General features: G+C 40.9%; 2 protein-coding genes across 2 annotated transcripts; both read left to right on the forward strand.

Moving 5' to 3' along the window:
- The first annotated feature begins 25,471 nt into the window (after positions 1-25,471).
- LOC308096136 (putative helicase mov-10-B.1) lies at positions 25,472-50,125 on the forward strand. Its single transcript, XM_080443435.1, has 23 exons — positions 25,472-25,669; positions 26,973-27,078; positions 28,184-28,359; positions 28,926-29,043; positions 29,149-29,290; positions 30,091-30,349; positions 31,195-31,308; positions 33,744-33,933; positions 34,290-34,432; positions 35,515-35,694; positions 36,268-36,380; positions 38,656-38,852; positions 39,664-39,761; positions 40,867-40,964; positions 42,047-42,145; positions 43,007-43,118; positions 44,161-44,278; positions 45,636-45,842; positions 46,911-46,982; positions 47,231-47,356; positions 47,474-47,562; positions 48,124-48,236; positions 48,436-50,125. Exons 1-23 carry the CDS (start codon positions 25,536-25,538, stop codon positions 48,495-48,497), a joined length of 3,066 nt encoding a protein of 1,021 aa, XP_080299561.1. The 5' UTR covers positions 25,472-25,535; the 3' UTR covers positions 48,498-50,125.
- A 2,436-nt stretch (positions 50,126-52,561) lies between these two features.
- On the forward strand, positions 52,562-60,464 carry ptpdc1b (protein tyrosine phosphatase domain containing 1b; the record flags this gene model as incomplete). The annotated part of the gene is made up of 9 exons (XM_080444009.1): positions 52,562-52,680; positions 53,449-53,614; positions 54,327-54,407; positions 54,949-55,067; positions 55,833-55,970; positions 56,374-57,305; positions 59,233-59,418; positions 59,764-59,874; positions 60,324-60,464. Exons 1-9 carry the CDS (start codon positions 52,611-52,613, stop codon positions 60,462-60,464), a joined length of 1,944 nt encoding a protein of 647 aa, XP_080300135.1. The 5' UTR covers positions 52,562-52,610.
- Between the last annotated feature and the right edge of the window lie 484 nt (positions 60,465-60,948).

Genomic DNA, 60,948 nt, shown 5'->3' on the forward strand with positions numbered 1-60,948 from the left:
GAGTAAATGTACTAGTTACTTTACACCACTGCACGTCAGTGAAGAAAAAACGCTGGGAACATAAGTGGCTTTGCAGGGAAACAAGCCCAAAGTCGCTTATAATAAGCAGACCTGGCAACGCTGGCACGCTAAAAGTCTAATTAGCACATGAATGGCCAGTCGGCTGACAGACTTAAATGGCAACTTTTGCCAACCGAATACCAGTCTGTTGCAGTCTGGAGTAGTCTGCAATAGTCTGGACGAGTCTGTTTGGTGCGGAGTTGCCTTAACAAGACACAGATTCTAGATTCTAACCCGCGTGTCTTAAAGGGACACTTCACCCAAAAAAAAACTTTGTTTCAATGGATTAGTCACCCCATGGAGACTTGAATTCATGGATATTTTTTTAGTTTATGGTCTCATTCCTAAGACAATAATTTGATGACCGGCAGCGGTTCCGGTAGGAGACACAACGAGTCGCCGTTGTGTCTCCTACCGGAACCGCTGCCTACCGGTCCGCTGGTCATCAAATTATTGTCTTAGGAATGAGACAAAAACTAAAAAATATCCATGAATTCAAGTCTCCATGGGGTGACTAATCCATTGAAACAAAGTTTTTTTTGGGTGAAGTGTCCCTTTAACCACTAGCCTACGAGGAAATGCCCCTTGGCTCGGGGGAGATATTCAGAGCCACTCCGCTATGCAAATACACACATTTACACACACACACACACACACAAACACACAGGTTGTGTAGAATGACGATAAATGTGTCTGTCAGAGAGAGGTCATTCCCATGCCGAGGGTTTACCAGGAAGGTTCATTCAGCGTCTGACTGTTATTGTTCCGTGTTCAAGGCCAACTAGTCTCAAAATAATCAGTGGTGTAAAGTAACTAAGTACATTTAGTAAAATTCTGAGGTATCTTTTTCAATAATTGTACTTCTACTCCACTACATCTCAGAGGCAAATATTGTACTTTTACTCCACTACAATTATTTCAAAACTTTAGTTTACTAGTTACTTTGTAGATTTTGATACAAAACATACATTAACCACTTCAGCCCTATATGTACTTTGGCTATTTGAAAATAGCCGATCTACAAGCTCACAAGGAGCCTGTAGATCTGCTTTTCAAAGTATTTTTATTCATTTGAAAACTTGTGAACCATCTGTGTAATGATTAGTACTTTTACTTTTGGTACTCTTAAGTATATTTTGACGCCAATACGTTTGTACTTTTACTCAAGTACATTTTGAATACCGAACTTGTACCTGTAACAGACTATTTCTACAATAGGTTACTGCTTCAGTACAATAAGTAGAAAATGTGAGTACTCCTTCCATCACTGAAAATAAGCATGCATGGTAATATGAGGAAGTATAGCCACACGCCAGTGACTGCCTACAGCAGAAACATGACTCTGGGCAGTTGGCATGTCTGGACATGTACTGTAGTTCAGTGCAACCTGCATTACATTTTTCCACAGATAAATATTGTGAAAACAGCAGATCTACAAGCTCACAACGGCGTTGTGAGCTTGTAGATCGGCTATTTTCACAAAATGTGCTGCCTCTTTCTTATATTATTTGACAATTTGGCCAATGTTTGACCAGTTTGAGTTTTTCAGAGTATAGTTTATATTTTTGATGCAGTGATGGTCTTATCCTTTTTTTTTTTTTTTTTTGGCATTAAAAAAAAAGTCTTAAGTCCTTAAATTATCACCCCCCCCCCCCCCCCCCCCACGTTGAGAACCACTGCTGTAGTTGAAGCTATAGTTTGAGATTTCCTCTCTACCAGTGAGGTTCATTCCTGTCGCATTTACCTTTCAAAGTAAAGAAAACCTGAGGATAATTGAAGTGACAAACATTTGATTGATAGTAGCTCTGGCAACTCTTTCTCATGGATTATTTCCGTTCTGCCCTCTAATGGCAAGTGTTGCCAGAGCCACCTACTGGCCATTACATTTTATACAACAGGTGTACTGTATTGTCCTGATTAGGAGAAGCACACAGGTGTACTGTATATATGCTCTTGATTATGCATGTGCTCTGCAATTCCTCATTTCACAATCTCTTGTTGAGCCGTCGACAGCATCGTCTGTAAGTGGGAACTTTTCCTTTTCTTATGACAGGAGACTGTAGTTTCTGATTTGCATGCAACTTTGTAGAGTGTATTTCATGCTTAATTGATTTATTTTACATTCACTGTGTGTAAATTAGCTCAGTGTGTTCACCTGCTTGCTGTTTGTTTCAGCCTGTCTTTTTCTGTCTTTTTCGTTGTTTTACTCCATTTCTTGATGTATAAGTGTGACAATAAAACATAGGAGCTTGGACCCTACTTCCGGACTCCCATGTCATTTTTGAAAGGAGTTTGGCTGACTGTCTAACTATGTACACTAATGTACATGTAGCGAGGACAGTACAATTTCTTTTAACCACATGAAACCTAACATCCCTATTCTGGGGTGAACATTCGGTGGAAATAGTAGATCTACAAAGCTCACAACCCGTCACAACTTGTACATCGGCTATTTTCTGCAAGAAATAGCAGATCTACAAAGCTCACAACCCGTCACAACTTGTAGATCGGCTATTTTCTGCAAAGGTTTGGTGTAGTAGAGCATGGGAAAACGAGGGAGCCTACTATAGACCCCTGAAGTACTCCGGTCAATTAAGTATAGGGTTTATTGTGGGCCGGTAAAAATCCTACTATGAGTAGGCTATATGCGATGTGTATTCACCATGACATGCATTATTGACTCTGAACTAGGCAATAAGCCCCAAACTTGTGACTGAGAGCTGCCCGAATTTACATAAGATATGATAAAAAACGTAATGCTTTATTACAAAACCACTTCATACCTTTGGCAATTTGAAAATAGACGATCTACAAGTTAACAAGTAAGCTTGTAGAATCTGCTATTTTCAAAGGATTTTTATACATTTTAAAGCAGGAAATATAATGCTTTGCTTTCTGTCTCTGGTTTGGAGAAGTTAATGTGCAGTTTCCCTTTAGTTATTTTTGCATTCTCTATCCCTCTATTCCACTGTTTGCAGAGAGCTATTCTACTGTGAGCCACTATGCTGCCGGTCGACTGGACGGATAGCTACCATCATCCTCCTCACCATCGCAAGATTTCCAAGATTCCAAGATGACGGGTATATAAACTTGTTAAAAACCTCTCTTAGCTTGGCATACATTAAAATTTGCCTGAAATCGGACTGCACAGAAAAGAGTGTCAGCAGAAATGCGCGTTTAACGTGTCTCAATCTCTATGGTCTCAATCCAAGCCAATCAAGGTGGTTGCAAATGAAGAATATATATGTAGAATTACTCATATTGCATACATTCTGTGTAGGTATTAGCCTACTGTATACACACGGCCATTGAACACTTGATTTTTGTTGAGGGATTCTCGGCTCAACTGTAGGCTATTTAATAGCCTTAGATCAAGACTCGTAGATGTATTTTATCTATTACATTTTTATACAAGTCTTATCTACCACCGCCCCAGATTGCCCTTGATTGTCACCTCCAAAGCCCGTACTTTTCCAAACATGTGCAAATGCAAAATATAAGTCCTTACCCCAAATCTTAACTGTGTTCGGCGTGTTTGTGCAATGTATATGTGAGTTTTTGGTTGTTTTTTTGGATGGTCGTTTCACACTTATTGAAACTCACTCAGTCTAATCAGCAGCTTGTAATGTACCGTAATACTGCCTCCTATTCATGTCGTAAAATAGGTCCAGAGCAGACAGAGTGAAACCTTGGGGCTAGTGCAATATACACTATTGAATTTGAAATATGCTTACTCTTTGTTACTCCTGTAATGCTCTGTACTGTATATAGATATGTAGCCCCTTTTACCCCTTATGGGCAGGGCCCCTAAGTTATTTTAACTTAAAAGTACCTACTGTAGCTTTTTTAAACTAAACAGTTTAACCTTTTTAGCTTAAACCTTTTTAAACCTATTCAAATGTACACTTAAGCAAGTAGACAAAACCACCATTTTCTTTTGTAATTTTAATTAAAAAATAAAATGAGATGAAATAGAATTAAGTTCTCACTGGTACAGTAGGTTATACTCAGTTTCAATCAATGCACTTTACAATACCTATTCAGACACGTGTATTCAAAATGATAAAACCTTATAACCTTTTAACACAACTATCTAAGCCGGCATATAAAACAATTAAACCAAAATAAAATGAGTACTCAAAACCCCCAAGAATTGTCCAAAAAAATGTCTTCACTCTTGTGAGCAAACTTAGTTCAGGAGAATGGTGGTTGGGTGTTAGGGTGCGAGTGTCTTTGATGGCTGGTCCGTCCATACATGTGGTCCGTGAGCAAGTGGACTTTAGGTGGGCAGAGTATGAGATGAGAGCAAATCCCACGTTGCCAGAGGAAGGTTGAGCGTTGCCTGCATAGTAGCTCAACCCGCTATCTGGGATGTCTTGCTGCAGGCGACGTCCTCTTCAGGAAGGTTTAGTTGCTGAGAAGTTGACTGCTTTAGCTAACAGGCTACCTCCTCCCACTATGATGATACAATGTCCAGCTAGCTTAGCCAACTAGCATCCAAACAGCATACACATACAGTCACAGTGAAGCTGGTAAACGTTGAAGTAACTCATTGTCAGAATTCAATGTACATCAACCAATCCAACACTAGTACTGTAACTAACTCTACAGATTGCTTTGTCACCAATCTGGTAAACACTCTTTATAAAACAATGTGCATTACATTTTGATTACTCCCTTGATTACTCAAGCCCTGCACCTGTGTCCAAACACACACACACTTCCCTTCCTTCAAGTAAGTAAAATAAAACCCTTTACAGTAACAGGCAAAATAAAACATTACAGATTTATACATTTCTGTCTTCAACCCGTAAACATGAAACCAAACTTATAAATAATCAACCGGGTTACAGATATACAATTTAAAAAAAATGTATTGGTGGCTTTGGATAAAACATTGGTGGCTATCCGAAGCCCCCGCGTAGCTCCGCCCCTGAGTGAAGAGATGCGCAAAGATGCACCCGAATGTGAGGAAATATTCAAAAAGTACAGAAACATTGAAACTCTGCAACAGCAATTCAAAGATCGCTTTCAAGATTTCCATGGCATGCAGTCCGATCTGCATCAGATGAAACGTTGTTCCATCTGATAAAGATCGGATGCACAAACGTTGACATTCCTTCTATTGTGCGCCAACAGGAGACCACAAGTGTCTCATTAAAGACATAACTATCCATTGATCCACTGTGGGTGAGGGTGAATGACATGCGCCAGTTTGATAAACATGTCAGAATGGGAGGCATGTGGAATTGCACTACAATGTATTCATTATTGCACTTTGCTACTTTGTGTTTACTTTTGTAGTGTTCAGTTAACACTAAAATGCATATTATGAAGCACTGAGGAATATTCTGCTTTGTTTGTTAAGCAGCAGGCTAAAAGTTTATAAAACAAAAGCATTCATTGCACTTTTGATTTACTGTTGTACATTTTTAAGGTAACACTAATATACTGAAATGCTGCAGGAATGCTGCTTTGTGTTTGAGCAGTGGGCTACAGCTCTAAGTTCATACATTTATTTTTAATAGAAGCCATATTAATTATAATTCTGGTGTTCACTTTTGTATATTTTTAAGGTTAGAGCAATACTCTGAAAGGCATACACAGGTTTAGCAGTACAGCTGTATATACGTTCATAAAGTTGATAGAAGCATTACTAAATGCGTTTGAAATTAAATAAAAACAAAGTTACAACTAATAATAATTGTCATTGAAAAGGAAACCTGAAACCTTTCACAAAAGCTATACAAACAATCGGACTGGACGGAAAAGTGTCAGCAGAAATGTGCGTTTAACTGTCTCAAGCCAAGCCAATCAAGGTGCTTGCAAATGAAAAATAAATGTTGCAAATGATATCAGCCACTAGGGCTATTCAGGGGCGCCGGAATGGAATATGACCTGGGGGGACACACACGGTCCACATGCACGCGCGAAAAATGTCGGATTATTTCGGGTGGGTTTGTTGATTTTTGGGGGGGATAATTCGGTTAGCCTCGCGGTGGTCGCGAGGTGCGGGGGACTGGACTGATTTTATTATTTATTTTTAAAAAAAAAACACGTGGCCGGCGCCACATATGTTTTATAGAGTATTTGTCATATAATGATGTTCTGACTGACAGTATGGAAAGGGGGAAATCGCACCCGAATGATCTGTGACTAACTCCAATATTAATTACAGGCTGATCCTGGTGTATGTGAGGTGTCGTCTCTGGAAAGAAGAAATTTGGAAAAATCACATGGGGTGCACTGGACCAACTTTTCCCCCTGCCTCTGGCCCAAGGATAAATGGGAGGTGCCTACTGATGTAATGTGTGGGATATCAGCCACTAGGGATATACGTTTCATAGGGTATATTTGTCATATATTGATGCACTGACTGACAGTATGGAAAGGGGGAAATTGCATCCAGATGACTTAGAAATCTACAGAATGACTATAATTCTAATATAATTACAGGTTCTTCCTAATGTATGCGAGGTGTGTGCTCCCTGGAGAGACGAGATTTGGAAAAATCTCCAAGGGGGTCAGGTGTATTGGAGTAACTTTTCCCCCTACCTCTGGCCCCAGAACAAATGGGAGGTGGCTAAGGTACAGTCCAGCCTACTGTTGACTTCAAAGATGTAAGCACAAATATTGCTTTTAATAGTGTATTTTTCTACATTAATCATAAAGTGTGTGTGTGTGTGTGTGTGTGTGTTCAGGTGTACATGGGCCGTGGTAATTCAACCCATAATTCAGCTGATACATTTGATCTATCTGCCTTTCTCAACCTCATGAGTAACTGTCAGCACTTCAAGCAGTTTGTGAAAAAGACCTTACTTACACAGGTACGCACGTGCGCTGATGAGCACATGCAGATCACATTTACGCATACATGTGTTTAATTAATTTGTATATATTCATTGTTGATAGACATAGACTGTACATCATATTAATTAATTTATGCTATATATTCATTATTTATAGTCATTGTATACACATGGTAAATTATAATATACTCAGTGTTGATCGACTGTTGATAGATAATGCATCCATCTATATACTGATGATAGACTGCACATATTCTTATATTCATTGATTGGCTGTACATATTCATTCATGTACTGTGTATTGATAGACTGTTAATACACAGTGCATACTGTATATATATCCTTCAAAGATGTAAGCACAATTATTGGCAAAAAAAGCCCAAAGTCTTTGGGTTCCGGGGGGAGTATGGTTGCAAGGCTGAAACTTAAAGGAATTGACGGAAGGGCACCACCAGGAGTGGAGCCTGCGGCTTAATTTGACTCAACACGGGGAAGCTTTTTTTTCCCGGTGGGTAGGCGGGGCCCCACGCAACCTGCGTAGTGTGCGTGTAGGAAGAAGCGGGACAGTCGGCCGCTGATGGACGGATAGCCTGCCTCACCATGGGAACTTCTCAAAGATATAAAGACGAAGGTTACAAGAACTGGATGAAAACATGCCTGGCCTTGGCGTACCTGAAATCTTCCCTGGAATCGTTTCTGGAAAATGAAACTGAAAGGTTTCACCAAGAAATACAAAAAAAAATCGATGGAAAAGGAGGAACGGAAAAGTGTCAGCGTAATTGCGCCTTAAAAGGCGGAGCCAAGTCCAGCGAGGTGGATGCAAATGAACATTTTTATAAACTTACTCATGCATTACTCAAAGATGTAGTTATGATACTTCATACTCGCTAGTATAACCAGCACGCTATGGTTATTTCAAAGTATATGCACCATAGACATAATGTTATGAATGACCGTCCCAAGATGGCCGCGGTTGAGCTACGCTCGCGACACCCCCTTGAGCCATCTAGCCTTTATATATATATATATATATATGGGTATAACTACTAGGCTACTGTAGTTTACACACAGCCATTGAACACTTGATTTCCGTGGAGGGATTCTCAGCTCAGCTATAGGCTATTTATTTCTAATGATAGGCTTTTTGTGTAGACTCCAATACTCGCCAAATCAAATATCTCCACTTTTTCGTGAGATTAGCACGGACAACATTGCGGCATTCACAGCAGCACTAAACTTTAAACTTACAATTGGCAAGGACTTAGTAGCCTAAGGGCACACAAATTGACAGGTGTCACCGATATTTAAGACAGGTGGGCACTAGGGACATCTGGGCACCACATTTTTGGGATGACTGGGCACCTGGATGAGTGGGCACCAGGACAACTGGGTACCAAAACCATCTGGGCACCAGGGACATGTGCCCAGTTATCTCCACCCCTTAGTGCCCAATTGTCCAGGTGCCCAGATGGTTTTGGTGCCCAGTTGTCCCTAGTGCCCAGGTGGTTTTGGTGCCCACCTTCCCTGTTACCTGATATATAACTCTATGAGTGTGACGTGAGTGACCCCCACACCAACTGCAACGCACCTGTCAAATGCTGCCGAGATGAACCACTCCACGAAAATGCATTGATCGAGTGTTCCATGGCTTTGTGTAGCCTACATGCCTACTGATGTAATGTGTGGGATATCAGCCACTAGGGATATGTTTCATAGGGTATATTTGTCATATAATGATGCACTGATTGACAGTATGGAAAGGGGGAAATTGCATCCAGATGACTTAGAAATCTAACGAATGACTATAATTCTAATATAATTACAGACTCGTCCTAAAGTATGTGAGGTGTGTACTCTCTGGAGTGACGATTTTGAAAAATCACCAAGGGGGTCAGGTGCATTGGACCAACTTTTCCCCCCAACTCTGGCCCCAGGATAAATGGGAGGTGGCTAAGGTACAGTCCAGCCTACTGTTGACTTCAAAGATGTAAGCGCAAATATTGCTTTTAAAATAGTGTATTTTTCTACATTAATCATAAAGTAAGTGTGTGTGTGTGTGTGTGTGTTTTCAGGTGTACATGCCCCGTGGTAATGCAAAACATAACTCAGCTGAGACATTTGATCTCTCTGCCCTTCTCAACCTCATGAGTAACTGTCACCACTTCAGGAAGTTTGTGAAAAAGAACTTACTTACACAGGTACGCACGTGCGCTGATGAGCACATGCAGATCACATTTACGCATACATGTGTTTAATTAATTTGTATATATTCATTGTTGATAGACATAGACTGTACATCATATTAATTAATTTATGCTATATATATTATTTATAGTCATTGTATACACATGGTAAATTATATTAATATACTCAGTGTTGATCGACTGTTGATAGATAATGCATCCATCTATATACTGATGATAGACTGCACATATTATTCTTATATTCATTGATTGGCTGTACATATTCATTCATGTACTGTGTATTGATAGACTGTTAATACACAGTGCATACTGTATATATCCTTCAAAGATGTAAGCACAATTATTGGCAAAAAAAGCCCAAAGTCTTTGGGTTCCGGGGGGAGTATGGTTGCAAGGCTGAAACTTAAAGGAATTGACGGAAGGGCACCACCAGGAGTGGAGCCTGCGGCTTAATTTGACTCAACACGGGGAAGCTTGCCCGGCCCTGTGGTCATGCAAACCACAAGTCAAATGATGCCTTTGACGTAGCAGCCTTTCTCAACCTCATGAGTACCTTGTAGGCACTTCAAGGGGTTTGCGAAAACTAGCCTAATTACACAGATACGCACGTGCGCTGATGAGCACATGCAGATCATATTCATGCATACATGCATTTAATGATGATTAAGTAGGACAGACCTTCAAGACCTGTCATGCTAAACTTCATAATACATGTGAAATAGTTGATTCACAGAGCGTATCATCACAGCCAAGAACCCTAGTATTCAATGTTCAATTTATTGTTAAAAACATCCTGCAGGAGCAGCGCAAGGGAGGGAAGATGGAGTGACATGCTGGGTCCTATGCAAATAAGATCAATTGAAGGCACCGAAAGGCTCCGTTCGTCGCAAAGTCTCATCTCGTCACCAAATCTCCATCAAAGAGAAGGTATGAGATAGGTATGCGCGCCAAGTGCTGTCCCATTTCGAAGAGCCCTTCAAATCTAACCTTTGAATGTGCCCTATTTTCCCCCGTTTCTAAGCGTACACCCGATGGACCCTTCAAGCACTTCGGTGGATAGCCGAGTCCCACAATGCAACGCGAGCCAGAGCCAGCCTGAGAAACCACCATTTTAAAAAAGCCCATCGCGTCGGAATTTATTAGCTCTGCTTATAACTATTTAGTACGTTTTTTAGGAGTTTCGTGTTTTCTTTCATTTCAGCATTTTTTCTCCTCTCAGCCGTAATGGCGGACGAAAGCTGTACGAATTATAACTTTATTTTTGTTGTGTCACGGAGAGCTGAAGAGGGACCACGCTGACCTGTTCACTGGACAGAAATACACATCCGCCTCATCTTGGACGTAAGGCCAAATATAGCCCATTTGTAATATGCTACTATAATGTCACCTACTTCAACCTTCATAAGGTTGTTGCATCTCTGTGTTAAATGATGTATTGTTTTCTCTATTCTCTATTCTGTGTTAATATGATGTATTCTGTGTTAATAGGGTAATTCTGAAGAAAATGGGCCTGGAGAAGCGTGTGCACACCGGGGAGAAACCTTTCCACTGTACACAGTGTAGCAAAAGATTCACTCTGTCATTTAACCTGAAGAGACACCACCATGTGCACGCTGGAGAGAAACCGGCCCATTATCCGGCACGGATAAGTCAACCACAAGCAGGTCAAAAAAAAGTGGGAAAACATGAAGTATAAAGTATGTGGTTATCCCTTTTGAAATACTATTTGTTTTTAATCATGACATTTAACCCATTTAGACCTGAGGCTGTTTAAATCCTACCTAAATTTTCTGGAAAAAAATTAATAATTATGTTGCTGTATATATCAGGGGTGCCCAAAAGGTAGATTGCGATTTACCAGTAGATCACAAATGCTGTGCAGGTAAGCCTGGTGTTACACCAAAAGTGGTGTCTTCAAACTTCATACTACTTCAGCGAGAAAGCAACTGTGTAATTTTACATTTATTTTGCTATTCAAAAATAGCAGATCTACAAGCTCGTGCTATGAGCTTGTAGTTCTATTTTTGAAAAATCGTGAAAATGTGTGCAAATCTTTGAATAGATTTTTTTTTTTTTACTAAAATCTTTGCTTCCAGGGGTCCCTGGAACAAAAATTTTGAGATTGGGTCCGTGGTCAAATACATATAATTTTGGGGGACATGAAAAAGTTTTAAGAACCACTGATATAGCAACATACTTTTTTCAGAAAACTGTTAGGCATTTCTAGAATCGGCCTCATGGTCTAAATGGGATAATAATAAACACTTTTGCTTGTTGTGGTTAACTGACATGATTGATTTCCGCTGCGTTAGGATTGCAAGTATCCAAAGACGGGCGAGGGCGTGGAAGGGAAGTCCACTGCGGCCACATGGCCTTATTTCGAACTGATGGACCAGGTTCTGGGAGAGAGGCATTCAATTAACCCCCCCCCAGTCCTGATTGCCTCTGTCCCTGATGAGGACACAGCACGACCAGACACACCAGGCTGTGCACACAGCTGGCTGCGAACGAGGGTTTTCTATACAGAACCTCATTCTCACCCCACAAAATCGGACTGGACGGAAAAGTGTCAGCAGAAATGTGCGTTTAACGTGTCTCAAGCCAAGCCAATCAAGGTGCTTGCAAATGAAAAATAAATGTTGCAAATGATATCAGCCACTAGGGCTATATGTTTTATAGAGTAGTCATATAATGATGCACTGACTGACGGTATGGAAAGGGGGAAATCGCACCAGAATGATCTGTGACTAACTCCAATATTAATTACAGGCTGATCCTGGTGTATGTGAGGTGTGTCGTCTCTGGAAAGAAGAGATTTGGAAAAATCACATGTGGTTCACTGGACCATAGCAACATACTTTTTTCAGAAAACTGTAAGGCATTTCTAGAATCGGCCTCAGGTCTTAATGGGATAATAATAAACACTTTTGCTTGTTGTGGTTAACTGACATGATTGATTTCCTCTGCATTAGGATTGCAAGTATCCAAAGACGGGCGAGGGCGTGGAAGGGAAGTCCACTGCGGCCACATGGCCTTATTTCGAACTGATGGACCAGGTTCTGGGAGAGAGGCATTCAATCAACCCCCCCAGTCCTGATTGCCTCTGTCCCTGATGAGCACGACCAGACACACCAGGGTCTGACACGGCCTCAGGGTCTGCGTCAAGCCCCTTATTAACGCTGCACAAACACAAGAGGAGTGGGCTTTGGTGAAGAAGGTTGTGAAAGCGCAGCACTACCCCAAAGACAGCATGTGGAGGCTTTGGTCATTGGTTACTAAGTACCACAAGAAAGATTTCCCCAACCTCACCATCCTAGCTCAACTGGCCACTACCCTGGCTGTGCACACAGCTGGCTGCGAACGAGGGTTTTCTAAACAGAACCTCATCCTCACCCCTCTCAGGAACAGGCTGACATTGGAGCACCAGGAGCAGCTCCTCAAGGTCAACCTGGGTCCCACACGGCCAGAGTTCCCTTTTGAAGAGGCACTTGGCCACTGGAAACATGCCAAGGATAGGAAGCTTTGTACAAGAAGTAGAAGTGCTACAGAGACTTAATTCTGCTTTCTTTTTCAGTTTTCAATCTAGAGTCCCAAATGGACCTCAAACTCCTTATTTTTGCTATTTAATATATGTTCTATGTACCATGTTCTATGCTACAGAGCCTTTAATTGAGCTGTGCATAATGCACCATACACTTTATTTACCTCACTGAGTGCACCACAAAGTATTTAATTGACTGTCTTTATTTAGGTGCCATTTAATTTATACACCGTTATGTTTGCATATACTTTGCACTGTTCTATGTTACACTTGCACTATTAAAGTTGTCGGATTTGGAATTGTGTACATTTCTTTCAGATACATGTTCTACATGAATATAACCATATTATAACCATATAAGATGAAACACGAGCTAAACGCTGTGCATGTTTGTGGGACTCATAAAATGTCCCTGGGACCCATCTAAAAGACCACCCTTGGGTCTCAGGACCCATTACATTGAAAACCAAGCAACATCACTGAATGCTTACTTTTTGTTGCTCCTGTAATGCTCTGTATATAGATAGATATGTAGCCCCTTTTACCCCTTATGGCTTATGGGCAGGGCCCCTAAGTTCTTTTAACTTTAAAGTACCTAGCTTTTTAAAAACTTTATTAGCTTGAGTTCCCTTATTAAAGATGGAGTGCCATGATATTTTTCAACCCTAAAACCTGATCATAAGGTATTATTATGCAAGGATTTTTTTAAAAAAAAAAAAAGTGCACAGTAAGTGTTAAAATGTTGTTTTTATGTAGACACACCCACCAGTTCATTAAGTATACCTGGTTTCACTTAGCACCACCCATCTAATCCAGTCCCTCCGCCTCCTCCTATAAAACCACCCACTTGTCCTAGTCCTTCCCCCTTATCACTAAAGGACTGCCCATGGTTCTGCCCATTTGTTTACAAAATGGCAGAGGGAGGACAAATTGGACAAATACAGCCATATATGTTTGAACCTGAATCTGGTTCAGGTGAAGATGAGGAGGAAGAAGAACTACTCCACAACAGGAAAGCCTCATCAACCCTTTGCTCAAATCCCAAATGCTCATGTGTGCAACGGATAAATAAAAGGCTTTTTTACAACCAAGGTTTATATTTTAGCTTGTAATTAAAGTAAATAAAAGATGTGTTATTTCTTTTTCATTTACTGCTTTCTATAGTTTTAGCAATTTTCGCGATCTTTTTTACAGTGGGCGGGGGCATTCTGTCCGGTGGCTAAATATGCCTTTTTTACACAATAAAAAAGGTACGGTGGTCTTTGATGGCCAGATGTGAGTTATTGGGGGCTAGAAGAGCTACTGTAAATAATAAGAAAACGCCGGGTTATTGTGTAAAAAAATACATATTTAGCCACCGGACAGAATGCCTCCGCCCACTGTAAAAAAGATCGCAAAAATTGCTACAACTATAGAAGGCAGTAAATTAAAACATTTTAACACTCATCTTTTATTTACTTTAATTACAATCTAAAACATAAACCTTGGTTGTAAAAAACTAAAGTTGTCCTTTAAACAGAACCATCAGTTGTCATACATTCTTACAGATGTGCCATGGTGATGTTCAATATCCTGTGATCCAAGTAGAACTTTATCTTACAATGACTATTGTATCCATTACATCAGTGACATTATTTATAGCATCACTGCACACATTTTACTATCATTACAATGCATTTGTATTCCTTCAACCTGACATTCCCATTTAAATGGGCTATGTATTCTTTCCATACATCCCCTTACTAGAAAATGGAAATATTATATAAGCTACAGTATATTACAGTAGGCATATGCATATAAAACGTCTAACTAGATGCTCTCATAATGTATTCAGAGCCATTTCCACCTTGATAATACACTTCTGTTTGCAGAGGCACAGATAATTAGTCTCTTTTTTATTATATTGACAAACAATCACGCTGTATCTAATCCAACTGAACTAGCTCTAGCGACCCTAACGTTGGCTGAGACTGTATGACTCGAGTTGGTCCCGCCCGCGTCGGTATGTTCAGCCGATTTAATGACAATGTTTTACCTTCTGAACATCGTATGAAAAATCTAAAGCTAGGCGCCGTAACCTACATATGCCTGTTGTTCCGACGGCGTGAAACAACGCATCGATGGGCTCAAACAACCGTTTAAAACCTTAGTTTGTTGGCAGCCTGCGTTGAATTAACATGGAGGCTCGTCCCTGATCTAACTCTACGCCATGTTAAACGGCGATGCGCGTTCACGACCAGCATTGTCTCTGCACGTTGAATTCAACGCAGACAGGCACAAAACCCTGGTTTAAAAGGTTGTTTCAACCCATCCATTAATTTCTTCACACCGTCGTAACAGACGACTGTAGGTTACCGCGACTACCGTTACATTTTCCATATGATGTTCAGAAGCGATCTTATTGACGCTGAACTAAATACCACAACTAAACGGTGGGGGAGGTAACAGACACGAGGCTATGTCAAACTGCTCCTAAATCATTTTATTGGGGCTGGCGGATGTTTTAATTTACCGGTAACGCTCCTGAAGTGCTGCTTTCTGTGTCTCCAGGATAAATCGGCGGAATAGAACCTGGCTTCAGTACTTTCCTGTTTGCAAATCCCATATTGACTTGCACTAAGTTGGTGAAGCTGTCATCAACAAAATGGGAACTACACACCCGAAGCCTGGTAGAGGGGGCTGAGGGAATAATCTTGTCTTTATAAATGAAATTAAGCCATTGATCACGTTTGTCCGTGTCAATGGGCAAAGTGTGAAACGACTGTTTGATAGCTGTCACACAGCAGTTAGGCACAGAACAACCTGCCATTGTCACACACATGTGTTTGAGGCAGCTCCGCCCACAAAAGGTTGTAGTATAAATGACAATGATAATGAGGGGAGGTGCAATGGGTGGGTATGGGCATTGTTACGTCAGTATGTCGCTGTTTTTGGATTGGCACGTTTGACTCTCAAGGTTTCAGCCTCCAGGAAAAAACTCCAAATAGTCAGAGAAGACATGAAACACCATACAACCACCAGCGGGGGCCTTAATGAAGTTCTATCAACCTCATAGACACATGAAAAACAGAAAAAGTGCAAAAACATGGCACCAGCTCTTTATCTTATTACCATTTAGCTTAAACCTTTTTAAACCCATTTAAATGTACACCTTATTATGAAATCCTTATTTAAGCAAGTAGACAAAACAACCATATGTCTTTTGTAATTTCACTTAAAATTAATTAAAATAAAATGAGATGAAACAGAAATAGAATAAAGTTCTCACTGGTACAGTAGGTTATACTCAGTTTCAATCAACGCACTTTACAATACCTTTTCAGACACATTAAAAATGATAAAACCTTAAACCTTTTAACACAACTATCTAAGCCGGCATATAAAACACAATTAAACCAAAATAAAATGAGTACTCAAACCCCCCCGGTTGCAGGCCTGATACCTTATTGTCCAAAAATATGTCTTCACTCTTGTGAGCAAAAAAGGGCAAACTTACAGTTCAGGAGAATGGTGGTTGTGCGTTAGGGCTCCGAGCGTGGTGGCGGTGGTCCCCAGTGCTGCTATCAGTGTTGTTGGCAGGTTTACCTACGGGTTGGAATAGCAATATTAATAGCTGTTGACTGACTGACTGACTCTTCACCAATATGCAGTACGTACTTATTTAAATCATGGTGACACAAAAAAAGACAGATATACACTACTATGCAGAACATCATACAAATAGCTTGAAAGTTCAAGGTATGAATAACAAAAAATACGTACAGTAAAGGGGGGGGGGGGGGGGTTAGGTTAAGAATTTGACAGGGGCCAGTTTGGAATTGCAGCCTCTTGAAGGTATTTTTTAAGGCAGTTTTGAAAGTGAGTAGGGTTTTACACTCCTTCACGTAGGGCATTCCACATTTTTGTTGCATTTGTAACCTAGGCACTTAGGTCCGGAAACAGGATACCAGACTACGCCACCCTGGGAGTTTCACCCAGAGAATACCATATAATGCACAATATACATTGAATACCAGACCACAGGTTGATAATAATGAGGAGCAGAGACGTGTGTTTCCAGTTTAAAAAGAATATTAGTTTTGTTTATAATTCAAGGCAGAATAAGCAGCTAAAAATAAGACTTCAAACTGGAAAAGGTCACGGTCATGAGGTTAGAAAATATATTTATTGAGCGATTACAAAACTATTTAAAAGTATCAAAATGGTTAAAAGGGCAATAGCCTAATATACCAGTATAGCAGGGGGTACTACAGGTGTCCTTGCACACAGGAGGGAGGCAGGGAGTGAGGAGGAAGAGGTTTCACCACCATCAAAAGCTTACACAAGGCACATCAGCACTTCACTCACTGTAAGACACAAGAAATAATGTTAAAATACACACAACACTAGTTCTTCACAATAATGAGCATGCAAGCAGGCTATCGCACTAAAGCTAAAACAACCCCAATACCCGTGACCAACCACCTGTCGGACTACAACGATGGCCACCCCTACAACTGGCACAGCCGGAGCTAGCCATGGTTCACATGGTATGACAGTCATGTTTCAGGGCTAAGCCGGAGCCAAATATACCTGAGATATACCTTCTTATTACTCAGTGATAACAGCTGGTTTGCACAACACAATAAATCAAAAATAAACCTAAATGAAATAACCAAAACAAGGACAAAAACAGCAGAGGCAAACGGAGCTTCTCTTAACAAAACAAAGGGACCTGGTCAATGACTTAAGACAAAAATTACAATGTGCGCTGCGTGACTGCCTTACCTCTATAAATAGATACAGTAGGCCTACAGTGGCACCGAATGGACAGACACGGACAGCACTCCACGCACACCGGGAGCACCTCCGCTTACGAGGAGAACAGGTCGGGGAGACGGGAGCACCTGCAGAGTCAGGACAACATTAGGTTTCGCTAAGTTCACACATAAATACACAGTATGTAACTTACATAAGGTACACCTTAAACGAGAAGCTGAAACGGGACGCTCCCGCACGCAACCTACGACCAGGCATACGGACAAATCGCCGACCGACTAGCGGCCGCGTACTACAGCTGCCTATTAATCAGCCTGGTGATTACGGGGGCGTTGCGTTGTAGGGGCAACCAGCGAAAGCTCAACCAAAACCAACTAGGCTACACATAGCATGAGAACGAGTTCAATCAAAGTAGTAGGCAGGTTTACCAAAGGATTGGAATATGATATCAATATAAAATAGCTGTTAACTCTGACTGACTCGTCAATGTTTTGGTAAAATAATGCATTTGATTTATTTTAAATAACTCAAATCGACTGAGTAGTGGTGGCCACCACTCATTGAGGTCAGGAGGACTGAAACATGACTGACAGTCATGCAGCTTAAACGTGTTTTTGGCACTTTCTCCATTTACCCGAACATGCATAAACGTTCAGATTTCAAATATAAAGTGCTAAACCCATGGCCACGGATGTTACAATTTGAATCGGGCGGGTTTAAGTATCCGTATCTTCCGTATGGTTCAATAAAAAACATTTTAATCCGACCGGTGGCCATTCTCTACGCATTTCCTCCATATGCTTTGAACTCTGCGACCCTGTCGGTTGGGAGGTGTATTGCATTCTGATGATACATTATAACTCTGAGAAAATGGCCACCAATTCGATTACAATTATTTGTATTGAACAATACGGAAGATACGGGTATTTAGACCCACCTGATTCAAATTGTAACATCCGTGGCCATGGGGCAGGGACTTTATATTTGAAATCTTAACGTTTATGTAGATGTTCGGGCTGTAAATGGAGACAGTGCCAAAACAGGTTGGAAGTTCCACCATGACCCTCGTGACAGACGAGCGCCATGTGAACCATGGCTAGGTCAGGAATCAGGACCGCGGCCGCCAGGTGCGTTGTGGAACTGTGATGGCCTGCTGGCTGCTGTTGCGGCATGCATACATACTAACATTTACATTATATGTTTATACATTTTTTATAAATTACCATCATCGTCATCGTCATCTGGTTCTGGTTGTGTTCTTCTTGGAGCCGGCTGCGGAGACCCGGCGGCAGCCGCGGCCGCGCTGGTCCTGGCTCTGCTGGCGGAGTCGTAGGGTTTCCCCCCGGCTTGGGCGTGCGTGTGACCCCGGGCCGTGTGGCTATCAGCACCGCTGCTGCTGCTGCCTGGAGCTCGAATTTGGCCTCAAAACAGGCAATTTGGGGATTTTACTCAAGAGTCCAGCTTGTCTCTTTGTTAGAATGCCCGACTTAACGGCTGGAAACAGTACAGAGGCATGACGTTGGTTTAACCCATAGAGTTAAAAGGTTTAACCCGAAGGAGGTGATAAGACTGCTGACGCGAGTTTAACCCGAAGGTGTATTTATTCAGCATAGACCATACACACATGCAGCTCTTCTCTCGCTAACAGATCTCTAAGTATGTATGGGCAGCAGCATTTTATGCCCAGGTGAGCTAGACTGCACCATTCCAATAGGTGTGTTCTCAAACATGCAATAAACACATAAATAAACACAATACATATATAAATACACATATGATATTAACAATCTTAATGAACTACACAAGTAATGATTCCTTCTCAGTAGGCCTACAACTTAAATATCATTAGCAATTACCAGAACACATCACAACCACCCCTCTCTCTCTGCCATCCTGACTATGGTCCTGCCCAATTATACTGGAAACACACCAGTGTGTGGTTAAGCATTCAATCCAACTTAACAATCACACTTCCCAAAATATTGCACTCTAAACATCACTCTACTATTGCACTTGCTCATCATGATTCACCAACACCAAAAATTTCAACAATAAAGTCATGACTGTGCAAAATCTAGCTGTGCAAATTAATAAAGTGCAAATAGGCTGTCCAGAAAAAAATGTTTGCTTTAAAAAATATATATATTCAAAGATTTGCCCAAACTTTCCACGATTTAAAAACAAAATAGCCAAAGACATCTTAAAATGACACGGATGCGTTCCCAGTCTTTTTAATGTGTTAATAAATAAATACATGTAAAATGTCCAGTACCAACAGTGTACACATTGTGGTTGTTATGAAGGCGTCTTTAGGGGGCGCTCCTCTCTCTCTTCCACCGCACTGATGTGTTCCATAGTATATTTGATGTGTTCCATAGTATATCTGAAGTGTGTGTGAGTGTGTGTGTGTGTGTGTGTGTGTGTGTGTGTGTGTGTGTGTGTGTGTGTGCGTGCGTGCGTGCGTGCGTGCGTGCGTGCGTGTGTACATTAAATGCGTTATGATTCTTCAAGAAGGCTTTGTACTTTTCAGGAGGCTGCATAATGAGTGGCCTACTTTTGATTTTGGTAGGCTACTTTTAAGTACATTTTGATGCCAATACTTTTGTAAGTACATTTTGAATAAAGAACTTGTAACAGACTATTTCTACAATAGGGTATTGATACTTTTACTTAAGTAAAACATGTGAGTACTTCTTCCATCACTGGCAGTACTCCACTTCAGGCACCTCCTACAGTACACTCGCAGTGGTGCCTCCACTACAGTATCTCCTCCGGCACCTGCTCCCCACTGGGGGCAGGGAGGAGGAGGGTTTTCTACACCCAAATTGAATTGCATGAGAGACAGTGCTCGCCTCAGATTCACTTTCCATGTAATGATTAAAATGTTACAATTAAAACAATTCCCACTGTAAGCCCAGATGGGTTCAAGGCTGAGTTTATACCACTTGATAAACCCCTCCACTGACAAAAACTCAGTGGTGTAAAGTAACTAAGTACATTTTACTAAAGTACTGTACTTAAGTACACTTTTGATGTGCTTTTACTTTACTGGAGTATTTCCAATTTGCAGTACTTTTACTTCTACTCCACTACATCTCAGAGGCAAATATTATACTTTGACTCCACAACATTTATCTGAACACTTTAGTTACTTTGTAGATTTTGATTATTATTACAAAACATACATTAACCACTTCAGCCCTATATACATTTCGGCCATTTGAAAATAGCCGATCTACAAGCTCACAATGCGTCGCGATGCGACGCATTGTGAGCTTGTAGATCTGCTATTTTCAAAGATCTTTAGACATTGTATACATTTGAAAACTTGTGAAATGGGACATTCTGCATAATGAGTACTTTCTACTTGTGTTACTTTAAGTACATTTTGATACCAATACTTTTGTACTTTTACTCAAGTACATTTTGAATTCCGGACTTTTACTTGTAACAGTACAATATTGTTACTTTTTTAAGAACTCACATTTTTTAAGTAAAACATTGAGTGCTTTTTCCACCACTGCAAAAACTACACTTACAAGTTACAACTTCTCTCTATGGGGCCAGTCTGTGTTTATTTTTGAAGAAGGGAAAATATTACATAGACCCTGCTTTTTACAGACCTGCATTGTTGAACTATGACCTAAAGAAAGTATGGTCTAAGTATAGCTCTGGTCCAAATAGCGTGAGAAGTTCTCCTACGCTATGGACCAGAGCTAGTCTATAAGTAAAGCCAAATTATGAAGATTATTTATTCTTGCGTTGCCATGTCACTGTTACAAAAGCCCTTTGACCAAATTGAATGGCCACATCTATTTGAAATAATTAAAAGATTTGGAATATCCTCCACCAATTTCCAAAGTTTTGTCAAAGGCCTACTCTTATGGGTAGCTCTGGTTGGTCAAAACACAGCAGAGCCAATACAAAATAAGCATACATAAATGTATTCAAACAAACTTTACTGTAAGCTCACAGTCTGATTGAAAATGTGTTACAGCGATGGATTCAATCTCATAGGCTCCTCCTTCAGTGACTCCACTATACATCTCAGAGGCAAATATTGTACTTTTACTCCACTACAATTCTTTGAAAACTTTAGTTACTAGTTACTTTGTAGATTTTGATTATTATTACAAAACATACAGTAACCACTTCAGCCCTATGTACATTTTGGCCATTTGAAAATAGCCAATCCACAATGCGTCGTATAGTGAGCTTGTAGATCTGCTATTTTCAAGATTTGTATACAGTTGAAAACTTGTGAAATGGGACATTCTTGATAATGAGTATTTTTTACTTTTGGTACTTTAAGTACATTTTGATACCAATACATTTGTACTTTTACTCAAGTAATTTTTTTATTCCGGACTTTTTACTTTTTACATTGCAGTATTGATACTTTTACTTAAGTTAAACATGTGAGTACTTTTTCCAACACTGTTGAGCTCCTGCATGGCAGGTTTCGTGGACCATCTGGCATCTTCAGGATGTTCTATAGTCACATCCTGTCACCAGAGAGCTGTCAATTTGCATTGTGTGGTTTGGTGACTTGAGACACAGGTGCCAGATCAAGTTGAAACCACAGAATGTTCCATTGCGATAAGCACTTTCCTTCATACAGGCCTCTGAGTATGATGCTAGTGTGCATCCCAATAGTCATGAATCCAACGACACGATGGATCCAAGGACACGATGTGCTGCGATTATGATTAATTCATCATTTTTGTACGTTTGGGTCCTGGGAAGACACTAGATACTGTTTTGGGCGTCGAACTGAAAAGGTTTGGGAACCAACCGCTGCTCTAAGGTGAACCCCAGTTATCTCAGAAATACATGAACAAGGTCAGGGGAGTAAAGGAGTGCTTCTGGTGCCTGGCATAGATAGAGCACAAAGCAGGCCTGTTCGCAAGTCCATTCTCACAAAACATGACTGCAAATGACCTCACGCACAGTTTGCTCTAGTCATTTCATAACATCATTACATTATTTTCCCATATCATCTGTACACAGTGATGTATACAGTTTTGTCTTACAGCACAGATGTACATATAGCCTTGGAATTACTTACTTTGACGTTCGGATAGTTGACGTTTGGTCTATAATACTACCCACCTCAATTCGGCACATTAGCTGCTGCTGCTATTTTGTTTTCTTATTTTATGTTATACAGTACTGTCTGTAATAATATAATAATTATTATTATTATTATTGTGTGTATATTGTATTGATGTGCGGTGTGCAACCTGGTACTTGATCAAGCTGTGAAGTAGCACATTATGCAACATTGTTGTTACATGCAATAATATCATTTCTGTCATCCAAACGGTCGCATTTATTCTGCCACTCAGTAACTCTTAATGTGCACCATTGCTCAAACAATGCCGCTTTTACAGATTTGTGCTCCAATATCACAACAGCTCATTTAAAAACACATTATCAACACGTAATACACATAATACACAGTACAGATTCTAATATAAACACAGTCCTGTCATATACCCACATACCCAGTCATTTTAGCCACACAGTGTTTACTATGTGCAAGTGCTTGCATCATACATCAACATACATGTCTTTGGGAATGCCACACATCATCCCTGCCAGTGGCACATTCTGCCTCTGACCAGGTACTTTGGCCTAGTGCAAAAGCAAAAACGCAGGGTAGAGCTGATACCTTTTGGCCTACTATGCTGTGGAAAAGTGACATTAGACAGCTGTGCCTCCTGGTGTATATCTGCACTCCGTTGAGTGCCCCTTTCTGGTCTGTTTCTGAAGTTCTGAAGTTTGTGTGGTGTTGTTACAAATATAATAGTTTCCTATTGCCAGAAGTTGCTGTACAGTTAAATACAATACCTTGTTTGGAACACAAGTGTTGGAACAACCAACTGATTGACAAGACATTGCCATCTTTAGAGCCCCGCCGTATAAGGGAGCCAAAACAAAGGTATCCCTGTGCATACAGTAGGTCTTGTGTTGATAATTAGGGAAATAACCTGGAGAATGGAACATTTTGGATGTGTCAGTGCTATTTCTCAGACGTTCTGGCTCGATGCTCCTACACTCCTACACCATAACAGAAATGTTTGGCTGGTGAAGGAAGAGCTGATATGAGGTTGATAACATCAAGGCCACTGGTGACCTCAGTCTGCTGCACGTGGGAAGAAAAGTTCAAACGTTTATTAAAAAGGGCTGTTCATGACCAGGGCAGTAGCAAAAAGGCAAGTGCGCTTTTAGAGGATGGGAGTACTCCGTACCTCTTGGTTGCTAGGGACGTTGCTGGGATAGAAGGAAGCACGTACCAACTGTCAGCATCTTCTGCCTGCCAGATTCATCAATCTTGAGTTCTTAACCCATGATGAAGGTCGCAGACAGAGGGAACCAGTACCTTTTCTTGGAGTAAAAGTAAAGAAGTGATGCGGTTTTGGGTACAGACAGTACAGGGTGCAGTCACTTAGGATGGAGATTTTCATGTCAATGCAATGGAAGCAAGCAAGCACTCTTCAAGTGCAATGATTTAGTAGCCTTGAGTGATCAGAGTTGTACAGTACAGCCAATGTCATCTTAAATCAATAGGTTTACAGCAGATAAGGATAGTAGACATAAGTACCAGATGAGTAATGTCCTCTGCAATGTCTTCCCATACAACATTCTCATACATGTGGACATGTGAAGCAGATAAGTAGATGTAAATACTGGATTAGTAATGTCATCTTTCCCAAACATTCCCCATCCCCATACATTAAACATAATGATGTGATTTCCCCCGTAGGCCTATACAGTAGGTCATTTAACATAGTCTACTCTGGCTTTTGTGTTTATTTTATTTTGTTTTATTAAAAATAAATTATATATATATATATATATATATATATATATATATATATATATATATATATATATATATATATATATATATATTTTTTTTTTTTTTTTTTCTTTTTTTTTTTCTTTTTTTAATGAAAAAAGTAATCGAAAAAACATGCCCCCCTCATGCATTAGAAGGACAATATCAGTCACCAGAACCAGAGTGTGTTTTCAATGTCTGAGTCTAACATGGTACAAATTGAGTTTGAAGTTACAATGGATTTAAATAGGAAGGGGGCGTGTCTGATCAAATGAATATAAAATATCTAAATATTGAATCAAGCAATGTAAATTTAGTTTTATTCCCAGGGTAAGAAAATGTAAGAGATGTAAGTTTATCTAAACTGTGTCATATAAACCTCATCATACACCCATACAAACTGTATGAATAACTGAATAATAACTGCATAATAACTGAATAATAACTGAATAATAACTGAATAATAACTGAATAATAACTGAATAATAACTGTATAACTGTATAACTGTAAACTGTATGAATAACTGTATAGAATAACTGTATAGAATAACTGTACAGAATCCATGTTGTTTTTTTCTCTTTTAGTTTCGTTTTGGTACTTGTGGGTGGGCACCTGGTGGGCACACACAAACTGTGCTAAAACTAGACTAGGCTCAATTTTCTTTGCAGGTTGCAGATCCGGTTTACACAGGATACGGAAACGGGTGATATGCTTGCATGTTAAAGTTTGTGCAAATTACCGGAAACAGTAGGCGGGCTTTAGACCGGATCAGAGCACCGAGCACAGACAGTTATTATATAGACCAGGTTTACAGTTCCTGCCGGCGGAAAGACTGCTGTAACGCGAGGTTAGCTGGTACACAAATTATACAACTCGACTGCAGCGTTGCCATGTCTTTTTTTAATAAGCGACTTTGGGCTTGTTTTTCCTGTAAAGTTGCTCGTAAATATTGTTTTTTGGGCTTGTTTCTAAAGTGTAGTTGCTTTAATATTTGGGCTTGTTTCTAAATGTTGTTTGAACCAGTGGTTCTTAAACATTTTCATGTCAAGGACCCACCTATTAATATGTATTTATTTTGTCCACAGACCCCCCCCCCATCTGAAAATATTTTGTGCCAGGGCAGGGACACCCCCCATACATTTTTTTTGGGGGGGCTGCGGGGGGATGAGCTTAGATCGGCTATTTTCAAATTGGGCTTGTTTTCATAGACCTGGTTGGCTTGCTTGTTTCTCTCGCACAATCTGGCAACGCGGCTGCTCAACCGAGTGACTTTAGTTTCCTGCAGTCTGCACAGCTCTTTAAACCCAGACATGAAAACATGAAAATACACGATCTTCGCCAAGTTGGATTAAAATTCTTTGACTTTTTGAGACAGACACATCGAAACGACATCACAAACAAGGATGAGCTCAAAGACATCTATAATCGTGATTTCAGGAACAAGAACAACAGGTGAGAATCAGATTGTTTTAGTTTCAGATCAAAGATTTGGAGAAGATATATCCTTGGATCAAGACCATCATAGATGTATTTTTTTTATCGAGTCTTGACTTTTACTTTCGTATCTACGATAGTCTTGAGTTGACTAGCACCCCCCCAGTGCGTCCTGCATTTTCACCAGTAAAGCCCGTACTTCTCCTCCGTACATGTACAAATATATATATATATATATATAAATATATAAAAGGTGCTTACCCGGTTGCCCCAAATGTTAACTAGTCGTTGTGCAATTTATTAGTCAGTATTTGTCAATAAAGAAGTGTTTTAATCCCGTCTGTGAAGGATTCTGTCGGAAGTTCCCTGTATTCCTCAATGGGGCGCATCCGGTGAAAGCCGGAATTACACTCAATGTAAACAGGAAGTAAAAGAGGGGAAGGAAATGGCGTTCGGCCACAGACGGGATTAAAACACATCTCTATTGAGAAATACGGACTAATACATTGCACAAAGACTCCGAATGCTGAGTTAACGTTTGTTGCAATCGGGTAAGCACCTTCCATATATTTTTTGTACATGAACGGAGAAGTACGGGCTTTACTGGTGAAAGTGCAGGACGCACTGGAGAGTGCTAGCCAAGACTAGCTGTAGAATACAACTCTCGTAGACTTATTTATGATTCTGACGTTTTCAATCTACGAGAGTTGTAGGGTTCACCCCCCATGGACACAGGGACTTTCAGCACTATACCCCGTAGACACTCCAAACATGTACAAATTGAAAATAAGGTGCTTACCCCTTCGCCCCAAATGTTAACTCTCGCTACGGGGTAGTAGTTTAATGTAATAATCCATATCTTTCAATACAGAAGTGTTTTAATGCCGTCTGTGGCCGATTCTGTTGGAAGTTCCCAATGGGCGGTAGTGACGGGCCCATCTGGTGAAACCCGGAATTACACTCAATGTAAACAGGAAGTAAACGAGGGTGAAAAAATGGCGTTCGGCCACAGACGGCATTAAAACACTTCTTTATTGAAATATATGGATTATTACATTAAACTACTACCCCGTAGCGAGAGTTAACATTTGGGGCGTGGGGGTAAGCACCTTATTTTCAATTTGTACATGTTTACGTCTACGAGAGTTGTATTCTACAGCTAAGCCAAGACTATCGTAGATTCGAAAGTAAAAGTCAGACTCGATAAAAAATATATCATAGTCTTGATCCAAGGGCAGGCTAGCGAAGACTAAACATTTGGGTGCTTGACTGCTTGTGTCAGTCAGTCCCTATAAAATATCCTTTATTTATTCTGTTTCAGGAATGGGGAAGGACTCAGAGATCCAAGCTTTAGTAATGTTCTTTATGCTCTGAAATGCTCCTATAATGTCTACATCTACTCAGGGAAAGTTCTTTTCAACTCCATGGTGAGCATCTCTTTTATTACGTTTTGAGGAATTCACCATTGCAAACTTCATCGCGCTGATTCTTTATTTTGTCAAATGCAAAAATATGAATTAAAGGCACACACGCTGTTGTAGATTATTAAATGGGTGATTCAGCAGTGGTGGGAAAAGTACTACATTTTTTTACTGAGTAAAAGTATCAATACTGCAATGTAGAAATACTCTGTACAAGTGAAGTCCGGAATAAAAAATGTACTTTGATTGATTGATGTACTTTTATTTAGTAAGACATGAGAATCACAGTACATGGAAGTACAAATTCACAATACAAGGTCTACTAAACTGGAAGACTCATTAAGCACGCTGCTTGCTTTAAGATGAGAACCCCATGCACACAAATCATGATGACATATAAGAGACAGACAGACAGATATACTACTAACACTACTAATACTTGAGTAAAAGTATTGGTATCAAATGTACTTAAAGTACCCAAAGTAAAAGTAGGCTACTCATTATGCAGAATGTCCCATTTAACAGGTTTTCAAATGAAAACGCATTTGAAAATAGCTGATCTACAAGCTGTGATGCAATCCGAGCTTGCATCCGAGCTTGCATCAGCTATGTTCAAATGACCGAAATGTTTACAGAGCTGAAGTGGTTCATGTATGTTTTGTAATAATAATCAAAATCTACAAAGTAACTGGTAACTAAAGTTTTAAAATAATTGTAGTGGAGAGTAAAAGTATAATATTTTCCTCTGAGATGTAGTGGAGTAGAAGTACAAAGTATAAAATTGAAATACTCCAGTGAAGTAAAAAATACCTCAAAATTGTACTTAAGTACAGTACTTGAGTACATGTACTTAGTTACTTTACACAGACACACCATTGCCACAGTCCCCCGCCTCACATAGCAGGGTGCCTGTAGGGTGGTTCAGCACTAGTTCCTGGCCTGCTCACCACGCAGAGTCTCGGTTCTGTTTGTGATCTCTGTCACTGCAATAGTGACCCCTACAGGGCTCCTGTCAGCAACAGGTAGGTTGAACTAGACAAGCTTTGGTTTTCAACCCTTTTCATATCAAGATGACAATTAATCGTCAACTAACATTTCATGATGGTGTCAGCCCTACCAATATCAGGACCAGTGGCGTCCCCCCAGGAATCCGCAGCGATTGGCTGCCCAGAATGGAGTGTCTGGGACCCCCAGACAGGTCACCTCCGCTGATGAACAGAACACGAGAGCAGTTCTGCCCCAAAGGAAACAGGCCCGCCTTCTTATGGACAAACTCAAGACTGACAGGTAAGAGGACAGCTCTCAAAGTGTGGTCCAGGGACCCCCAGGGGACCTTGAGGGGATTCCAGGCAGCTAAATTAGTTAACCCATTAAGACCTGAGGCGATTCTTTAAAAAAATCTAACAGTTTTTTGAAAAAAATATAAAAAATATTTTTTCACTGTTTTTCAAAAAATAGCAGATCTTCAAGCTTGTAGCGCGGTATGAGCTTGTAGATCTGCTATTTTTGAATAGCCAAAGAAATCTAAAGTGACACAGATGCGTTCCAGGTCTTAGTATAGCATAAAAATCAGTATAACCACTTTAGCCCTATTTTATACTTTGGATATTTGAAAATAGCTGATCTACAAGCTCACGACGTGTCGAAAAGTGACTTTTTATTTTACTTTTTTATCACAACTCTTTCATGTCAACCATGTTTCAAGGTCAAATCTGAGTTCTGCTGTTCATGCAATCACAAGCCTAGATATTGTACACACCTCAAAAGGACACCTTAGTGAAGTACCAGTACAGTAATGGTCTCATGTCCTATGAAATAGCAGTTACTAAAATGGGCTCATGGCGTATCCACAGGGCTCAGATGATCTCTGACAAACATGGTGTCAGCATCACCTCTGACCACGCGTTCGAGGACGGGAAGGTACTTCTAGGAGGTGCTGAAGGTCTTCTAGGAGTTGAAGGAGTGTACAAGGTCCGTGTCTGTAACACACAGTATCTGATAGAACACATTAAGAAGAAGATTGTCTTCTAAATTGAGTTCCATTGAGTGACTGTCTATTTCTTCTCACTGTAACAGCATGTGGTACGTCTGTACGTCAACAACACTGGAGCACAACACGTGTATTTCACCTACTACAGTCCTCTACACTTCCTAGATTATTTCATTCTGGAGGATGAACGTAAAGTGACCCCAGCCAAACCGCATAAACTGAAACCAGGTGAGATTTTCTACTAACTGAATGTATTAGTTGTCCGGGGTCTATATACTGGGTTCACCCCCCCTCCCCCCCCCCACCAAGTTCTCCTGAAAATAACTGATTGAGCTTGTAGATTTTCGCCAAATGTTTGCCCCAGAGTTGGAAGGACGACTTGTTTCTTAAAGGTAGGGTAAGTGATTATTTTTGGTTAAAATAAGTGTTAAATAGCTCTATATTCTGATAGTATGCATTGCTATAGAGTGTTTGTTCAGTAACGGGAGTCTCCATGTCTCTCCAGCTCTTTATTAACCGGAAAATGCATTTTCAGGTCAGGATACACATTTTATCCAATCAGGAAAGAGAACTCAAGTCAGGATACAGATGAAACAAGTGAAATTGGAAGTGATGACACAAATAAATGAGCAGACAAAAAACTGTAACACTGAAAATGAAGCTAATAAATGGGTACTCTCTCCTGATTGGTTGAAATTGGTTCGTCACCTACCTGAAACTGTATTTTCTGTTTATTAAAGAGCTATTAGAGACAGGGAGACCCCTGTTACTGAACAAACACTTTACAGCAATGATTACTATCAGAATATAGTGCTTTAACCTTTTTAACAAAACACCTTTAGTTTTAACCAAAACATATCACTTACCCTACCTTTAATATTAATCACTATAATGCTATAGACTGGATTCTTATAGTGATCTGTGTATCCAGATATCACAGATGAAAATGATGATGAATTATCTTCAAATTCTAACTTTAACATGACTGCATATGGAATATGGAATCTTTTATGCTTTTCTGTCCGCAGGTGATCGCTATGAAATCAAAGTGTCCTTCCGTACCACTTGGGTAGGTTACTATCCAGCCACCTTGGCTTTTGAGTTCAAAGCAGACCTGACGGCCTCAAAACCCTTCCACATTGTGCGCTTTCTTGAGGCCAAATGTGTTACATCTTTGGCAAAGGAGCTGGGGCCTGTGTCCCCCTATAAACCTGGCCTCAATGCCTGCATGATGATGGTAATAGAAGATGAGAGGAGCAAGATTGTGGACGGCGTGCGACCTGAGAGGTACACCATACACTCCTGATTTTGACTACAAGTGGAGCGTAAATCTTCTCTAATATTGTTGCATCACTTGTCTTTTAACCCTTTCAATCCGGAAACGCATCTGTGTAATCTTTTTTTATTTCTTTGGGATACAATTTTTTGCTTCTGGGGATTCTACAAATGTCTTCTAAATCCTGACAGTTTTCTTATTTTTTTAAATACCTATGTTGCTGTAATATCAGTGGTTCTCGAACTTTTTTCATGTCAAGGAAAATTGTTTGGGGACCCCCCCATCTCAAAATATTTTGTCCCAGGGACCCCCAAAAGCAAAGATTTGAGTTAAAAATGTCTTTATGGGTTAAAGCAAGATATATAGTGCCGTTGTCCATTGGATAGAAGTTGATATTCCAAAAATAGCTTCCTCATTGACTTGACAGCTTTGAAAGAGACTATTTTAGCACATAAATGAACGCAAACAAAGCAGATTCTGCCAATATGGTGTAATGTCACAAAACCTAGTATGGCATTTAAAAAACAAAAAGCAAATGTCAACTTCCTGTTGATTTTACGGTTCGAAGTTCAGTCAACGTGAATTTGACATTCTTCTTCAAAAATTAAAATTAAATGCTGTATCTGTACCGAGTCCGCTTTGGTTGCGTTCGTTTATGTACTAAAAGAGTGTCTTTGAGAGCTCTTTCACTCTGCAATGTAAGTCAATGAGGAGGTTATCTTTGGAATATTACTTTCTAATCAAAGGAGCAACGGAGCTAGATATGTTATAATATTTGGAGTTACTACAAGGTAACTACACCCCCCAAAACCTCTGCCAAGGTGTCATTGTGCTGTGAATGTTCTTCTGTAAACAGATTGCCAGAGTTGCGCCTCAACACAGTGGTTCCTCTGAAGCCGTATGTGGTTCCACCTTTCATGAACCCGCTGGTCCGTAAACTGAAGGACTCCAAGTCTGTCCGTGATGCGAGGTAAATGTAACACATCATACTGGATTAACTGCACAGATAAAACATTCAACAATCAATGAGTACATTCAGTATAATACATACTATTAGGAAGGCACTATACTGTAGAGTAATATGTATTTTTTTCATTACATGGGTAAGCTGCTTCTGATTATGAAATAACATAGCTTGTATAATTAATCATGTAGCACATTGCATCCATTATTTTATCTTCCTTGTCCTTGTTAACCACTTAAAGGGATAGTTCACCACAAAAAAATATTTTTTTCCTATCAATTAGTCACCCCATGGAGACTTGAATTAATGGATGTTTTTTTAATTAATTTGATGACCAGCGGACCGGTAGGCAGCGGTTCAGGTAGGAGACCCAAAGAGTCTCCTTTGTGTCTCCTACCGGAACCAGTGCCGGTCATCAAATTATTGGCTTAGGAATGCGACAAAAACTAAAAAATATCCATGAATTCAAGTCTCCATGGGGTGACTAATCGATAGAAACAAAGTCATTTTGGGGGTCAACTATCCCTTTAACCCATTGATACCTGGAACGCATCTGTGTCACTTTAGATTTCGTTAGGCTATTCAATTCTAGAATCTTCTCAGGTCTTAATGGGTTAAGCAGTATTTTATACTTCGGCGATCGACAAGCTCACAGTGGCCACAGTTACATGGACATCATGTATTCATTCAGAATGAACTCATTCCGAATAGAGGAATCCGTTCCACTCACCTGCATATGTTTACATGGGACCCGAATAAAAATATTCCTCGTTTACATGACCAAAGCATTCATTCGGAATATAACTTTTGACATGCGCAAAGTGGTTCCCGCCTATGCCCGGGCATGGACCAGGGGCCACTACCCAGAGCAGAGCTTCCCCTGGTGGGCATGGGAGGAGGCAATAGCCCCCTTGTGCCTCCGCGGCGGAGGTCTGTCGGTCGTAGGCAGGCCGGTAAGCAACACACCGACTCCTGGCCAGGCAGCGTTGTATGCGGTGCAAGCCTGTGTTCCTTTGTTATCACCGTTTTAATGCAAAAGTAGCAGATCTACAACTTCAGACCAGTTTATTTTTTTGTATTGGTACCAGACACGGTAAAACGTAGGCTAGCCTATACGATTTGTCACATTTCTCATGTAGGTACGATGACGTCATCGCGCATTTGCACATGGTCATTATAATAATAAATAATAATACATAAACACCGGACCGCTCATGGTCATTATAATAATAAATGGAGAGAGAGAGAGAGAGCAACACTACAGTCTATGAAACAAGGCACGCTCATTTATGGCAAAAGTACAAAAGTATTGGCATCAAAATATACTTAAGTAGAAAGTATAAGCTACTCATTATGCCGAGTGTCACGTTTTTCTTGTATTATTATGAAAAAGCTTTGAAACATGCTGTAACTCATTCACTGTGACGAAAACCCTCTTTCTGCGCCGCATAGCGCGCGGAGCGCACACGGGTCGAATGCGGGGTCTGTCGCCCTAAAACACAATCGCCCCGGGTCAAACTCCAGCGACCATGGAGCAGCCGTGGATGGCCCGCTCAAAAGGTGCGTGGGGCGTGGTGTTTTGGGACGACCGTTCCGGCTGCCCATGTAATGAATTGATGAAGTAAAACTCATCTGTTTTCGCTGCAGCTGCGCCCTAATAATGTTGTTTTCATTTATTTTTGTTCACGTATGCTATTAAAATAATGCAGCTATTGCAGTATTGGGCCTTAACATGTGATTAAAATGTATATGTATTTGGCCCCTCATATATAAAATAAATAAAAATAATAAAATAAAATCTGATTTAAAATTGAAACTTGCAGCTGATCAATGCGTTTCTGCGTTTACGTGTGGACAGGGATTAAAAAAAAAAAACTTTGTCATGTGGCCAGGGATTCTTTTTAAAAACTGAGGACTAAAATACCCGTTTAGAAAAAGGCTTATTAAATGACGCTATATAGAATAGAATCATTCATTTTATCCCGCAGGAGCGAGCGCTTCTCAGCACCAACCGTGGCCGAATTAGAGATTTGATAGGTCACTTTTGGACAATTCTGACAGCACTACTAAGCACGGACATGCGCAAAGGAATACATGTATTCCAAACAGAGAGGAGCGTTCGGAATAAAGTGTTTACATGGTCAATTCCGATTGGTATATCCCGATTCAAACGGTCTATACCACCCCTCCAAACCCGAATGAAAATTCATTCGGGTCAGACTGGAATGGAATATTCTATTCCAATTGACGTGTTTACATGAGCATTTCTATTCTGAATGAATTCATCCATTCATTCATTCCGAATAGAAGTGTATTCATTCCGAATGAAACTGTCCATGTACCCGCAGCCACTGTAACAGCAGCCACTGTACCGCGATGCAGCGCTGTGTGAACTTGTACATCTTTAAAAACAAAAACAATCTTTGATATGCCCACCATAGGGACCGCAAGGTGGAAGCGCTTAAGAGTCCACTGAGCGAGGAGAACTACTGCGAGAAGCTCCAGCTGATGTTGTACCTGGAGGAGATTCAGATGATGGTGGACATCAGGAAATACAACATCCCCAACAACGACAAACAATACGCCTCCATGGTCCGAGACAGAGAGAACAGAAGAATTCTCGTTCTGGAGGTTAATTTTAGTCACACACACACACACACACACACACACACACACACACACACACACACACATAGCGGATCTACAAGCTCACAACGCAACACGTTGTGAGCTTGTAGATCTGCTATTTTCAAATAGCCTAGGAATTTGGAAATACTCCAGTAAAGTGAAAATACCCCAAAAAATTACTTAAGTACAGTACACACACACACACACACACACACACACACAGTCACAGATACACACACACACACACACACACACACACACACACACACACACACACACACACACACACACACACACACACACACACACACACACACACACACACACACACACACACACTCATTCTTGCTCTCTGTCAGGTCCCAGGTGTGTGTGAGAACCGTCCGTCTGTGCTGCATGGCGATGCGCTGCTGGTTTCCCTAAAAGGGGAGAGAGGGGTTAAATACTGTGGCTACGTCCACAACGTGGAGCTGGACAAAATCAAACTGGGCTTCGACAAAAAGTAAGCAATGTATAGTACTGGTAGTCTGATGTACTTTGGCATTTCTTATTACTATTGTTTCTCTTCTTATCAAATTTTAATTTTTGTTGTTATTGCTGCTACAATGTTGTACCAAAGACTTTTACTCTTGTGTACTCGTATATAAGATGTAACAATACAAATCTTGAATTATTATGAATTGGTATATATTTAGCTCATGCCTCCTTCAATGCATGAGGAGCTATCAAACCTCTTCTTATCACCTGACAGGGGGAACACGTTATTCCAACCAGTTCCTTTCCCCTCCATCAGGCGCCCCGGCTGATGGAGGGGAAGTGGGAGGCAGTATAGTGCGTATAAAATAATCCTGAAGGGGGCGTCAACAAGTGTCACTTGGTAGCGGTGGCCATCTTGGGGGGGTCTTAAACAGCTTGACTTAACATTGACTCTTACACCCTAATATGTCTGCAGCTACTATGCCACGCCCTGTGGTGACGACACGTTGCCAAGCACTATAGAGACCAGGATTACTGCATGTTTTTTGTGAGGGTACTACCTACCCTAGGGGACACGGGGAGAACATGCAAACTCCACACAGGAAGGGATATGTTACCACTTTCGCACGCTCTGTTTAATCTCATGCACATACTGTATCTGCTGCTATGTAGATATATAGATATTTGCGTTCTCTTTGACATGCGATTCTTCTTCCTGCTCTTCCTCTCCCTGTCCCCCATCCTTAACCCTTTAAGACCTGAGGCGATTCTTAAAAATGTTTTCTAAATCCTAACAGTTTTTTGAAAAAAATCTGGAAAATATTTTTTCACGATTTTTCAAAAATAGCAGATCTACAAGCTCGTAGCGCGGCACTCGGTGCCGCGCTATGAGCTTGTATATCTGCTATTTTTGAATAGCCAAATAAATCTAAAGTGACACAGATGCGTTCCAGGTATTAATGGGTTAAAAAAAAAGGGAAATAAATGGGGCTTGCGCAAAAATGAATTTCTTTACACCTGTAAAAACCAGTGATGTGACAATAAAGTCGTTTTTTTTCTATTATTTGAAGCTCATCCTGTGTGTTTGTGTGAATTGTGGGACTGCAGGTTGCTGGATGTCTTCATAGAAGACATGAAGTTCAGTGTGGAGTTCATCCCCAGCCGCCTGCTCATGCGCATCAATCACAGAGCAGTGGAGCTGACGGCTACACACAGCCTGTGGAAGGTGCTGTTCCCTGCCGCTCCCTCCTCCCCACACCAGGGGGAGCTACAGCTGCCCACACTGAGGTCAGTCATTCTAGCCACTAGTCATCCACTCATTCTGTCTACATTCATTAATTCATTGACTGCCATGGACGAGATTTCTCGTCATAGTCTGCTATGGCGCAGAAAATAGCAGATCTACAACCTCACAACGCGTTGTGAGCTTGTAGATCGGCTATTTTCAAATAGCCTATGTATAAAATAGGGTTAAAGTGGTTAATGTATGTTTTATAATATAATAATTTATATCTGCAAATTAGTAACTAAAGTTTAAAATAATTGTTGTGGATTAAAAGTACAATATTTGCCTCTGAGATGTAGTGGAGTAGAAGTAAAAGTTTTGAAAATTGGAAATACTCCAGTAAAGTAAAAGTACCTCAACATTTTACTTAAGTACAGTACTTGAGTAAATGTACTTAGTTACTTTACACCACTGCTTGCGACGCATTGTGAGCTTGTAGAGGGGAAATACCAGTGGACCTAGTACAGAACCCTGGGGGACTCTTGTCAACTTAAGTACATAGGGTTTAAGTGGTTTTAAAGCCAACTTCATTGAACACTCATTTATACCACATGGTTGTACCTTTCTCTCTGTAGACTGTTTGACAAACAGCTGGAGAAGAACCCAGAGCAGTACACGGCTGTAAAACACATCGTGGCTGGATCTTCTAAACCCGCTCCTTACCTGCTGTTTGGACCACCTGGCACAGGTATACTGGAGGAAGTGTGTAGTTGTCTTGATTGCGGTTTGCTTGGTATTTAAAGGTGCTGTAAGTGATATTTCTTTAGTTAAGACAAAAAACTTTAATTTTTATGGGGTTAACACATCCACCGCCAAGGGCTAATCTCATAATGTACTCACCAGTGCCAAGGTTTTATTGTTGTTTTTTGTTTTTTTCAGGTCGCCATAGGCCCCGTTAAAATCCTTTAGATTGCCCGATCCAATGTTTGTAAACAACGTGCACATGTCCTGGTGTCTACTCGTCGAGACCGCGTGTCAAACGGAGCCGCCATGTTTGAGTTCTGATCGTTTATGTTAACATGGGAAATGCGAGGATGAAAAACTACATGTCCTGTACAGCTTTTAGAATCAGAATCAGAATCAGAATCAGTTTTATTGTCACATCACAGGTTTACAAGGTAAAAAAGTGGGTGAAATTCTTTTTTGTACATCGTTCCCATCGCAACGTTAGTTTCCATAGAAAGAAGAGGGGGGGGGGAGAAGAAGAGGGTGGGGGGCAGGTGGGAAGGAGATCAAAAACAAGAGAGCAACAGAAGGCCAGACAAGTTATCTACATATTTACAAATTACCTGAGATAATAAATAAAACTAAAAAAACTAAACTAAGGTGCCTGAGCATAGCAGCAATGTATTGTACTGTGCATGTTATACTTATACTGTGCATGATAGACAAGGACGTTAAGGTGCTTAAGGAGCACAATAAAAAGACCCAAAAAAAGTCAGTGCGTTATACAAGGGATTAAGGTGCAAAAGGTCAGTGCGTGTCCACCTAGAGTGGACTGACCCTAGTATAATCCGCATGTAGCTCCATGAGGGAGTGCAACAAAAAGTCATTTGTACCTGGTGTAGTCCACAGGTGTGTCCGAGGGGGGGGGCTAAAGTCCAAGTCATTGTCCCTGGTATAATCCACAGGTGTGTTCAGGAAGAGCCAGAAAAGTCTGCGCCGCCTGCTGTCAGGCTGCTGAACTCATCCAGGCTTATGCCCCATTCAGCATTCTGACAGCGGCTGGATTGAAACTACACCAAAATCTGGTGGTGGAACTCTTGATACTGCGGTAGAGCCCCTTGCCCGGTCGCGGTCGTTGTAGGGGGTTGAACAGTCTATGACTTGGGTGGTGCTTGTCAGGGGGTTTTTGTGTACGACTTAGAATGAAGGCAGACGGGAAACAAAAAACGTGATCGCACTTCCGGTCGATGGGTGGTGCTTTTACAGGGGGTTTTTGTGTACGACTTAGAATGAAGGCAGACGGGAAACAAAAAACGTGATCGCACTTCCGGTCGATTTCGGGTGGTGTTACACTGAAAATGGTCCCCCTGGAAAATTGAAAAAAAAAAAAAATCGAAAAAATTGAAAAAGCACCACAGCCCGTAGGCTACGGTCTCGGCGCTTAACAGTTGGATTTAACGGCCCGTAGGACTACGGTCTTGGCGGTTAATGTGTTAAAGTTAACCCATTCAAACCGGGAACGCATCCGTGTATCCACTTTATCCATATTTTATACCATGGCTATTCAAAAATAGCAGATATACAGCACGGGGGGGGGGGGGGGAGGGTTACGCGGCCTAATACATATCATTTTGGGGGTCCTTGACATGAAAAGGTTTTTAAGCACCACCGATATAGCAACATAAGTTTTTTCAGAAAACTGTTTAGAAGATTTAAAAGACATTTGTAGAGTCCCCAGAAGCAAAGATTTGAAATGTTCGCTTAAAAATATATATATTCAAAGATGTGCGCAAATGTTCACGATTTTTCAAAAATAGCAGATCTACAAGCTCATAGTGCTGCACTCAGTGCTGAGACTATACATTTTTTATACATAGTCCGAGTTGACGTCACCACAGGAAAATCAAATGAGCAAGAGCTAAAACAAATAAGTGTATCAAATAAACGAGATCCAATAAAACAAGAGCTCGTACAAATAATTGACAACAATTCTATTCAAGCTATTCTATTCAAGCTATTCAAAATATATTTGAAACAATACCACTTGCACCCACTTTAAACCTGTGTAATATTTATTGGCCAGTGCAGCAGTATTTCAAGTACTTTGGACATCCTACCAACTGACTCTCTCACCACAGAGAAAATAAAACCAAGCTTAACACAGTCAAATTCAACAGAAACGGCAGTAATATTGAAGAGGAGTGCAAGTAACGATTAACATTATTACATTGTGTGTGTGTGTGTGTGTGTGTGTGTGTGTGTGTGTGTGTGTGTGTGTGCGTGCGTGTGTTGGTCAGGTAAAACGGTGACTGTGGTTGAGGCCATCAAACAGATCCAGCAGACCCAGGGTTCCTGCCACATCCTGGCATGTGCTCCGTGCAACAGTGCCACTGACCTCCTCTGTAAGAAGATCGTACAACACGTGGACAAACACAAGGTGTACCGCATGTACGCCAGGAGCTGCGACCCCAACGCTGTTCCTGACTGTCTACTGGTCAGTAACTGACACGTCTGTGTATATAAATAGTTCCATATTCTGATAGTACTCATTGCTATAGAGCAGTGGTTTTCAACCTTTTTCATGTCAAGGTCCATTATTTATTCGGCATTTGAGCCACGGAACCACCGTTTGATGAGATTTAGACTCTCGGACCCCAAACTTTTGTTGTCGTTAGATACGATTTTGTCCACAATTCCATGCTGTATTGATGTGGTACCATAGGAGAGATGACAGGCAAAATAACAATTCTTCTACATTCTCTAATTGTGTAGACTTCTTGTATAAGTAATGCAGATGTTTAACAATAATTCAACTCTTGAGAGCGTAAAATGAAACCAAATGGACCCATAAGGGTCCATTTGGTTTCATTTTACGCTCCCAAGATTTCAAGATCTATGGTCCATTTGGTTACCAACTCTCCGTCATTTATCTGGGGACCACCTGGAACCCCCTGAAGGACCACTGGTGGTCCCCGGACCACTGGTTGAGAACCACTGCTATAGAGTGTTTGTTCAGTAACAGGAGTGTCCATGTCTCTCCAGCTCTTTAGTAAACAGAAAATGCATTTTCAGGTCAGGATACCAATTTTATCCAATCGGGATAGAGAACTCAGTCAGGAGGGATACAGATTAAACAATTGAAATTGGAAGTGATGACACAAATAAATGAGCAGACAAAATTGGAACTGGAACACTATAAAATGAAGCTGATAAATGAGTACTCTCTCCTGATTGGCTGAAATTTCACTCACCTTACCTTTAACTTTAAGTCATGTATTTACAGCCCTGATGATGTATTTTCACAGGATTGCTGTAACCTGGAAGGAGACTCGTTCGCGTTTCCCTCTTTAGAAGAACTGATGAAGTACAAGATCATCGTCACCACACTGTTTACTGCTGGAAGGTAGCTAATGCTACAGTACATGCTAACATTTACACATCATAGCCATACGAAGATAGCCAAAGCTTCATGCTATATCTGAGTGGGTAGAGAGCCCGCTTGGGAAGCAGAAGGTCCCAGGTTTGAGCACCCGGGCAATGTGTCGAGGGTGGCCCTGAGCAAGACACTTAACCCATTAAGACCTGGAACGCGTCTGTGTCACTTTTTGATTTGAGCTAAAAAAGCATTATTTTACACTTTGGCTATTAAAAAATAGAAGATATACAAGCTCATAGCGCGGCACTCGTGATTTGAGCTAAAAAAGCATTATTTTACACTTTGGCTATTCAAAATTTTAAACAGTGAAAATGTGTGCAAATCTTTGAATATATATTATTTTAAAGCGAACATTTTTAACAAAAATCTTTGCTTCTGGGGGTCCCTGGAACAAAATATTTTGAGATGGGGGTCGGCGGCCAAAATCATGTAATTTTGGGGGTCCTTGACATGAAAAAGTTTGAGTAACACTGATATAGAAACATACGTTTTTCGAAATACTGTTGGGATTTAGATGACATGTCTGGAATCGGCTTCAGGTCTTAATGGGTTAAAGGAGAATTTCGGACTAGCCTTTTTCTTACCGTTATATGATATTATTATATCCCAGGACGAGTGGTACAGTGGAAAAATTTCATAACTCCATATTTTTATTTATTTTTATATCTGACTTTCATATTGACAGAAAACTCTCCACAGTGTTTGTGTTCGATGCGCCCCTCCGGAAGTCTCGCCAGACGAGTTTTCACCCGTAATTTCATCCAAGTCCACTACGGCGGCCCATTTCAGACAAAAACACTGTGGCGAGGTTTCTGTCATTATGAACGTCGGATATAAAAAAAAGAAAATGTAGTTACTGCTCGCGATGCAACGTGTTGTTTTTTACACTATTTGTTGCACGACAAAATATATAGAGGTTAAGGAGGTGAATTCTAGTTAAGTCTAATGTGTTTGTATTCCGTTGTGTAGGCTGGTTACAGGAGGGATATTAAAGTGTTTATATTCCGTTGTGTAGGCTGGTTACAGGGGGTGATATTATTGTCTAATAATGTGTTTGTATTCCATTGTGTAGGCTGGTTGCAGGAGGGATTCCTAAAGGTCATTTCACGCATGTGTTTGTGGACGAGGCAGGACATGCGGTGGAGCCTGAATGCATCATCCCGTTGGCGGGTAGGGTTGCAACAGTTAATCAAACTAATCCATTTAATCGATTATACTAGATAATTGATAAACAATTTTCATACTAATAATGAATTTTAGTGATCTGTGAACAAGCTTACAGCGCGTCGCATCGTGACACGTTGTGAACTTGTACATCGGCTATTTTTGTGTGACACTGTTGTAGATCGATGAAATATTTGAACAAATGATCTATAAACATGCTTCTCGAATACTTAATAAACCAAAAAAGTAATCGATACAATAATCGCTAAGAAAAGTTGCAGCCCTGTTTGTTGCCAGGTGAAAGAAAAATCAGTGGTGTAGCTAAGTACTCAAGTACTGTACTTAAGTACAATTTTGAGTAACTTTTTACTTTACTAGAGTATTTCCAATTTGCAACACTTTTACTTCTACTCCACTACATCTCAGAGGCAATTATTGTACTTTTACTCCACTACAATTATTTGAAAACTTTAGTTACTAGTTACTTTGCAGATATAAAGTATTATATCATAAAACATACATTAACCACTTTAGCCCTATTTTATACCTAGGCTATTTGAAAATAGTCGATCTACAAGCTCACAACGCGTCGCGATGCGATGCGTTGTGAGCTTGTAGATCTGCTATTTTCAAACATTTCAGTACTTTTACTTTTGGTACTTTAAGTATATTTTGATGCCAATACTTTTGTACTTTTACTCAAGTAACATTTTGAACACAGGCCTTTTACTTGTAACAAGAGTATTTTTATATTGTGCTATTGCTACTTTTACTTAAGTAAAATAAATGAGTACTTCTTCCACCTCTGAGAAAAGTATAACAATCCTAAAAATGTGCTCCTCAGAGCACAGGTCTCCGCCAGGAGAGTACTGTAGTTCCTGATTAATCCTGTCTTACCTATTTATATTACATATTGTGATGATGTCACGTGAAGCTTGACCAATGTTAGCTTGGCTGAGACGGACACACACACACACAGAGGGTAAAACATACTCTCCACCATGCCTTCGGCCTGGCGGAGACAACAAATGTGCTGCAGCTGTATTGATCCTGTATCTGCTCTCATGTCTATGATCCATGGAACACAGGGCTACTCAATGCAGACTCTGGTCAGGTGGTCCTGGCTGGAGACCCCAAGCAACTTGGACCCATCCTCAGATCTCCACTGGCACTCAAATATGGCCTGGGTAGGAACTGCAGCCCCCGCACTCACACGTTATGGTAGTGCACTGTTTCCCAAACACTTGGTCGGGACCCATTTGTGGGCCGGCGACACATTTTTGTGGGTCGCGAGTAAATATCCCTTTTTTGTTTCCTACATCGTTGGTTCTCAGGGGTCCTTGGGGGTGTGTTCCAGGGGGTCCCCAGCAAAAAGTGTTAATATAGCTTATGAGCTAATGATTTTAACCGCTTTAACCTTTTATACTTTGGCAAAAAAAAAAATTAATCGTGAAAATCTGTGCAAATCTTTGAATATACATATACTGTATATATATATATGATTTTAAGAGAAAATGTGTAAGTTACTAAAATCTTTGCTTCTGGGGGTCCCTGGAACAACATATTTTGACATGGGGGTCCGCGGCCAAATACATACATTTGAGGGGTCCTTGACATGAAAATGTTTGAGAAACACTGTCCTACATTTTGTTTTTAATTATAAAATAAGTGTTTAAACTGTTCCTCATTTTGCTGGGGACCCCCTGGAACCCTCACACGGACCCCTGTGAGGCTCCACAGAACGAGCCCCTTTGTTAGTGGCCACCCCTCCCCTTTCCTGTAAATATAGTATCTTTTGCTGCTACTGGAGCTTTTACCAATATGTAATATGTTGTATGTCTGAAATTAGTACAATGGACCAATGGGCTTTTTGTGTCATCCTTTTAGCAGAGCTTTTTTGATGGTACTGCCGTACTGTTATCAGACAATAATAATTGATAACGTAATCAATCAATCAATCAATCAAATGGTGCACCTCACTTAAAGAACCAGTGCTGTGCACACTATCTTCCTGCTCAATGTGCAGATGCTTGTTCTTCCATCTGCAGGCGTCTCCTTGTTGGAGCGTTTGATGAACACCACGGATGTCTCTCTGTACCAGAAGAACCAAGAGGGGAGGTTCAACAGCCGTTATGTCACCAAACTGCTGAATAACTACAGGTTCATTAACCCATTAAGACCTGGAACGCATCTGTGTTACTTTAGATCTCTTTGGCTATTCAAAAATAGCAGATATACAAGCTCATAGCGCGGCACCGAGTGCCGCGCTATGAACTTGTAGATCTGCTATTTTTGAAAAATCCTAATTTTTTTTTTGTGTGATTTTTTTTTTTTTTTTTTTTTTTTTTTTTCCAAAAAACTGTTGGGATTTAGAAAACATTTTTAGAATCGGCTCAGGTCTTAATGGGTTAATAATAACAATGATAATGGTAGCGTTTATCATGACAGAAAGGATGTATTATTTATTATTTGGTGCACGGGTGGCGCAGTGGTAAAGTCCCTGCCCACATTCCACGGAGGTTGTGGGGTTCGAAATCCACCGTGGTGCATCCGGCTTTGTCGGGGCGTCTATGTGAACACAATTGGCCCCGTGTTCAGGGAAGGGAGGGAAGCAGGGAAATCCTATGGGACCTGTCAGCGGGGAGTGTTGGGCGGGAGGAGTAGGACGAAGGCCCTACGTCCTCCCGGCGGGGGCTCCTCACTGGTAGGTGAAGGGGTACAAAATAATTGGCTACTCTAAATTTAGAAAATTCTTTTGTCATAATTATGTTCAGTGTTGGAAAGTAACTAAAGTAATATGTAACTTAAAGTAATATTATTACTTTTTTCCAGTAACTAGTAAAGTAACTAATTACTTTTGGCAGGGAGTAATAAGTAAAGTAACTATATTACTTTTAAAACAAATAATATGTAATAAGTAATATATTACTATGTTTTAGTAACTTTTCCAACACACTGTTGGAAAGTAATGTTTTAGTAACTTTTCCAACACAGTGTTGGAAAGTAACTAAAGTAATATGTAACTTAAAGTAATATATTACTTTTTTCCAGTAACTAGTAAAGTAACTAATTACTTTTGGCAGGGAGTAATAAGTAAAGTAACTATATTACTTTTTAAACAAGTAATATGTAATAAGTAATATATTACTATGTTTTAGTAACTTTTCCAACACTGATTATGTTTGATGTTTTGCTGTGGCAGGTCCCATCCTGCCATTCTGAAGATTCCCAATGAACTGTTCTATGACGGAGATCTCCAAGCATGTGCTGACGAGGCGCTGCGCGACTCCTACTGCAGATGGGAATACCTGCCCAAAAAGGTAACGTTTATACATACGCACACACACACACTTACAACTTACAATTTAGGCATTAGTGTGACACGAATAAGGGGGGCCTTGAACCTTTGGGGAAGGCTAGTGTGCGTTGTTCTTCTCATTCATATTGATGCAGTTTAAAGCACGCCAATGTCGCCAGCTAAGTCGTTTCACAGACAAGGGGGGGGGCGGGGGTCTGGGTTAGCAATGCTCCATATAAAAAGTGGGGGAGCCATTGCTTCGATTGCTCCATTGATTGAAAAAACACCTTGGTGGATACACATTACATTACATTACAGTCATTTAGCAGACGCTTTTATCCAAAGCGACTGACAATAAGTGCATTCAACATAGGTAGGGAACGAAACTACTAATCACCAGAAGTATTAAGTGCATTCTCTTCTAAAACAAGCAACTAAGAGTATACCTAGCGCTAAGGTAAAAGTGCAATATATCAGCTATCTACTTTCATAAACAGATGAGACAAAATAGGAAAATCAAATGAGCAAGAGCTAAAACAAATAAGTGTATCGAATAAACAAGATCCAATAAGACATGAGCTCGTACAACTAATTAACACAGCCTAAGAATGTACATACAGAGTTTCTACTTACCTAAATTAACTCTATAAACGCCATTGACTCGAAAACGCGTCAATTGCTACTTAATCCACCCACGCCGTCGACGCGTTAGACGCGCGTTCATTGTTTAATCTCTGATTGCGCTATGCTGCTTAATATTCAATCTTATTTTCGAGTTCCACTTACTTCACCCACATCTGCATCCGGTTTCATGACCTGGGTTCCGTTTCCGTTTTTTGATTTTTTTTCCCCGGTCATTTTCGTCCATAATAGGTAAACACACGTTTTTTCACACGGTATAACAAACGAACGGACAGGTTCTCTTCTATAATCTATGGTCTGGGTGACGATCAGTCATCGCCGTCGTGTATCACATCGTAATTTTGGCCGATCGGACAATCTGAGACCACGTCACATCCGTTTGTATCCGTATGTATTTCACCGTTTAATCTCTCAAGAAGGGTGCCAGTGAGCCAACGAGCTGATTAAGCTGTCATGTGCTGCTCTCTAGTGGCGGATTTGTGCTGTGTCTTTAAAAAAACACTGATAAATTATTTTCATGAAAAATTTCAAAATATAAAAATAAAAAAACACGCTTTGCTGGCACTGGGGGAGTACTTTATGAAAATACTCTGGCAGTCAAAGAGTTAAGACTGTCAGTCCTACGACCCAAAATAATGCCCCAAAATAACAGATTTTCAAGTGAAAAACGCGATGCGACTGCGAGCGTGCACCATTGTGCAACCAAAGTATAAAGTAAAGCTTCATTGTCTCTGTAGGCTTTATCCTCTAAGAAGTTCCCGGTGATCTTCCACGGGGTGACGGGCGTAGACGCGCGCGAGGCCAGCAGTCCTTCATACTTCAACGTGGCGGAGGTGGAGCTGCTGGTGGACTACCTGAAGAAACTCCTGCGGACACAGGGCAAGAAGGGCCTGTCCCGAATCCAACCCAAAGACATTGGCATCATCGCCCCCTACAGGAAACAGGTGGGGAATACACCTCCGTTGCCTTTTCATGCCACAGTCAGTGTTGCCTGATTCTGTGAGAGAAACAAGCAACCAGGTCTAGGAAAACCAGCCCAAAAGAAGCGACTATGGGCCACATGTGCACTTTAACGTATACATCAGCTATTTGAAAATAGCAGATCTACAAGCTCACAACGCGTCGCGATGCGACGCGTTGTGAGCTTGTAGATCGGCTATTTTCAAATGAAATTTTGCGGGGAAGTTATAATAAGCAGATCTGGCAACCCTGACCGCAGTTCACTTTATTCTTCTAGAGCAATGGTTCTCAACCTGTGGAACGGGGCCCACTGTTGAGCCGTGAGGATATTGCAAGTGGGCCCCCAAATTATTTAGCAAAACACTAAGACTTTTTTTGATAACATAACATTGATATTAAAGTTGTACAATGCAGAATCACAAATAACGATTTTTAGCAACCTCTGCTGGTCACTACCGTCACTGCATACAATTTCCCTAGTCCTCGATTACCCAGAATTCCATTCGTTTTCACCGGAAGCCGGAAGCGTTTCAAAAAGCGATCTTTTAATTGTTTTATACTATCTACGGATCGTTTCTCTTAGCCAGTGGAGCATTAGTTACCATGAGCTGTGCTTTCTTTTTCTGTTCTTTTTCGATCTTCCAATCCTACATTATCTTAAAATCAGCGTGAGGTTCCTTTTTGTTAATAGCGCGGTAGTTCCTGGCCAAACAGGAAACCGTTGCGGTAGTTCCTGAGGACGTCGGCCACGACGTCATGACGTTGGCCAGGAACGTCATTTTCCCGGGAAAGTCCCCCCCGTACACGTTCAATAGAAAATATATAAATAAAAGGCTTCCGGGGGTGAAATTCACGGAGTGGGTGTTGTGAAACTTTTGCCACTCGCAAAAGATATACAATTTAACTTTAGTTTTGTTGAAAACGTTACCTAGTATTACTTTAAACACACCGCTGTGATGGAATCTACTTATTCATGTGTGTGGATGAGGTGGAAAATGATTCAAAAGTCGAATGAAATAATGAGGTGTTTTCTGGGAATGCTGCTCATGTAGGTGCAGAAGATCCGAAAGGCCCTCAAGAAGGTGGAGGCGGACCTTAAAGTGGAGCACATGGATGAACTGAAGGTACAAGGACTGACAATGGAACTCATTACAGGTCACATGAAATATATCAGCCATTTGGCGGTTCAGAAATAGATTTTTACGCGCGTGTGTGTGTGTGTGTGTGTGTGTGTGTGTGTGTGTGTGTGTGTGTGTGTGTGTGTGTGTGTGTGTGTGTGTGTGTGTGTGTGTGTGTGTGTGTGTGTGTGTGTGTGTGTGTGTGTGTGTGTGTGTGTGTGTGTGTGTGTGTGTGTGTGTGTGTCCGTGTCCAGGTGGGTTCGGTAGAAGAGTTTCAAGGTCAAGAGAGGATGGTCATTCTGGTGTCTACAGTTCGCAGCAGCGAAAAGTATATGGAGTTTGACACGCGTTTCTCCCTGGGCTTTGTGAAGAATGAGAAGGTAGCAAAACGCCAAAATCCTGGGCGTTCATTTAACACAAATGTTACCAAATTGATAAATGATCACTGAGGATTTGCCTGTGTATCTTTTGACACATTTTTTCTTTTCCTGTGTCAGCGGTTCAATGTGGCGATGACTCGAGCCAAGGCCCTGCTGATTGTGGTGGGAAACCCTGTAGTGCTGAAAACAGACCCTACATGGGGCAGGTGAGTGTCACAATGTCAGCAGCTCCATATACAGCAACGTTGCAAAATGTCGTTCATATTTAAAGGTACGGTAAGTGATATGTTTTGGTTAAAACAAAAGTTTTTTTGTTAAAAGGTTAAATATATATTATATTATAAATATTTATTATATATATTTTCAGGTGGGTGACACAATTTCAGCCAATCAGGAGAGAGTACCCATTTATCAGCTTAATTTTTTTTATTGTTCCAGTAGCCAATTTTGTCTGCTCATTTCTTTGTGTCATGAGTGTGATCGCTTCCACTTTCTCTTGTTTAATCTGTATCCTGACTGAGTTATCTATCCTGATTGGATAAAATTGGTATCCCGACCTGAAAATGCATTTTCTGTTTAATAAGGAGCTGGAGAGAGATGGAGACTCCTGTTACTGAACAAACAACTCTATGGCAATCAGAATATAGAGCTGTGTAACACTTATTTTAACCAAAGATTCTATGATTCTAAATTGTCTTTCCGACCGTGTCTTACCTACTCTCCCGGTCTCCCACAATCTCACACATACACACACACACACACACAAGGTTTATCCAGTACTGTAAAGATGGAGGAGGCTACACCGGTTTCTCTGACACAGACGATGAGGTGGAGTACAGAATGGCCAAACTTTGCCTCAACATGGAGATTAATGGTGATGGTGAGTGTTAAACATTAAAAAAAAACTCACGTTCATAAAAGAGGAATTGTGTGTTCGCCTTTATCGGATACAAATTTAGAAGAGACGCATGCACGCACACACATACACACTTTTCATGTGAATCAAGATACGATATTATTTTAAAATGATGAAACTGTCATTCTTTCTTCCTCCTTTCCCTCTCTCTCTCGCCCCCCAGTGGAGACTGAGGAGAGTGCAGTACAGCAGCATCTGGAGCCAGAGTGGAGGAATGACCTGTGAGCTGAATGACCTGTGACCCCTGGAATGAGCTGTGAACTGGACAACACGTGACCTCTCAGACTTGTTGTCATATATGTTGGAGACCATTTTGGTTGCTTCTCATGTATACGTGTGGAGAAAAAACAACAACTGTTTCTTTGTAATAGTTTACAATTCAGGTCAGGTCATGAGGAGCAGCTTGTACCTGGTGAACTAAAATTCAAACTATGAATGTTTTATATTTGCTGTCAGGCAGAGACCTTGTATCTCCATATTTGAACTTTAACAAAAACATTTTTTATTAATGCCCTTCTTTGTCGTACAACAGTGTCGCAATAGTAGCTAAAATAGCCAATCTACAAGTTTGTATCTTGTTGGTCGGCTATTTCTGAACATCTTTGAAAGTGAAGGTGTTGGGTTTTATAAATATGTAACCAATGAAAAGTATTGATTAGAGCTTGTAACTAAAATAATGACTACATTGGATCCATTGGAACACAGGTTATTTTTTTCCTATTGCTATTTCCTATTCCTATTGCTGAAAAGTTTTTTTTTGGGGGGCGGTCAAGGTTTCCATCTGACAGTGACAATATACTTTTTAATGCCGACTTCAGGTATTTGAGCAGAACCAAAGACATTTAACCATAAACATAGTGCTGCACCATTATGGTTAAAATGATAATCCCAGGCCCGATTGGCTGGCGTAGCGGTCCGGGCACCTAAGGCTGCTAATGACAGCCTGACAGTGTGTCGCGGGTTCGAATCCCGATCCCGACGACATTTGCTGCCTGTCACACCCCATCTATCTCTCCCCCCATTTCCTGTCAGTCTACTGTATACTGTCACATTTTTAAAAGGGCCGAAAAAGCCAAAAATATATCTTATCTTTTTTTTTAAAGAAAAAAGATAATCCCCAATACTTAATATCTTAATCACAATTATTAATAATGATGATTTGTGGTAGAAAATATAGTTTTTGTATGTTTTTTTTTATCTAAAAGTTGTATTTTCTTACCGTCTTTGTTGCTCATTCGGTGCCATATCTTTGTAATGACAAAATGTCATTTTAATTGTGCCTGATTAATGGGGAGATTTTATATTTACATATTTTTATTGGAGAGATGGATGTATACTCTTCTGGCTAATGATAGAACCTTTTCTCCACACTGCTGTCCGTGTGTGGAACATTCTTCCCGAGCAGGTATGACCCATCACAGACACTGGTCTGGTCTCCTGACCATCCCTCACATTGACCGCTGAGCTGCAGTGAACCGTATGGATGGCCAAATGGATATATTATCTGACTTGGCTATTGTTCACGATTGCATCCAATTAAAATAATAATGGGAACAACAGCTGACCAAATCATGTGCTTGAATTAATTGACAAAGTTTCATAATTAAGCTTATTGTAAAACATAAAATCACTTTCTGGTTATTTTCAATAATAAATACATTTTCGCAGCCCTAAGTGAACAGATTCCGGTTCAGAGTAAACCACATTGTGTGCTGCCTTTAATTTGAGCACCGGCATTTTAATGTAAAACTGAGCAGCCAGCAATCAATTCAAATTAAATTTCATCCATGATTATTTTAGCCACCGGTGTTTCTCTGAAAGTCATCATGAATAAATTCAATTGAAAATGAGATTACAACAAAATCACTTGTTTCTTGTCCTGACTTAGTCTCTATACGTATTATGTGTTAATTATGCCAACATACAACATTACAACATAACTGAACAAATACAAACTTGTAGTTTCAATGGTGTACTATGCGCGCGAGTTCGATACTATTTTGTATGCACATTATTGCATATCCATAAAACTTTTCAATTCTAACTTGACCAACTTTATCTTGTATTTGGTCATGCATGTGAATACATAGATAATGTGCAATAATACATGCAATGATATAATTTCTCTAATGACGTCACACAGCCACTGTAACCTTTTGAGCTCTGATACTGAAATAACATGGTCAAATATAACATTATCAAAACATCTACATGTTTTGATATGCATTGTTAGCCGAGCCGTTATTTCAGTATCAGAATCTACCTAGTAGATTCTGATAACAAATTATTAGAATCTAGACAGTCACACTGTTTATTGCAAGAGATCAGGTCGAAAACACCCGTCCTTGGTTCTGGTGACTGGTATTAGCCTTCTAATACGTGAGGGGCCACCTCACACATTAGATGTGTGAGGTGACTGAACCGTCCTTGGTTCAGTCAACCAGAACCAAGGACGGGTGTTTTCAATGAATCTAACACGGTTAAAATGTTTGAAGTTGCAATGGGTTTATATAGGAAGTGGGCGTGTCTGATAAAATGAATATCAAGTATCTAAATACTGAATCAAGCAACTTAAAAACTACCCGGGGGTGCTCTCAAAAGCCAGAACAGACCTCAAAATGACCCCAAACATGTTTGAAAGTGAAATGTCCCTTTAAGACTGTACTTCGGTAGCCTTAACCTTAATCAGCTTTAACATGCTCTAAGTAAACCAAGCAGATTCTCACCACTTAATTCCTGCGTTACAGAGGCTCCTCCGTTGGACAAAATTATTAGAACATGAATGAAGTCAATTGAAGCGTCGCTTTGCATCCACTCATGACACAAATAGAACTGTTGCGTCATTATCAGACATTATCCTTAAAGGTGGATAAAATACTTTTATCATGACTAGTCACAGGCCTATACACAGTGGTGGAAAAAGTACTTGAATGTTTTACTTAAGTAAAAGTATCAATACTGCAATGTAAAAGTACTCTGTTACAAGTAAGAGTCTGGAATAAAAAATTTACTTGAGTAAAAGTGCAAAAGTATTGGCATCAAAATGTACTTAAAGTACCAGAAGTAAAAGTACTAAAATATTTGAAAATAGCAGATCTACAAGCTCACAACGCGTCGCGATGCGACGCGTTGTGAGCTTGTAGATCGGCTATTTTCAAATAGCCTAGGTATAAAATAGGGCTAAAGTGGTTAAGGTATCTTTTATAATATAATAATTTATATCTGAAAAGTAACTAGTAACTAAAGTTTTCAAATAATTGTAGTGGAGTAAAAGTACAATATTTGCCTCAGAGATGTAGTGGAGTAGAAGTGAAAGTATTGGAAATTGGAAATACTCAAGTAAAGTGCAAATACCTCAAAATTGTACTTAAGTACAGTACTTAAGTAAATGTACTTAGTTACTTTCCACCACTGCCTATACAACCTCATACACAACATACCATAACACAATATGCTGCAGATGACAGTGTAATGCAATCGTTTTTTTTTCTTTTCGGCGGTACCGTGCTCATCGTTTACATTGTATTTTTGTTGAGGAGTGGGACCTAACATTCATGATAATAAGATTAGTGTACTAATCCAGAAGGAGTCAGAAATAGACCAACTGTGACTGTACCCCAGAGCTGCTGTAGGCTACAGTGTGTGCTTGTGTGTGACAAGTGGAACGACCTACAGAGAATCATTTTTTTTCTTTTTGCTGGTGAGATCCCTGGATGTGTTACTATTATTACTCTCTGTGTTACAACAGAGAGTAATAATAATGTATTATTGTTGTTACGACAGAGCGTGCAGAATGCTTACGATCATTCTGTTGGACAATCTGAGGACAGTCAAATCACAGCAGGCGAGGGGGACATCTTCACGAGCAATCTAAAAGGACATCACAGCAGTGGACGTTCATGTCACAGCATTTTGGAAAAGTGACACGTTTGTGTCATGGTGGGGACGGCGGCTGCGACCTCCCGACAGCAGGTAATTGGATTGGATTAGATCAAATGTGTGACTGAGTGGTGGTCGTGGATTGTGGGGGATTATAATGAGATAGGACTAGGAGACATAACTGTTGGTTCAGCATGACTGATCCTATACACTGATCCTTACAAATGGATTATGGCAGATTAAAAATGTCTGTGTGATTGAATTTGTTGATTTTTGTATCTTGGTTTTTGATTTTTTAGCAAGATTTGTGTTTCTCAAACAAACCCTTTGATTGTAGCAGAAAGTTCTAGCCTTCACAAAGAAGGTGTTTCATTTTGTTAACTCTGGTATTGCCTATCTTTTTTTCTGCAAGTACAACAGCACAGCTATGTGCACCGTCTGGCTCTGCTATGACTGTTGATGTCACCTCAACCCACCGTACAGATGGCAGTCCATGCCAAGACAAGAGGGGGATTCCTGATTGATTTTGGTAAAGATATGGCACAGATTTACGATGTTAAAATGCAGCTGATAATCTAATAAGATGTAATATATCAACTGTTAAGGACCTGCTAAATTCATATGTCAGGATACATATGGCTAGCCAAGGATTAGAACTCACCAGTGAATATATCATTTATGTATCACTTATCAAAGGTTATTTGTGACCATGGTAATCACTAGCTTATGCAAATCACACAGAAGGTTGTTCAAATGCATATAATTTTCCTCTGTACAAATACGTTAATTCATAGTACATAGCAGTGGTGTAAAGTAACTAAGTACATTTACTCAAGTACCGTAATTAAGTATAATTTTGAGGTACTTTTACTTTACTGGAGTATTTCCAATTTTCACTACTTTATACTTCTACTCCACTACATCTCAGAAGCAAATATTGTACTTTTACTCCACTACAATTATTTGAAAACTTGAGTTACTTTGCAGATATAAATGATTATATTATAAAACCTACATTAACCACTTTAGCCCTTTATTATACATAGGCTATTTGAAAATAGCCGATCTACAAGCTCACAATGCGTCGCGATGCGACGCGTTGTGAGCTTGTAGATCTACTATTTTCAAAAATAATTGTACTTTTAATTTTGGTACTTTACGTATATTTTGATGCCAATACTTTTTTTACTTTTACTCGAGTAACATTTCGAACACAGGCCTTTTCCTTGTAACAGAGTATTTTTATATTGTGGTATTGCTACTTTTACTTAAGTAAAATATCTGGGTACTTTTGCAGTCACGGCCCCCCGGGCCAAATACACGGTGGTGGGGGAGCTCATACGCCATGTCATCCCCGATGAAATGCAATGCTCGATGGGCTGTGGAGGTCAGGCCTGCAAATATGACAACCCAACCCACTGGAGTGACGACAAGCAGGCCATCAAAGGCCTCTACTCCTCCTGGTAACCCTGCTCAGCTTCATTAGTACTTTACATAAGCACACGTTTAAAGCTGCACTATGTAACTTTCGGATTTGAACCCGGTTTCCTGCGCAGGTGATGATTTTTTTTTATATACCATTGAGCTAATAGGGCATAGCAGTGGCGGCCATTTTCTGGTTCCACTCCAAAATAGTCAATGCATTTTTCCCATTAACATTTCCAAAAATATTTATATCAATTAATTTAAGCTAGAATCAAGCCATCCAGGGTCCTGGTGAATCATGACAATAAAACATTTTTTTCTGTGATTTCTTTTTATTTTATATTTAATTATATGATATACTATATTTAATAAATACCGTTTGTTTTGCCGTTTTCAAAAACGTTTTTTCACAGGATCAAACGTTTTATGGTCATGATTCACCAGGACCCCGGATGGCTTCATTCTAGGCTTAAAATAATTGATATAAATCTTTTTGAAAATGTCAATGGGAAAAATGCATTGACAATTTTGGAGCGGAACCAGAAAATGGCCGCCACTGCTATGCCCTATAGAGCCTGCCTGCTTGCTCAGGGGATTCACTCTACCATACAGATTGGACAAAGTCACATTTTATTCATAGTGCTGCTTTAACTATTGTATCTTCTAGTGTCAAGTGAGATGGACTCAGACCAGTTGGATATGAATAATTATCTATGAGACGTCCTATTCATGATGTTTCTGTCATTTCAGGGTTACTGATTCTCTTCTGGCAACGTCCAGACCTTCCACTGAAATCATTGAGAAATATAACGTCATTGGTCAGTTCAAAAGGTACAGCTTTTTTTTCTCTCCAAAGCTCTTTGATAACTTCCAGAGCATTAAGGTACAGTATCATGTCAATAGCAATGCTATAATAAAGTGTGTACGTTTACATGGATTAAAGTTCTCACGACTGATTTCAGTCATTTTTAGCATGTCTTCTATGGAAGCACGTTACGCAGTGAAAATAGCCTATTCTACAAGCTCTCAATGCGTCTGTGACGCATTGAGAGCTTGTAGATCGGCTATTTTAAGATGTTAAAACAGAACTATAAAATCTTAATAGTCTGGTATATTTGATATAAAAGCAAAGGTTAAAGCCTCAATCTGTGATTTATTCACCTGGTTGGCTGTACAACAGCAGGAACAATATTACAAAAGCATCATAACTTTACATAATATGTTAAATTAACAATATTATTGTGTTAATTGTTTAAGGTTCCTTTCACACTGTTTCACAAATCACACATTAGTACTTGGTCATACAGACATTTTCAGTGGTTTTATTTTTGCTTAAATCCATGTGTTTATGACCATCCGTGTGTCTGCGAAGGAACGGTATAAAAAGCGTCATCAACCTGCAGAGACCTGGGGAACATGCTAGCTGTGGAAACCCTCTGGAGCCTGACAGTGGCTTTGCCTATCGGCCTGAGGTCTTCATGGAGAACGACAGTGAGTGCTGTTCAAACGCTTATTATCTGCAGTTCTGTTTGATAAATCTAAATTCTAAATCAGTAGTTCTCAAGCCTTTTTTTGTGCCAAGGACCCCCCCAAAATGACATGTATTTGGCCGCGGACCTATAGCCTGGGACCAGACGAATCTGCCAGTGCAAAAAGAAATAAAATTGCCCTCTGCGATTTGGGTCTGGCACCGCTCCGTTGTGAATCCATTTCCTGCTCCCGAAGTCTGGGGGGTGACCAATCAGGGCCCAGTATTCAAATATGGGAGGCTGTGATTGGTAGTTGGTTGTAGGTCTAACCAATTGCGTCCAGAGGCATTGTTTTGATCCCGCCCCCCTTGGAAAAAAAACGTCCTCATAGAATCACATCAGACTCATATCCACGCAGTGATCTAGTCTGGCTACGTGAGGCCACCGCGGACCCCCATCAGATTTTTTTTGTGCCAGGGGACCTCCCCAGAAGAGAAGATTTGTGCAAAACAAAAGAAAAATGATTCCAATTTATTTTTTCAAAACACTTTCAAGATTGTTCAAAAATAGCAGATGTACAAGCTCACGAAGTGACGCGCTATGAGCTTGTACATCTGCAATTTTTTTTTCTAACAACTGTTCTAAACCACTGTTCTAAAGAGTTTTCTGAAAAACCTATGTTGCTATATATTTAGCTACAATCTAAAATGACACGGATGTTTTCCCGGTTTTAATTAAGGTTCATGTGCTGTAATACTGGAAACTATTTTCATTCTCACCATTTCAGTTTATTTCTACAATTTCGTCTGGGTTGACTATGGAGTGGCTAACCTCACCACAGTTCTGGACATGGTGAAGGTCATGGCCTTCGCAATGCAGGAGGGGAAGATAGCGGTCCACTGTCATGCCGGGCTAGGAAGGACAGGTACACACATTAAAGGGATAGTTCACCCAAAAAAAAATCTTACAATTTGTCACCCCACGGAGACTTGAATTCATAGATGTTTTTTTAATATCAAACAATAATTTGATGACCAGCGGAATGGTAGGCAGCGGTTCCGGAAGGAGACACAAAGGAGACTATTTGTGTCTCCTACCGGAACCGCTGCCGGTCTTCAAATTATTGGCTTAGGGATGCGACAAAAACTAAAAAATAACCATGAATTCAAGTCTCCACCGGGTGACTAATCGATAGGAAAAAAGTCATTTTGGGGGTGAACTATCCCTTTAAAAAGACACTTTCAGATTATGAATCTATAAGAATTATGATAAGGAAAAGGTGTCTAACCTAAAGTATTTAACACACGGATGGTCTCGTCCCCATCCAGGTGTGCTGTTGGCATGTTTCATGGCCTACACCACCAGGATGTCCGCCAACCAGGCCATTTCTCACGTACGCGCCAAGCGTCCCAACTCCATCCAGACCAGAGGTCAGCTCCAGTGTGTCAGGCAGTTTGTGCAGTTCCTCGTCCCCCTGAGGAGAGTGTTTTCCTGCGCGGCGCCCCGGCCCGCCGACCCGGTCACCCTGTCCCAGTACCTGATCCGCCAGGGACACGTGCTCCACGGCTACGAGCGGCGGCAACTGAGGCACCTGCCCAAGATCCTCCGGCTCGTCTGCAGGCTGCTGAGAGACGTCGCGGAGAACCGGCAGGTCATCGAGGAAGACGTCCTGGAGGCCCCCGACATCGAGGACATAGAGATGACCATGAGCATGGTCGAAAAGCTGGGCCCCGACTTTGGCCGCCAGAACACGGACGAGATGCGGCCCCGCTTGCCGGGCGCTCCCACCTTGCCCCGACACTTCAACGAGCCGGCCATCTTCTACCACCACAAGAGTCTGAGCTACAGCGACTCCAACCTCCAGCGACTCGGATCCGATCTCAACTTGCTGGCACAGCCTCTGGGCTCGCTGTCGCAGAGTAACATTCACACGCCCTTCAGCGCCTCCTCCCAGAACCAGTCGATGGGCGCCTCCTGCTGCTCCTCGGGCTCGCTGTGGGAGAACATGAAAAAGACAAAGCCAAACGACAAGCAGAGCTCCATCAGGCAGTGCAGCCAGTCGTCTTTGAGGCTGAGGGAAGAGCAGAGGAACGTAAACAAGCCGTGTCCGGTGGAAGCGGAGGAGTCGGAGGTGCCGTTCATAACCCTGCAGACGGAGCTGTCTGCGGAGGCTCGGAGGCTCCTGGTGGCCCAGGCTCTGGCCGTGGACCTGTTCCTGGATGGAGAGGAGCAGCACAGACGCGCCGTCTTAACCTGGCAGGTAACTTCATCCACACTCGTCATCGCTACATGCTGCGTTTTCAAATCATCCATTGGCTGCCAGTAGCTAGTGGGAGTCCATTAAGCGGTTAGTTTGGTCTCAGTCAATCCAGAATTTGTTCGTTTGTTGTTTTTAGCTGCAACCACACGGCTAGTATGAATGAATACAAGAAAGGTCGGTACAACAACACAAATCTTAAAAAATAAAAAAATAAAAAAAATTATCCCACGATTTTTGTAACCCTTTTTTCACCCGGTGCCAATTTCTTAAGTGATCCTGGCCGCTACACTCACCCCACCAGCCTAGGGAGCCCAGGGCCGAGCTCATGCCTCCTTCAATGCATGAGAGCCAGCTGACCTTCTTGTCACCCGACAGGGGGGAGTTTCCCCGGTAGCACGTGGAAGGAACACGTTATTCCAACCAGTTCGGCCACCTTTGACGGGGTAGCGAGACTATGGGGGGGGGGGGGGGGGGATTCATGATTTATGATTGATGATGACTTGAACGGCGCTGAGTCGGCTGAAGCGGACTTGAGCCACGAGAGGCACCGCTGAGCGAGGCGTGAGGCGAGCGAGTCGCCATGCCGAACGTGCAGTGTTCAGACGGCGCGCCTCCGTCGCTGTAACAGTTGTTTTGCCCAACTATGTCCTAACTTAATATTAGGGGCTGTTATCTGTTCTCACAAAAGGGTTGTTGTAACCGACCGTTCCGGTTACCGTATGAGCCACTCTGTTGTGGCTGTCTGTCTGGTTTTCTGTCCAGTAGCCTAACCAAGCACAAACCAAGAGCTTGTCACAGCTTATCAAGTATTCCGTGCTTGTTTTCCATTGTGAATGAGTTATAAGTACCTTTCAGACTTCCCTTAGCTGGGCCAAATTAGCCACTTCATCCTGAGGGATCTCAAGGCATTCCAAGGCCAACGTGGGGGTATAATCCCCCCTATCTGGTCCATGGCCTGCCTCGTGGCCTCCTCCCAGTAGGATGTGCCCTGAGGACGTCCCTAGGGAGACGCCCAGGAAGCATCCGTACTAGATGCCCGAAACGCCATAACTGTCTCCTTTCCACGTACAGGAGCAGCGACTCTATTCCGAGTCTCTCCCTGGTGACTGAACCTCTTACCCTATTAAATTATGGTGATGGCGGAATATATATATATATCTCTGCTGTCGGGCAGAAACCAGCTAAATGTAATTTTTTTAAGAAATGAAAAAACAAAACAAAAAGTGTTAGGAGGTTTTGTTCATCATTGATAAGAACAGCTGAATGGACCTCCAAGCTCACAATGAGGTTGGAAGTCAAAAGGGTGTATGGAGCCTGGAGTCAGCAAAACCAGCTAACTCCACCCCCCTTTGAGGATCCAATGCTGGTTCTGTCAGAAGCGTTTTTTAATACTTTTCATTAGTTCAATATTCTTTTAACCAACAACACTTGACGTACAGTTAAGGGTATTCAACAGCACTGATTTATGAAAAAAAATCACACCCTGTGTGAAGTGGGCGGTGTCTTGCTAGCTAATCACAATACTGAATGGAGTCGATCAATCATGTACAAAGGATAAATACATTTATTGAAACACTCTTTATGATGGACAAAACCATAACTTGAAAAAAAAACAAATTTTGGTTTTTTTCAAGTTATGGTTGCTTATATAGGGCTATGCACATGTGTCATGTGACACTGGCCAATCACAGTCCTGAATAGGCTGTGATTGGCCAATCACAGCGCAGGATAATTCTACTAATTTCCTGGGCCCAGATCACAGCGCAGGAAAATGTACATTTTTCCAAATCTCACTTATAGGGGCGGTTTCACCGCCCAAAAATTAGTTAGCTGGTTTCTGCCAGACATCGACGATATGAAATAATATATGATTTGTTTTGCTCAAAGAGCAGCTGTTCAGGTCGTCTCATGTTGAGTGTTTGTACAGACGGAGCTGAACCTGGGTGGTGGGTGGGAGCAGCAGCTGTGTTCAGAGAGGGACCCGTTCGTGTTGACTGGGCTGATGTGGTCGTGGCTGGAGCAGCTGAAGGAGCCGGTCATCTCCATGCAGGCTGCCATGACCCTGGACCCCAACAACACTGAGGCTCACACTGTCCTCAACACTCTGGACCAGGTCAGTATAGTTCCACTGGTAGATGTGCTAGCAGTACCATTATGGTAGAAGTCTGGGGTGCTCACAAAAGCCAGAGTAGATGTTACAATGACCCCAAACATGTTTGAAAGTGAAATGTCCCTTCAAGTAGTTATAATATAAGAAACCTTTCAAATTATTGTAGTGGAGTAGTGGAGATGTAACGGAGTATAAGTATAAAGTACTGAAAATTGGAAATAGTCAAGTAAAGCAAAAGTAACTCAAAAAGTACAGTACTTGAGTACTTGAGTACTTAACGTACTTAACGTCCAACACCAACTATATGTAAAATCTCATCATTTTCATCTCTTTCATATCTCTTCCAAGGCTCCAAAGCAGACGTTAATCTGCCTGTTAGACTGTATGGCTCATATGCAGGAAATACCAGCAGAGGTAGAGAACGCTTTCCTGGATCGTACCATCAAGGCTTTCACTCGGGTAAGGAAAAACTACAGCATGTACAGTAGTTTTTTTCTATCAATTACACACCCCATGGAGCCTTGTATTCATGGAGATTCTTTTGTTTTTGTCGGATTCCTAGGCCAATAATTTGATGATTAGCGGAGGAGACTCAAAGAGTCTCCATTGAGTCTCCGCTGGTCATCAAATTATTGGCTTAGGAATGTGACAAAAACTAAAAAATCTCCATTAATTCAAGGCTGGGGTGTGTTGATAGAAAATAAGTATTTTTTTGGGTGAACTATCCCTTTAACTCTGAGAGTGTGCAAATGGAACCAAACGGACTCGTCAAAGAGTTACAGACCCATAAGGGGTCCATTTGCTGGTGGTCCCTGCAGCGTTGAGAAACACTGTTCAACAACAACTTCCTGATCAAAGCCCTGTCTGTGTGTGGGTACTGAGAACATGCCATGTATGTCTTTCCACAGCTGGAGAAGAACTCAGAGAATGGAAGGAATGTGTACAAGACTATGACTGAAGTCCTGAGGTACATCCTCCTGGACATGAGATGGACGGCCGCTGTGGAGGACGACGAAAGTGCATCGTTGCCAGCCTTCACTGTAACATAGCCAATGTAAATGGACTTCTACACGTACCCATGCTGTGTGTGGGGGCATCACCCTTGTGGAGCCCTGTTAACCCATTAAGACCGGGAACGGAATCTTTGTCATTTTCAGATTTCTTTGGCTATTAAAAAAATAGTAGATCTACAAGCTACGTGCTATGAGCTTGTAGATCTGCTATTTTTGGAGAAAATAAATCGTGAAAATGTGTGCAATGAATATATATACATTTTTTATTCAAATCTTTGCTTCTGGGGGTCCCTGGAACAAAATATTTTTAGATGGGGGGGGGTCATAGTTGTTTAAAAAAAAAACTGTTAGGATTTAGAAGACATTTGTAGAATCCCCAGAAGCAAAGATTTGAGTTTTAAAAAATTGCTTTAAAAAACAAATATATTCAAAGATTTGCAAAAATGTTCATGATTTTTTTTTTGTATCATATCTACAAGCTTGTGAGCTTGTAGATCTAGATTTTTGAATAGCCAAAGTA

The sequence above is a fragment of the Gymnoscopelus braueri genome (genome assembly GCF_963280865.1).
Source record: "Gymnoscopelus braueri genome assembly, chromosome: 12".
NCBI classification, from domain to species: Eukaryota; Metazoa; Chordata; class Actinopteri; order Myctophiformes; family Myctophidae; genus Gymnoscopelus; species Gymnoscopelus braueri.

Coding starts and splice junctions, on each gene's coding strand:
- LOC308096136 (XM_080443435.1), top strand. CDS start 25,536: ATGAAAATACACGATCTTCGCCAAGTTGGATTAAAATTCTTTGACTTT. Junction 45,843..46,910: donor TCGCCCCCTACAGGAAACAG/GTGGGGAATACA, acceptor CTGCTCATGTAG/GTGCAGAAGATCCGAAAGGC. Junction 48,237..48,435: donor CATGGAGATTAATGGTGATG/GTGAGTGTTAAA, acceptor CTCGCCCCCCAG/TGGAGACTGAGGAGAGTGCA.